The sequence below is a fragment of the Mercurialis annua genome, linkage group LG1-X, assembly GCF_937616625.2.
Source record: "Mercurialis annua linkage group LG1-X, ddMerAnnu1.2, whole genome shotgun sequence".
NCBI classification, from domain to species: domain Eukaryota; kingdom Viridiplantae; phylum Streptophyta; class Magnoliopsida; order Malpighiales; family Euphorbiaceae; genus Mercurialis; species Mercurialis annua.
Genome location: NC_065570.1, coordinates 48,600,999 through 48,673,087, shown reverse-complemented (window position 1 = coordinate 48,673,087; position 72,089 = coordinate 48,600,999). Strand labels below are relative to the sequence as shown.

General features: G+C 33.6%; 3 protein-coding genes and 2 long non-coding RNA genes across 11 annotated transcripts; 3 read left to right on the top strand and 2 right to left on the bottom strand.

Annotated features, from left to right (window-relative positions):
• Positions 1 to 10,189: 10,189 nt before the first annotated feature.
• Positions 10,190 to 14,662, bottom strand: LOC126663720 (U-box domain-containing protein 13). Its single transcript, XM_050356447.1, has 4 exons — positions 14,209 to 14,662; positions 12,852 to 12,968; positions 11,979 to 12,434; positions 10,190 to 11,729 (listed from the first exon to the last, which is right to left on the bottom strand). The coding sequence occupies exons 1-4, from the start codon at positions 14,476 to 14,478 to the stop codon at positions 10,569 to 10,571; spliced, it is 2,004 nt and encodes a 667-aa protein (XP_050212404.1). The 5' UTR covers positions 14,479 to 14,662; the 3' UTR covers positions 10,190 to 10,568.
• A 27,518-nt stretch (positions 14,663 to 42,180) lies between these two features.
• LOC126665061 (uncharacterized) lies at positions 42,181 to 45,708 on the top strand. 7 transcript variants are annotated; one of them, XM_050357746.2, is made up of 11 exons: positions 42,183 to 42,496; positions 42,586 to 42,696; positions 43,131 to 43,197; positions 43,292 to 43,388; positions 44,005 to 44,101; positions 44,207 to 44,290; positions 44,542 to 44,582; positions 44,705 to 44,770; positions 44,884 to 44,943; positions 45,094 to 45,145; positions 45,411 to 45,708. In XM_050357746.2, exons 1-11 carry the CDS (start codon positions 42,319 to 42,321, stop codon positions 45,491 to 45,493), a joined length of 936 nt encoding a protein of 311 aa, XP_050213703.1. In that variant the 5' UTR covers positions 42,183 to 42,318; the 3' UTR covers positions 45,494 to 45,708. The 7 variants fall into 7 exon arrangements, with proteins under 7 accessions (XP_050213706.1, XP_050213707.1, XP_050213703.1 ...); XM_050357745.2 differs by having other exon boundaries at positions 42,562 to 42,696; positions 44,705 to 44,758; XM_050357747.2 differs by having other exon boundaries at positions 42,184 to 42,496; positions 42,562 to 42,696; positions 43,292 to 43,346.
• A 5,756-nt stretch (positions 45,709 to 51,464) lies between these two features.
• LOC126664744 (17.4 kDa class I heat shock protein-like) lies at positions 51,465 to 52,320 on the bottom strand. Its single transcript, XM_050357280.2, has one exon. It carries the CDS (start codon positions 52,085 to 52,087, stop codon positions 51,623 to 51,625), a length of 465 nt encoding a protein of 154 aa, XP_050213237.1. The 5' UTR covers positions 52,088 to 52,320; the 3' UTR covers positions 51,465 to 51,622.
• A 2,579-nt stretch (positions 52,321 to 54,899) lies between these two features.
• Positions 54,900 to 57,807, top strand: LOC126679524 (uncharacterized). Its single transcript, XR_007640878.2, has 3 exons — positions 54,900 to 55,009; positions 56,646 to 56,745; positions 57,650 to 57,807. It is a non-coding gene; the product is annotated as an uncharacterized LOC126679524 (long non-coding RNA).
• A 3,518-nt stretch (positions 57,808 to 61,325) lies between these two features.
• On the top strand, positions 61,326 to 64,233 carry LOC126679531 (uncharacterized). The gene is made up of 3 exons (XR_007640880.2): positions 61,326 to 61,435; positions 63,072 to 63,171; positions 64,076 to 64,233. It is a non-coding gene; the product is annotated as an uncharacterized LOC126679531 (long non-coding RNA).
• Positions 64,234 to 72,089: the final 7,856 nt, after the last annotated feature.

The window sequence follows — 72,089 nt, the reverse complement described above, 5'->3', positions numbered from 1 at the left end:
CAGTCGGCTGCGTGTCAATTTCAACTGCTGCCACCACGCCGTTGCCTTATCACGAAATCTGGTTGCCACTAAGGGTACACATCTGTCAGCCGGTACATCCTTGAATTCCAAAATCTCCTCTACCGTGGCTAGCCAATCAAGGAATTCTTCAGATTTGAGCCCCCCCATAAAATTCATGAATTTCAGTCCGCATCCCGCTCTCCCAACGCCGTCGATCATCATCAACGCGCCCTCTCTACCGTCGTTGTGGAGCTTCCTCATAATACTCATCATCTTCCTCATCGCCAAACGCTGGAAATTCTGCTCGTGGCAAGTGTTGGCCTCCGTTAGGTGGTTGGTTAGCCCTGTTTTGGTTAGCCAACAACGCACCCATCTGTTCCGTCATGTGTTCCATCATTCGATCCATCCGTTCTTCCATTCGTTGGTCAATTTCATCGAGTCGCTGCTCAACCTGACGAATATGGTTGCGTTCGTAAACCTCTTCCACACGTTGATTTCTCCTTGCCGGTATGATTCAATCCAGAAACGAACTGAGCTTTGATACCAACTGATGTAGCGGAAGTCACAATAAAGAATAAGATAACTTTAAAAGTTGTTGATTATAAAATAATGCCAGCAATTAACTTCTAAAACCTATTGATTCAATAAAAGAATACTAGGCAATAGGCATCAAAAGTCGTTGATTCAATTGAATACCGATATTTGAAAAAATAATCAAATTGTCTCAAAACATCAAAAACTGCTGTTCAACAACTCATAAGGTTGTTTAAATACTAAGACAAAATAAAAACCCTAAATTGGGTGTAAAACGAAATAAATTAAAAAGTCTTAAAAACCGCCGAAATCACAAAAACACCATTTTGAAGGCCCAGATGATGGAATTCGGCTTAAAAGTGACGTAGGCCATGGGCAAAGCCCATGGAAATCGATCGTTGGCCCGTTTCTAATAAACTTAGTTTCCGGAACCGCCCAAATCGCACACTTTTCAGGTTCGGCAGAATCTACGTCACTTTGCGTTCCCTTTTCTCCATGAACTCAAAATCCGTCTCCGCAACCGCATCACTAGTCCACCCTTGTTGAGTTTCATAGTAAGAAACGATATATATTGAGACTGTCCTTCGCATAAATCTTTATTTTGCGAGGGTGATTTTAATAAGCTTTTTTGAATTTTGAGAGTAAAATGCAATAAAAAAATATGATTTGATAACAAAGTTGCTGCTAGAGCAGAATAGAACTTTCCTTAATAGGAAAAGTTTTTCCTCTGAGAATGGATATTGCAACCCTATATGAATCTCTATCACTATCAGATGATGATGATTTAATAGAGAATAAGCGAGAAATGTAGGAGTTACAAAGATAGCCCACTTGCTGGTGGGTAAGGTTTTGTCGACGAAGAAATAAGGAAGGCTTCATCTCCGCGGTAAACTTTCTGAGGAGAACAAAGAAATCGATGGTGGTAGAAGTGGTTGGAGACAACCTGTTTGTGATCCATTTTGAGGACCAAGAAGATATAAAAATAGTGCTCAGAGGAGGCCCATGAAAGTTTCAAGAATATGCAATTGTGCTAGAAATTCCAATGGGATTGGCTAATTATGAGGAAATGAAGTTTGACCAGATGAATTTCTGGGTGCAAATACATAATTTACCATTGCTATGCCAAACTAGAGAAGCTGGCGTATCTCTGGGAAAACAGATTGGAGAGGTTATTGATATTGATCCATGAGCAGCTGGTGATTTCTTGGGGAAATACATAAGGGTTAGAGTTAAAGTTAATATCTCTAAACCGCTGAAAAGGGGACTGAAAGTGAGGGTAGATGAGAAGGGATCAATGGTGGTGGCAATGTTACGATATGAGAGGCTACCGAAGTTCTGTATGGGTTGTGGTGTTAATGGACATCCAACTGTGGAGTGCATTACAGTGGAGAATACTCTAAGCAAAGCTAGATATAGTGAGTTGATAAGAGCTGGTCCGGTTCAGAAAATGCTGAGTCAAGGGAAAAGACTTAAACCTGATACAAAAGAGAGATATGGGGGAGATGGTGGTTTCCGACAAGGTGATAAACATAAAGTTCAGGCGGAGAAGACAACGGTGAGGGAACAGAATAGAGGAATTAGTGGAGGACATCAGGGAATACAAATAAAATCTCCACAGATCAAGGAGAAGATTACGGGTAAATTTCAGTTGAAAATCAAACTGAGGATGGAAATGGAAAGAAAATCATGGGGTGGAGCTTGTGGACGTTACGATAAATCAGGAAATTGATTTAAGAGAGAAGGTTCCTGTGGCGCGAAGGAAAATATTTTCGAAAATTGGACCGGAAGGTTCAGTTGGGCTTAAGTTGAAAGTTGTATCCAAAAAGCTCATTACCAAGACTGGATCTGCTAAGAAAAATCAAAGGAAAAGCCTTGGTAAAATATTACCATTACTTGATATCTCAAATCTGATTGAGGTTAATGCAGGTGCTGAAGGAGAGTGGGAGAAAGGAAGTACGAGTGCTACACCAGAAACATTATCCCAATCTGGGGACTATGGTTTTGGTAAAGAGAATAACTATGAGTAATCGGCAAAGTCTGCAGAGCAGGCTCGCCGTTCACAATGATAGCTTTAAGTTCGAATGTTCAAGGCCTTGGTCCCTTTAGAACATTCCAAAATCTTAAAGACCATATCCAGAAAATTAAGCCAAATCTGGTTTTTTTTTATGGAGACAAGAATGCTGAGGAATTCTTTGGAGAAGAAGGCAAAGGATTTAGATATGGAGTGTTGTTTTATGGTTGATTGTGTTGGTAAAAGTGGGGGGCTTAGCCCTGCTTTGGAAGGACTCTATTAGAGTTTCTATATTGAGTTCTTCAATTCATTATATTGATTGTGTGTGTACTGATGAGGATATGAAGGTTATTCGCATTACTGAGTTCTATGGAAATCCTGTTCAAAACTTAAAGATTCATTCATGGACGTTGTTAGAGAGATTAAGCAGGATTTTTTCAGGCCCGTGGATATGTGGTGGCGACTTTAATGAGATTCTATCTGAAGATGAGAAGGAAAGGGGTGTTGTTAGACCTGATTATCTGATGAGAAATTTCAGGAAGGTGTTGAATAGCTGTAAGCTGTTTGATGCAGGAATGGATGATAAGAAATTCACTTGGTGGGGAAATAGAGGAAATGTTATTGTGATAGAGAGATTAAACAAGTTCACAGTTAACATGGAATGGCAAATGTTATATCCTGATTTTATGGTCAGAACTCTTGATCATTGGGGTTCTGATCATAGATCAATAGTCATATGGAGTAAAAAGGTGGATGCCACAGAGGGGAATAGGAGGAACAGAAAGAAAAATAGAAGATTCTTATTTGAGGAAGCCTGGACCCTTGATGAGAAGTTTTCAGCAGAAGTGGAAGGAGCATGGAATGACAATATGGTTGTTCATGCAGTAGAGGATATCCTTGTGAAACTAAACAAATGTGCTAGTGCTTTCAATAGATGGGGCAGAATCTCTATGGGAAAGCTGAAAAAGGAGATTGAGGGTAAGAAGGAAGAATTGTTGTCTCTGTGAATTCTACTAATTCTAATATTTCAGTTGAGAATATTAGAAGAGTGGAGACTGTCCTGGAGGAACTTCAATTTAAAGAAGAAGTTTCCTGGAAGCAGAGATCCAGAAGTGATTGGTTGGCTTATGGTGACTGTAACACTAGATTCTTTCATATGAAAGCATCTAAAAGGAGAGCTAGGAACACAATTACAGGACTCAAAGATGAGACTGATTCTTGGAAGGAAAATCCTGCAGAGTTGGAAGGCATCATCCAGAGGTATTTTACTTCTTTATTTACTTCTTCTAATCCTGTAGATGAGGATATTGCAGAGGTTATGGAGTTTGTGAAACCATGAATAAATGATGAAATGAATAGAAGGTTGTGCATAAGTTTTACTGCAGAAGAAGTAGTTGCAGCTTTGAAAGAGATGCCTCCTACCAAGGCTCCTAGAAAAGATGGTTTTCCAGCTCTCTTCTTTTAGAAGTACTGGAATATAGTAGGAAAATAAGTGATTGAGGTATGTTTGAGGATTTTAAATGATGATAGTGATGCTAGATGTGTTAATGAAACTGTGCTAGCTCTCATTCCAAAAGTGAAAGTTGATGATTTTATATCTAAGTTTAGACCTATAAGCCTGTGTAATGTTATTTATAAGATAGTGTCTAAAACTCTTGCTAATAGATTCAGAACTGTGCTGGATAAAGTGATAGACCCTGCTCAGAGTGCATTTGCGCCAGGTAGACAGATTCTAGACAATGCCTTGCTAGGTTTTGAGTGTGTCCATGTGATTAAGAAAGCTAGGAGGAAGTCTAATGGTCCTTTAGCTCTTAAACTGGATATGTCAAAAGCATATGAAAGGGTGGAATGGAAGTTTCTGGAGGCAATGATGTCCAAATTGGGTTTTTGCAGAAGCTGGATTGACAAGATCCTCAAATGTATTTCTACTGTGCAGTTTTGCTTCTTGCTCAATGGAACTGTGACAGGGAAAATGGTAGCTCAAAGAGGATTAAGACAAGGGGATCCTCTTTCCCCTTACTTATTTTTAATCTGTGCTCAAGGTCTATCCTCTTTGATCAATGCTGCAGTGGAGAAGAAGTTGATGCATGGTCTTAACTTTGGTGAAAATTGTAAGGTTTCTCACTTATTCTTTGCAGATGATAGTCTGCTGTTTGCTAGAGCCAATCCTGTTGAGTGTAAACTGATTAAGGATATGCTGCAGTTATAAGGGAGGGCATCAGGTCAGTTAGTCAATTTCGACAAATCTGCTATTTGCTTTGGTAAAGGAATTGATGCAGATATTAAAGAAGAGATTATGCAGATTATGAATGTTCAGGTGGTGCAATGTCATGAGAAGTACCTAGGTCTACCTTCTTCTATTGGTAGACAGAAAGGGACTAGCTTGAATTATGTGAAGGAGAGGATTTGGCAGAAGCTTCAAAGCTGGAGAGGTTCCCTGTTTTCTGGTGGAGGAAAAGAAGTTCTAATTAAAGCTGTTATTCAAGATATACCTACTTACCATATGAACTGTTTCAAATTCCCTAAAAGTTTAATTTTGGAGATTGAAAGGTTATGTAAGAGGTTCTGGTTGGGAAGTACAGAAGGGAAAAGGAAGCTGCATTGGGCCAGATGGAAGGTTCTGTGTAAACCTAAATGCAAATGAGGCCTTGGATTTAAGGATCTGGAGTGTGTAAATCAAAGCTTGCTAGCAAAACAGGCTTGGAGAGTTCTCAAATGGCCAGATAATTTGATGTCCAGAGTATATAAACATAGGTATTTTAAGGATAGGTCGTTTATGGAGGCTATATGTCCTAGAAATGGATCCTTTACCTGGAAGAGTATTCTCTGGGGAAGAAGCATCATTGAGAAAGGAATGAGATGGAGAGTGGGAAATGGTCAGGAGATTAGAATTTTTAGAGACAACTGGCTCACTTCTGAAGGAACTTTCAGACCTTTCAATCTGAATATTCTTCATGAAGACTCTATGGTGAGTTCACTGATGACTACAGAAGGTAATTGGAATGTTGATCTGGTGAAAAAATCCTTTACTGATATTGATGTTCAAAACATTCTTAACATCAATTTGGCTAAAACTGATCAACCTGATTGTATTAGATGGCATTTTGAAAAGACAGGGATGTTCACGGTTCGTAGTGGGTATAGAGTTGCTTGGGAAAGCATGAACCCAACTTCTGGTTCAAATGAACTAGAGATGCAGAAATGGTGGAAGTTTGCTTGGAGTCTATCTTTACCTCCAAATATCAAAAATTTTCTTTGGAAGTGTTACAATAACTGGCTCCCATGCAAAGTCAATCTCATCAATAGAGGAATGTGCATTGATAGATGTTGTCCAGTTTGTGAAGGTGAAGGAGAAACACAGATTCATGCTCTATGGTTTTGTAGAGCAGCAAGGAAAGTGTGGAAGATCTGGGACAAAGCTTGTCTGTTAAAGCCAGGAAAGCATTGGAATATGCAGGATTCCATTTTTCAAGCCTATAGGAATCTGAGAAAACAGGATTTTCTCCTCTTTGTTGTGCTGTTGTGGTTGATCTGGCATGAGAGGAATTGTGTGGTACATGGAAAAATTACTAAGCCAAGAGATGTCCTCTTCCATTGGGCAGAGAACTATATAGAAGACTTTGTGAAAGTAAAGGAAATCAAATTGAAGGAAAGACGGAATCAGATGAAGCTTCAAGGAGATGAGGACAAGAGATGGGTACCTCCTGAGAAGGACCTTTACTGTATTAATGTTGATGCTGGGTTCAATAAACAGAAGGGTTTGTTTAGCACGGGGGTAGTAATCAGGGACTGGAAAGGGGAGGTGCAGGCTGCAGGTTGCAAGCTGTATGATAAGTCAGTTCCAGTGGAGATAGGGGAAGCTCATGCAATCAGAGATGGCATCATTCTAGCAGTAGAAAAGAATCTTATTCCTTTTGAAATCAGGTTTGATTCAAAAGTAGCAGTGGATATTTTTAATCACAAGGTATTGTGTTGTAATGATATGAGTTTAATTGCTGATGATTGTAATAAGCTCAGTAATAATAAGAGCAAGGGGTGTTTCCATATCAGCAGGAATGCAAATTCCTTGTCTGATTATTTAGCTAGAAAGGCTCTTCTTGATTCTAATCCGAGTATGAAATGGAGGGGGCATGTCCCCTCGGATGTTTATGCTTATGTAATGGCCGATCAAATGGTTTTGCTTTGAGTTAATGAAAACTTACATTTCAAAAAAAAAAGTACAATGCAGTATGGCTATATGTATAATTTAAACTTGGTTTAAGGTCTGAAAAACTACCCACCTTTCAAATTTTTTTCAATTTAGAGTACTATTGACAGCCAAAAATTCAAAATAGGGTGCTATTGAAAAAATTATAAGGTGAGGGTGCTATTGAAAAAATTATAAGGTGAGGGTGCTATTGAAAAAAAATTGAAAGGTCGGTAGCTTTTAAGACCTTAAGCCTTTAAACTTTCACATTTGATTTGATTTTTAACTTGAACTATAATGATATTGTTTTTTGAAGTGGTACCTAAAGTTATTAAAAAAATAACAAAATGAATCCTCCTGTTACAAAAATAAAATTATCATTTCGTATGCTGAGACACACATATAGTATTGATAGAGAATTCAATTTACAATTTTTTAATAACATTAAGTTCCAAAATGAAAAAGACTATTCATATTCTAATTGGAATAAATTTCAATGATATGTCATATGTCGTCCATGTTGGCAGAAATAACAGCGAGAGAAACAAATTATTAAAAAAGAGTCTATTTTGTCATTTTTAATAACATTAAGTACCACTTTCATATAAAAAATAGTAATAATTAAAGTCTAAGTTAAAAATGGAGCCTAGTATAGAAAATGAAAATTATATATGTAGCCATTCAATTTATGAAAATAAATACCCCTTCCATCCCAATTAATAGACAGTTTAAGGCAAATACATGTTTTAAAAAATTGTATTTATCAAGATAAAATGAGTGAACTTATAAAAAAAATATCACACTAACCCTCGTTTATTATAGTAGAAATTTTGTCGTTTATTATCTTTTGTGTTGTTTCCAATTTATTCAAACATAATTAATAAGGGCATATATGACGATTAAACATTCAAGTAATAAATTACCGTCTATAATTTGGAATAAAAAATGAAAATAATGTCTATTAATTTGGAACGGAGGGAGTAAGTTCTATCTCGTTTCAAAACATTTGAAGTAAATAACTACTTTATATTTGATGATATATGACATATAATATTATTCGATTTTGTGCTAAACAATATATGTTTTCTTCTTTTTTCAAATTAGAACCTTTCTTTTCTATCAAATACTAACCGTCTAGTTTTTTTTCTGGCAGCCGTCAATGGTTTGATTTTTCTGTTAATGGTAGTCATCCATTTATATATGTTATTTTAATTTTATAGATATAATAAACAGCCAATTCTTTTTCATTTTTTAATGGATTAAAATTTGTCAGAGAAGCGCAATTCAATTACCAAGAAACGAAGATAAACTGAAAATCATCAGCAATAAAATGGAATTGTTTATGAGTGTTTACACTGGTCCAAAAATGATATGGGTCAGAGCATCACATGGACTTATTTAGGGATCAAGCCCAACTAAAGCTTTTTTTATTAGCTTTTTATTTTAAATAAGAGTTTGTAACTCATTAGGAATATTTCTCTTTAGAAATATTAGCTAGAATTAGATTAGAAATCTTGATTTTTGTAGAGTTATAAATAGCTCAGAGTTTTCATAATTTTGTATCAACAAATCAATCAATTAAAAACCAAGCCCAATGCTTTTTATCCCGTAATCTCCGGATTGTTTTAACTTAGGAGTAATTTTGACATTAATTTCCCCTGAGTTTTTTAACTCCCAAATTAATACTGATAGATTATTTGGTTGAGTTTTTTAACCAAAAAAACCCTGTGAATATCTTTTTACAAGTCTGTTAAAGCATCAAATCTCAAACCGATCCCAATTATTAATTCAAAAATTCGAGTCAGAAATATTTCTAGACGAACATCTTTTGGCGACTCCACTGGAAATCTGTTTATAGTTACCACAAAAACCAGACCTTAAGGACGATTACATGCACAAAGTATCGACGTGCTACAAAGTACCGACTTAACCAAGTTACCCTTCCAACAAGCTAACTATTTATTGAAATTATTAGGTAAGTGATCAGAATTTTTTGAACTGTAAATTTCTCTTCGAAAGAGGCATATTCATGTAATTGGTTGACAGATTGTCAATTTTACAATTTAAAACTTGAGCAGCTAAACTGAGTGTCTCATCAACATTTAACCCCATAATAGAGCTCTTTTGTAAAATTAATTTCGAGACCTGAAATCAACTCAAAGCAACAAAAATTACAGAGCAAATTTTAAATCATTTATAAATTATTTAGAAGAAAAGGAGGAATATCATTCGCGAATTGCATGATAGATATTGGTTTCGGATAGCCTTGAATGATCCCATCAATAAGACGAATATCCTTAGCTTTATCAATTAAAATCTTAAACCCTCTAGCTGCAATAACAAAGAGTATAGGCAAATTGGATATCCCTTTTCTTATAAAACTATTATGGACTTTTCATTGATAATTGCAGAATGTTGTCAAAATTCATTGCTAATTATCCATTTATCGATGGATTCAAAATTTGGCGCTAAATCTGTCAAACAATTGTGTCAACTTTAGCGATATATTTTTTTTCTATTCTTTCTTAAAATGTAAAAAGAAAAAAATTAATTTATTTTTTCTTTTTATTGCCTTTTTATAATATTATAGTCTAAGTCTCACCTAATAATCTGTTAAATATTTTTTAGATGGATTGCTTATTTGACATGGAAAACGTGTAGCTTAGGCCAGTTTGTTTTGGCCACTTTGGCTACTAAACAACAGAAAGCATAAATTCTTCTTTGGGGACAACCAAACTTTCTTTTCTTTCTTAATTTTATTTAATTCTCTTGTGGAATAATTGCACTAATTTTGTTTGAAATTCTTCCCATAGTTGACATTGATTACAAAATATCATAACTTTGTAAAATCGAATGTCACCTTTCTCCTTCAAAAGCTTTCTTTAATAAAACAAGGCCTAATGTCTTAAAAAATTCCGACCTTTTATTCCTTTTTCAATCCTACCCTTACGTTGAAAATCATTCAATTTTACCCTATTTTGCATTTTTTTTCATTTCGATTGTACCCTGAAGCACAAAATTGACCTTTTTTATTTGGCAAAAATTCAAAAAAATTCTCTAAATTGACCATTTTTAAAGAACTTTTTTGAACTTTTGTCAAATAAATAAAGGTCAATTTTATGCTTCAGGGTACAATCGAAATGAAAAAATATAAAATAGGGTAAAATTGATAAATTTTCAACGTTAGTGTAGGATTGAAAATGGATGAAAGGTCGGGTTTTTTAAAGCATTAAGCCATAAAACAATAAAGCGATTAACCGAATCCTTCAATAACTTAGTGCTAATACCATTTAACAAGGGTATAGTTGAGTGATTTAAAAATCTTTGAGAAGATATTTGAGTTAAAAAAAAAAGTCAAAACTACATACGTGCCGGTGAAATAAATATTAAGGATACAATTACACCTTTTTTTTCTTTTGACAGTGAGGAACTTATGAACAATTGCAAACAAAAGAGGATTGCATCAAATTCTTCAAGTGATTTTTCTCGTTACCGTAATGGATCGATATGGAACTGTCGTATCTTACATGCTTTCATTTGAATACAAGAAACTAACCTCTCTTCAATAAAAACTGAGGATGATAATTACATGTTACAATGATACAATTCACAATATTCATGTCAGATGCCTGGAGAATTTGTCTTCTTTCTTGTTTTCCCTCCCTTGGATCTTTGGTATATTTTTCTAGTGTAGTCATCATCCCACACAAACAAATGAATAACTTACAATCTGGGGAGGTGATCTTCCACCTTTCCCCTCCCAAACCGAGGCCCCCTCTTCAAGTAAACCGAAAAGAAACAATTATCAAATCGAGAAAATGGTGTAACTTAAAAATGTCAGCTGTCAGCAGAATTTTCTGTGTATGTTGGTTGTGGCTGCTGCATCTGAACCTGATGTTGCGCTTGAGCCTCGGTTTGTACGTGAGCCTGCTTTTGCTGCTCGACAAACCTGCTAATACACTCCAGCAACTGACGGGCCTTCCTTTTCCCGCGGTCCGTGCCATTTTGAGCTAGATCTAGTAGTGCCCCCATGATTCCAAGCTCCTGTGCTTCGATTAAATATTTTTGGTCTCCAGAACACAGGTGCACCATTACTGCAGCCGCATTTTCTCTGTTCCGGGGGGATCCGTTTCCAATAACTTCCACTAATACAGGCACTGCCTCTGCAGCTCCAATGGATGACTTCCCTTCCGGATGGCTAGCCAGTATAGCTAATATGGCTAATGCTTCATCGACCATTCCGCCGCCAGGTTCAGTTAACAGACGCATTAGCGTGGGCACAACTCCAGCCCTCACCGCCTTTCCCTTGTTCCCCTGATAGATGCACAAGTTGAAAAGTGCAGTCGCAGCATCCTTTTTCCCCCTTTGGGTACCCTCACTTAGAAGCATCGCGAGTGGGGGGATCGCCCCGGATGAGCCTATCGTGACCTTATTTTCATCGACAACTGAAAGACTGAAAAGTGTGGCTGCAGCATTTTCCCGAGCTTCCATGCTGCCCTTCTTAAGCACATGCACTATACCGGGAACCGCCCCAGCTGATATGATGCTTCCTTTGTTATCTTCACATATAGAAAGGTTAAGAAGTGCGGTCACCGCATGCTCTTGTGTGCGGGAGTCTGGTGTTGAGAGGAGGCCCACGAGAAGTGGGATTGCACCAGCTTCAGCAATAGCCACACGATTATCTGCATTTCGCTTGGCAAGAAGGCGGATCTCACCTGCAGCAGATCGCTGGTCTTCAGGGCTACCAGATGTGAGTTTATGGAGGAGAATCTCGACCTTAGTACGCTCGGCAGGAGAGTAGGCGGATGTGGTTTTGTTGGATCGAGAACTGCTGGGTCGTTTCGGTGGTTCGATGCCGTTTGCTTCACACCACTGAGCAATGAGGCTGCGCAATACATAATTTGGTGTGACAGCTGTACTGCTAACGTTCTGCTGCGTCTTTGGACATGTTCCATGCCCTGCTTCCAGCCATTTCTCAATGCAAGAACGCTCATATGTCTACATCAAAGACAAAGATGACTTGTTAAACAGTTTGAGTGTTAGAAAAGTTTATCCAGACAATGATCATGCCGTAAATCCGCCTCTCTGGTGTATACTACTTATTTAGAATCAACCTTTGGCTTAGACATCTCACATGACAACTCATCATACAGATGATCCTAAGTCACTCGAGGCAACATGAAAAACAAATTTTAGTGATGTAAGAAAATAATACCAGATTAAAATCCAATGTTAGCATGATTATACCTGTCCTGTTGAAACTATAACGGGATCTTTCATCAATTCCAAAGATATCGGACAGCGGAAATCATCTGGTATAACTGGAGCCTTGTGATTCGCATTGGTGGACGCTTGTCCACTGCCACTAGGCGGTAGATTTTTCTCCTTTCTTATTGTTTCCAGATTCGGATTTTCTGTTTGCACGAAATCCTTAATTTTCTTAAGTAGCATCGACATTTTCTCGATATTTGCCTCAGGATCACCACCGGTAGCACCAACCATTTCATGCAGAGCTAGCGATTCTTGTGTTAGATCATCTATCCCTAGCAACTGTAACTTCTCAGATGATCTTCTTAGGACAACTGGATCTATTTCTGCATCGTTACTCTTGTTGAAAAGCAATAAGAGATCTTCATACAACTCAACATCGGGAGTATCGACCCTCCCTTTGGCTCTTCTGAACTGTGCAAGGACAAGCTCAACCTAAACAAAGTACAAAGAAAATTGCAATAGTTACTTAACATGAAAATGATCTAATTGAACAAGCTCTGTCATAGGACCGCTTATATTCTCATTGAATCGATGCCCTTTCGATTTCTAATTTTTTTCTTGGTTTCTGCACAAAAGCTAAAAGGTAGTCTTATTCTCAGTGAGTGGATTATCTATGGATTAAAATAAGATAATGGCAATAAAGAAAGACCATGATACCAATACCTAATCAAGCTCACATTAAGAAATTATTAAGATAACTATGATTCCGAGTAATTATATTCGCATCATGTATTACAAAATCGTCAACAGAGTACAACCGTATAGCAAGATATGACAGGAAGGCATATTTTCGGATTCTTAGTTGCATTTCTAAATAAAAACAATCCAAATTGGTCTTCAATTTTGTACCTGTTCTTTAACTTCATCTGATATGTCAAGATTTTCATAGGAAATTGTACTTAGTGATTGTTCCAATTGACCTGTCACCTCATGATATTTATTCATAATTTGTTCCCTCTCCAACACCTGCAAGCAGAAGAAAAATGTTAACTTCAGACAGAACAACAAAATAACCCATGAAAGACTAACACATCAGCAAATTAGCAAATGATCAAATATCTGATTGTTTCACAAGGATAACATTAATTTAAGAAAATTAACAAAGAAAAAAAATAACATGCAAAAACTGCAATGAAGAGAGAAACACAATGAAGAAAAATAATCAACCGTCAACCGTCAACCGTCAACCGTCGATTGATAATAACATCGAAAACAAACTAAAAAGTCATCATATTTCATCGACGTTTTTCGTTTTGGTAACATGTCGGAAACTTGGCCATTCAGACTCAAAACTTCCTGTTTAGCATAGGAAACCTTGAAAACATTGTTTCTCCGTATTCGTGTCCAAGTGTCCCATTTTCCCGTATTTGTGCTACATAGCATAATGCATATGATTTATAAACAAAAATCAGATGCTCTGATGTTCAAAAAGTATATTCCACATATATGTAACTCAAAAGTGGTCACTTATCGAGTCCTACATTTCAGTGTTGCATTTCCATCTCCATTAACAAATGACACTCCAAATCTTTAAATTCACAACCTATTCTTGTTAAAAAAATTCCGTTTTTTGTTCTAGTATTTCTCGTTTCAGGAATCCCGTTTCCGTACGACATATCTTGGAACAAGTTTCTGCTGCTTATTCCGAAAAAGAGTAAGAATGCCTAAAAATACCAACATAGGAACCAGAATACTTCCTTATAGTGAACATCCATCTAGTTGTTTCTTAAAAAAGAAAAAGCCATCAAATTGAAGTTCACCTTTTCAAATTACTGCATGGGAACAGAGTTACTTTATCATATCCTGAAGATCAAAGTGGCCTGAACTTAACTTAAAATTATATGCAAGTAACACCATAAGAGCTACAGAAAAAGAAACAAGAGACAAAATCATATGATACCCGAATCATCCATATCGATAAAATCTAGATAAGAAACTCTCGATAAAAAACCCGAAAAGGGATCAAATTGATCCATTAAGTGTTACTAACATAAGGATAATAAAATTAAGTGAAGAATCTAATTCCAATCCAAAGATCCATATTCTTTTGAAAGAGATACCCATAGTACACCAAAAACATTCTACTTCAATTTGATCACAAAAACAAATGATTCTTTCAACTTTGGACCAAATTGGCAACTATATCTAAACTTTGTCATCTTATGTAAAATCAACAAACAAAACAGATCCAAATTAAAGAAAATACCATGTAAATCTTGCTGGCTTCACAGCCGAATTTAAGCAAATCTTGAGCAGAAAGAAGAGAGCTTTTCAAAGAAACCAAAGCTTGAAAAGTATGAGGATGAATTAGTTCTTTAATCTCTTTAATCTCCTCAAACAATGGAGTTAAAAGCTTCAATCTTCTGGCTAAATTACAATACAATTTCTTCACCGAGCTTCTATACTCTGAGATCGAAGCTATCTCATTCACTATCTCTATCAAATTCTCCACTAACACCCCTTTCTCCTCCTCCATTGCTTCAACCACTCAATCAGATCCCAAAACGCACCGTTTTATGCTTCTTCTTCGTCTGCTGAAGAGACTTTTTTGATAGTTGCAGAGAAGAGAGAGAGAAGAAAGTTAGAGTTAGAGTTAGAGATAGAGAGAGAAAGTGACGTTATGTGGCGCGGCTAGAGTTTGGCTAAACCTTGGGTTTGGGTTTAACGTGTTAAATGGGTATTGGTTCGGTTCGGTTCGGTTTTGGTTTGGCTGAGTGAGTTGGCTAATTAAGTGACGCGGCGCGCCGAAAGAAGTTAGGTTTTGTTTTTTACCGTACGAAGACAGAGTTAGTTGAGACGGTTAAACTAAGGTTAGTATGCGGTAACTGTAAGTTACTGTGGGTGAAGGTAGTTTCAGTTGAGACAAAAGATTTAGGGAAGTGGCTATTTCTACGGAATATAATGTGATATTTGCTGTCTTTAGGTGTCTTATGTTTTATTTTATTTTAGGCTAAAAAAATTACTAGCAAGTAAATTTAAACAAAATAGATGGATTTAATCTATTTAGATAGATAGGTAGATAGATATATTTTAATCATTTTTAGTTTTAGCGATTAGTTAAAATTATTTATAGTTAGAGAAAATTAGTAATTATAACAGACTTGATAAAATTTAAGGTTATTTTAATACTTCATATAAAAATTAAACTTATTGTGAAGGGAAAATTCACATAAAATGTTTTTAATTCATTTTTAAGCTTTTAATAATATTTTGTTTTATTGGAATTTACTATAAATTCAAATTTTTATCCGAATTCTTATGCAACTATCCAAGAAAATCAATTATAAAAATACTAGTATGGAAAAATAATTTTTCAAAATATCCAAAAAAATTATAAAAATATAAACCTCCAAAACCCAACGCTGGAGTCAGAAATCAGAATCCGGCAGTAGATTTTTGGTGGATTTTTTGGTATTTAAATCAAATTATGATTTATTTAAAAAGTTTAGATTAGTATCATATGCCTAACTTAGAAAATGGCTGTATTGTGAATTATTTAAGGCATTCGATGGAATTGAAAGCTCTTTGAATAATGTTAACATGGAATATATCATAAAATGGTGAATTGAATAGTTGTATTGATTATGGTCCGGAATTGCCTCCTAAGCGGTGATAGATTATGTAAATATTTAAATTAGATAATATTTATTTGTGTAATATGAATGCAAAGACATGCGGTATTCAATAGACTTGCTACGAATTTTTTAGCAGTCAATTCCATTTTCTACCCCAATCTCAATCTGAAAAATTCGATTGTGACAAATATATCCTTGTAATCCATTGAATCGAACCAAAATCATTTTCTTTATTTTGCTTCAACTCATTTTTAATTTACTAGGTTAGTTAAAGAACAGTTTAAATGTACATGGTTAGTTAAATGATTTAATCGACAGATGCACACCCTAATTAGGAGAGAATACGTTTTAATATCATGGACAAAGGAAATAATGACATAAACTAGACGAATTGCAGTTTAATGGTTTTGTATTTGATAATTAATAGTAGTTAATTGATAAAAGAATTATAATCACGCTAAATTATATTGTTGTAATTAATAATATTTTTATTAAAATGAAAAATAAATTATATGAATGGTGTGGTGTCTGTCTGCACTTATTTAAACGTATTATTTCAATTTCTGAACTTTTTTTCTACCTTGTTAAATTCTTCCTCGCCATTTAAGTAAACTTTATAGTTTTGAATGCTAAAATAATGAGATAAAAACCGACAGTGTATAAATTTTTAGAGAACATAATTCCTCACGTTAAACTATAAAAAAAATTGTATTTTGACATGTGGCATACTTAAATATAAAAATAACTATCATTTATTAAATTATAAAATAATATTATAATTATTTTTTTGTAATTATATTTTGTAAATTTTTAAATTAATTTATATAAAATAAATTGAAAGATTAAATTAAAATTTATTTGTGTTAACTTTTACTCTATATTTATGTTAATTTAATCATTGATAATATAGGTGTTTTAATAGAAGAGAAAAACAGTTAAACAAATTTAGTATTTTGACAATGTGAGTAAAATTAATCATCTCAATCTATATTATCCCATTAAGTTATTCTATCTTGCCTGTCTTGCATTAATATACTAGTAATGAAGGTAAGTTTTGCCAAAAAGGCATCGTAATTATTTTTAAGTATAACGAGCTTTACATATAAGTTATAACGCGTTTGGAAGAGAACGTGAATAAAATTTGTCATCTTTACAGGTAGAAAGATCAAGGATGCCGGAATATATTATTAGCTAGTGCTAGTCCGTTGTTATTTTGTAAAATAACAGAGATGTTGTTAAATTAAAAACAAATATATTTCAATTTTTTGTAATTTAAAAAAGTTTTGTTGGTAATTTCAAAATAAGCATATATAATCTACAGAAAAATTAGTTATTGTATGAATATTATGAATGTTAGATCATGACACAATAATTTGATTCGACAAACACTTAAAATCGGTGAACTCGAATTGAAACTTAGCAGATTTATTTTCAAAACGTGTCATAAATGAAATAAACGAGTCATATTTTGGGCGGGAAAGTGTCTTAAAAACCACCGACCTTTTAATTTCTTTTCAAATCTACCCCGATATTAAAACAATTTCAATTTAATCTATTTTGTATTTTCCACTTAAACAATTTTTTTACTCCATGGATGAAATCATTCAAAAAAACTAAATATAAGAGTAAAATTATTCTTTTCCACTCGAAAAATCATATAAGTTATTCATCTTTAAAATTTAACTTAAAATTATAACTAATTTAAAGTTTTATTAAATCTAAATAACTCTATTAGAAATATAATTAATTTTTAAAATATTAAAAAAAATTAAAAACTAAAAGCAGTCATATACATTCCAACTGCAGCCCCTCCTCCGACCCGCCGCCCTCGGGTCTGGTTCGTCTTACCGGGTTCGTTTTCCTGGAGAAAGACGAACCAAATATTGTCTTCCATGGTGAAAGACGAACCAGAACCATGGATCGAGAACTCAGAATTGTGGTTCGTCTTCCGCTAGACGAGTTCATATTTCTCAAGACGAACTTGGATCGGGTTCGTCTTGAGGAAGACGAGATGAACCCGATATGGGTTCGTCTTAAGGAAGACGAACGGTTGGTCGGAGGGCGGCGATAGAGTCGGAAGTGGACTGTGGCGGAGCTGGAGGCATTCAAATGTTGGGTTGGATATAAAAAAATGAATATCATTAATTTATATTGAGAACCAAGGATAAATTCACCCCTTCAACTTGGCACGAGTATAAGGATTTGGAGGAAATAATTGTTGTGGGTTCTTAATCAACGATTTGGAAACTTCAGGTTTGCGTAATGATACAGTATGCAATTTTTTTCGCTGTTTTAATTATATTTTGTTTTTGCTTTTTACTGTTAATAACATTAATACTAATAATGCTAATGATCATATAGATAGATTCAATTTTTCAAAACTTATCTTCCTGAGTTTTACAAATGAGTTAATTGAACAATTTAAATTTTAATGGAAATATTTACTACACATATCAATCATCACTTCTAACTAAATAATAACTGTCATTATTGTCAAAGAAAAAACCGTTTTCATCATCATGTATCATTGTTCCGGTAACACTCATCAAACTGTCCTTCTCTTTTAATTATTGAACGCGTTTCATGTTCTCATGCATTTATTCAGTTTTATAAAATTTAAAAGGCATTCTTATTTTTTTATTATTATTTTAATTCTTGTTTGGTTCTTGTCATTTGCTTTGATTGGTATTTTTGTTGGATTCCATAGTTTGCTTTCTACATATTTATTTGTGGATTATATGAGCGATAATTGTCGAAAATTAAGTATTATCAACAACCTTACAATTCTTATTTTTGTTACTGTTTGTGAATGAATTAAAAAAGTATTATAATTTTTAGTTTTTTTCTTCGTAATAATAGCAACACAATCTGTAACATATTTTCCCTTTTCACCAAACTATTCTTATTTAAGTAACACAAAAGCTTTAAAACAATGGCGAAACATGCTGTTTATGTTTTTGTTTTACATTTTAATAGGGTTCAATTAGTTGGATTTATTTGCATATGATTTTAAAAATCTTCACTAAAAACTGTTTTTGCTTATAAAACGGTTTCCTACCTGAAATTTGTTATTCGCCCAAAATTTTAACTCTTATTTTATTTTTCATGTCCATAGTATTCAAATGGGTACTGTTAAAACTCTAAATTTGTAATTAAATTTATTATTAATGGCTTTTCTCTTTATGTTCATAAAATCAGCGTAGTTTCAAATTTATATAATCTGACTTGTAGATTTTGAATATAATTCATTATATAAATTATAAATTTTGTGATTTAAATAAATTATGCATATTGTGCACTAAATTTTGGAGTTTTATATGATTGTAATTATAGAATGTATCATTAAGTATTTTATAGTTTTAAATTTGTGTTTTTTAGTTTCACGTAAATATTTATTTTATGAATACTATAAAATTATAAAATGGGAATAAATACAATATTTCCTAAAGCTTTTTCATCTTCAGTGTAATTTTATTTCTTTTAGATTTAAACCCTCTTTATTTGTTTGATTTTCTAATTTTATTTTCTTTTACATCGTTATTATTTCTATTATAAATTTAAAGTTTTACTCGAATGATTAGATAAACTAGACAAATAATTATGCGGAGGAGTGGTTAATGTTTTAATATTAAGAAAACTACATCTTTTATGATTATATGATAATCAGGATTATCTTTTTTTAGATTTCATCATAATATTTTACATAATAAATTTATTTTAGAAAGATCGTAACATTATTAAATTTTTATTTTAAGAACTAATATGGATAAATTTTGTGTGGAGTAATACATAAACGTAATCTCGGACCATGAAAATTTCATCCCCGTTTGGGTGTTTTTTCCCCTTTGTGGGTGACTATATCACATAGTTGATTTATTATTATGTAGAGTGTTTTAAGTTTTTATAAGAGGGGCCTCCCAATCGGCCCCTCTAACTCCTATTTTCGGTAGATAATTCGGGAAGCCTCCTCCAGTATCAAGTATGATTACACTAAACTATTATTATGTAGAGTGTTTTAGTTTTTCAATCTACGCTACTACATGGTGCAATAAACTCACAAGATACTACTATAGTATCATATCATTTCTACCAATGGTACGTGTCTTGTTCATCTTCAATATTGTCATTTTATTTTATAGTTCTACCGTTTGTTTAACAAATTATTTAAACTTTGGTTTATCTAAATTTATTAAATGGATGTGTATTTGGATGGCTCGTATAGTAGCTACAAAGTCCACATATTGTTATTTGTTTAAAGAATGACTCATTTCCTTCATGGGATGGTCATTCTTCTATATTTTTATATATTATCTCTGACAAAAAAAAAAAATTGGCACGAAATATAAAAAAGGCTCAAGTTTGTCAAACTGGATTAATTACCCACAATTATGCCAAGCCGGATCAAATACACTCTCCTCAACTCTCACCCTAGAGAGTTAAATACACTTCCATTTTAAAATGGTAAAAAAAATTAAAATATAACTTAATATTGATTTAATTCTTCAAATTATTACATAAATTTTTTTTAAAAATAATTTAATTCTTATAATTTTAAAAATTCATATATTAAATACTACTTTATAAAGAAAATGGGGGCTTTATTATATTTTCTAAATTTTTCCTTAGGTTAAAATGTTTAAACCGTGATATTTCTTCCACGCCGCCAACCTCCACCAAGGTGTTGCTGCTTCGTTGTTTTCTATCTCCTCTTTTCCAAAGAAGAAGCAACGAACCATAATCTTCTGGTTTGTTGTTGGTCGTCTTCGTCAAAGATGAACTTTAACAAACTAGACGATTATGGTTTGTTGTTTCATAGCAGCACTAGCGACATGAACTGATAGGCGAAGGGGAATGAATCAGGTGATGGAATAAGAACCAGGCGAAGGCAACAAGCCCGGCGATGGAGAATGAACTAGCCAATGGCTGATGGCAGGAAAATGAAACCGACGATTGAAAGAGACGACAATTTTGTTTTATAGGTGTGAGCAAAAGGCGGGTTATAGGGCCCAGCGGGGGAGCCTTGCTCGCTCAAACTTATGGAATCTTTTATGTTTTTAGTTTGAAAATGAAGTCGCCACTTAGATAAGCTTGGAATACATTTTCTACCAACTAGACGTCTCACTCGCTTATGGATGCATAAAACGTTGTGCATCAGACCGAAAGATCTTGGTTCATGCACACTATTAACTCTTGAAATTGGTTTATTAATTTTATCGATTTACCAGGCATATCCCAAGTAAAATAGCTCATGTTATACATGCAATAGCAATCTCATTAAATAGAACGTCTAGAAGTAAATACTGAAAAGTAATTGAAAACTAGAGAGAAACCAGTTTTGACCATGTGCAAAATGATAAGAACGCAACTAATGAAGCGGATAAATGACAAGCAAAATTTTGGGAAGAAAATTGAGTCTTATTTATGCCCTAAAATTAAAAAAAGAACTTGACAAGATCAACGATGAGGGCTTGAGGTACACTCCAACCCCTACTGGCAGCCCACAACTTCAAGTGAACGGTCCCGGGGGGCAGTTTGTGGTGAAGTTGGAGGAAAGAACTTGTAGCTGTAGATGATGGGAGCTAACTGGGATTCCATGCATGAATGCTTATCCGTGTATTTATGAAAATAATGAAATCCTAGAGAGTTATGTGGATGACTATTATAGCAAAGCTACATACGAGCGAGTTTACAACTTTGTTATTCAACCCAATGAATGGGGCTGATATGTGGGAAACAGACCCAAACCCCTTCCACATCATTGTCACGAACCAAATTATTGAGCCGAGAATGACACTAGGAAATGGGAGTGGTAGCTCCGCAACCTGTAGCAAGCCTAAAACAATAAAAAAACTTTTTCGCAAATAAACAATCACATAAAGACTAAACAATCGAAAGCAGATACATAAACATATATACATATATACACTAGTCGGCCGATCAAAAATATATGGGCATATAACTTATGTACCACGTACGTACTAGCCCAACGATACTATATACATACTAGTATATCTAGGTCACATCACGGGCAACTAGCACAGTGAAACGAAACAACAACTGTCGTAGCCTATAAAAAGATATACATAAACAACTGCAAGTATAAACAACAAACACAATACATTATTGTCACAAGCCACGACTCTGTCAACTAGTGACTACTACTGTAGCTCTACAGAAATCAGGAACTATACATACAGCTGCAGACTTTCGGACCCAAAAAGGCGGACTCTAACCAAGTCCAGACTCTAAGCACCTCAAATTGTTAAACAACAACGGGTCAGACTATGCTAAGTGAGATTACATATTACTCTCAGTATTATAAAAATAACATTGCATTTAAACAAACATTTGTACAAATATATAATATAAGCCAAGTATTTCATCCGATCAAAACCCTAATCTTATAAACAATCATGAACTAAGTATTTCCTAGTAATTGCGAGCGATAATGATTTTTCAAATCCTGTTGGTATGGTCCCGGGATAGTTCGGCCGAGTTTAACCTATACCAAGTGGTACAGTCCCGGGATAGTTTGACCGAGTTAACTAATACTAGTACTTATAACAATTCGATCGATATGTGAGTCCCGAGATAGTTCGACCGAGTTCAACCCACTAGACACAGGTCCCGAGATAGTTCCACCGAGTTAAACCTTGTGCCTAAGACAAAGGAGTTAGTCTAATTCTATTTGCTAAGACTTACCCGACACTGGTGATCACGCAGCCTATTGGCACCCAATAGGTAGCTTGTTCCCTCGGATCGCACATCAGATTATTATACTTAAAAATAATTAACAAAACGATATACTATACAATCAAGTCATATAATATGTGATGCAATTGATAATACTATCTATAATATAGCAAATAGCTTTTACGAATAATACATGAAGTAAAATGTAACTCACATGGACTGCTATCCAATCTACTATGCTATCGATAGGATAATAAACCCTTGTCAAATCAAACTCGTCGATCTCGTAGCTTGCTGATAAGTCTGTTACATGTTCAAATCAAATACATGTTTAATAAGTAAACGTGAACCTAATATTGAAACCCTAAGTTATAAATTTAGGTTAAAACAATCTTATTCCATATACGACTTCTCAACTTCAATAGACTCTTAATTATATTCCTATACGTGGTTAATACCATTCGTGGTATTCAACTAATCGATCATGCTTTGCTTAATGTATCCGTTCCAAAAACCTAATTCAAAGCACTAAGTTCAACGATCATTTTTTTCACATTTTCGGAGTCTTCGGCATGCTATCGGTTTAGGGTACGCCGTGTCGGATCTCGGCACGTCGTGAGACCAAGCCTCGCATCGCGAGACCATGGCTCGTGTCGCGAGACAATGTCTCACGTCGTGAGGCAACATAATCAGCCCCCAACTCTTTTTTGCACCACTTTTGACCTTCGGGAAACATTCGAAATCATTTTGACATGCTTCTACACCAATTTCACACAAAATCCATCTCTAAAACCATCAAAAACGACAATACTAATGTGATTCGGACATGTTCGATTCAATCACAACGTTACTTAACTAAAACAGCAGATCAATCATCAAAATCCTAATACAAAAACTTATTCTTACCTTGATACGAAGCTTGGAGATGGTAGAGTTCGAATTTCTTGAAGCAACAGAACAAAAATCACGCGATTCGGGCGCCGAACGAACAAACCCGAGTGATCCGCAACTTTTCCTTCAAACTTGTTATATGATCATATCAGTTTGATTCATATTGAAATCCTTATATAGCTTGTCCAATTGTCTGCTTTAGTACTTCACTTCTTTAGTTAATAAAACTCTTACTTTCAACTTATCTTTTCAACCAATCGATCAATTACTCACTTTAACTCAAATCATACGTATTATTTATATCCAAATAAATAATACTAATCCATAATTATTATTTTTCATCGATAATCTTTTAATTACTATTCCCGAGAATTAATGTATTATTTACCTATTTGGGACTTAAACTCTATTTTAATAACTTTCTTACCTTTTCCCTTAGTATCAATTCCATCTGTTAATTTAGTTTTAATATTAAATTTTACATATTAGACTTTTCAAAACTGACCTACTCGGGTCTTGTCTCAATATATCGCTTTGAAAATCTTAAACATGATAGTTCCGATTTTGATAAAAAGAGACAAGTTGCCTACTTTGGCAACGTCAAACATACAGGATATTACAATCATACTCCCGCCCTCACCGGTGCAAAAGAAGAAAAGAGGGAGAAAGCCAAAGGCGAGGCGAAAGGAGGCTGAAGAGCTTTAAAAGCAGTCTGCTGAGAAAGTGAGCCAAACACATGCCAAGAGGGCCAAATTACCACGCAAGGGGCACCAGCAAGTTCTGTGTAGCGCATGTGGAAAGCTTGGCCACAATAAAAGGAATCATTTAAAGAAAAAGGGACAAGCTTCGGGTGGAGGTGAAAAGCAAGCAGCTGTGAATGAAGGCGAAGGACTGCCCTTTAATGAAAGTGAAGGGTAAAATCCTGATGTAAGTTAACTTTCTCAAATTTGGATTGCCCTAATGGGGGTTAGTTGCTTTCGGCAACTGGATTGCATGTCTAAGCATTTTTGTTAACTGTGTGTGTGCTTTTTTTGTAGGCTACAAGTCAAGCGCCTCATGCGTCCCCGTAAGACCACACATTCCCATTTGAAGTAGAAACAGCCTCCATAAGTCCTTTTAAATTATCTCATGTGTTCTTATTTTGTGATTTCATGTGTTAATGTTCAATGGATTGTTTTTATGGAAATCTAATGTTGTTGACCAAGGGGAGCAACCTATTCTAAAAGAGCAGAATCTTCACAGCCAAAGGAGTGCAGTTGATGATACTGCTCCACCACAACCACATGCTCCTCAAGCCGATAAAGGAAAGCGCAAAAAGATTGGTAAAGATGTGTCTTGTTGATGGCTATTAATCACCCATGGCCCCTGACTTTTGAGGGTCCATGCACAAAACCCCCTGATGTTTAAAAACGGGCACAAAACCCCCCAATCTTTGTGGCGGCTATCAAAAAACACCCTAAATTTCAAATATGACCAAAATACCCCTAACGTCATCTTTTTCAGTCAATTGTCATTCTTTTAAAAACAACTGACGGCGCCACGTTGGCTGCCACGTCAGCAAAATACCTTAAAATTTCAAACATCCAAAATACCCCTAATTTAATATAGAAAAAAAACAAAAAAATCAAACTAACTTAATCAAATCTAAACCATTTGATTAACCCAACAATCGAACCAACCATCACTCCCACAAACCATCACCGCCAACCCAACCACCGCCGGAACATTTTCCGGTCATCTTCTCTGATTTGAATTTTCCGGTCATCTTCTACATAAATCTGTTCTTGAGGAACATATCCATGTCGGATCTGTTCCTCATGAGGAACAGATTCGCCTCATTCGATGACCAGAAAATTTTCTGGTCATCATTAACTTGGAGAAGATGACCGGAAAATTTTCCGGCAGTGGTCAGGTCGGTGGTGGATGAGTTGACCCAATGGTTTGGGTTGGATTGAGTTCGGTTGGATTGAGTAGGGGTATTTTGGATGTTTTAATTTTTTAGGGATTTTTGATGATGTGTCAGCTGATGTGGCGCCGTTAGACTTTCTTTGAAGAATGTCAGTTGACCAAAAAAGACGGTGCCATGGGTATTTTTTTCCTGAGGGGGTTTTGTGATAGCCGCCACAAAGATCAGGGGGTTTTGTACCCCCGTTTTTAAACATCAGGGGATTTTGTGCACGGAATTTCAAAAGTCAGGGGCCATGGTTGATTAATAGCCCTTCTCGATACAAGGACCATTTGAGGAAACGACCTAGGCAGAGCTAGGTCTTTAAATTTGTGTTCTTTTATTTTTGTAAATATACAGTAACATTTTGATACACTGCGTATAGTTTGATTATTTTGGTGTGCAGGTTGTGGTTTGGTTTAGATTGTATTTACTATATGAATCGATGATGTTGCTTTCGTTGTATTTATTTTGTGAATCGATGATGTTGGTTTGGCTGTATTTATTTTGTGAATGGTTTGTTTGGTTATATAAATTAGATTGCATATGTGTATTTGTGATTGGTGTTGTTGTTGTTGTTGTATGTTTGTGAAAATGAGTACTGTGATGAAACTATGTTCACTCACTGTTTAAAAATAAATTAACTGCAGCCCTTCATTTACTACTAATGGTCGACCATGGACGCTAAAGTTTAATGACATGAGCAACGACGACCCCTAAGTTAAACAACGAAATCACCCATGGCCCCTAAAGGTTAATAGCATGGCCCATAAATAGCAGGTGTTAACACAACTGACACATGTGTTAACGCTTGCATTTGAACTCAGAATAGACAACGGTAAGCCATTTGGTCTAGTTCTTCATTTTTCTTTCTTCGTTTTATCGTATTTCTTCCTATTTCTTTGCTTACAAAGTTAAAGTTTTAGGGTTGGAAAATTAGGAGCTGATTTTTAGCAAGAAGACGACCACTAATGGAAGGAGTAGCTGCACAAGTGGTTTACGATTGCAGAATTCCATGTCATTTACAGATTTCTTCAACGGATAGAAATTCTGGTCGAAGATTTCACACTTGTTCTAAGTGAACTATAAGAAATTGATGTGCTTTATAAATAAATTCTAACTTCTCCATGTAATTAGCCTTTATTTTTTGACCTAAATTTGCTAGAATTAGTGTTATTTTTTTGCTTGGCTTGAAAATGACATGCCTTATCAAATGATGGTTCTTCAAGGCTTGAAAAGTGAGCTTAATGTCATGACTGCACAACTGGACGAGGTCAAAAAGTTGGTTGCAGCTAAAAATGATGAAATTCAGGGGCTAAATTATGACAATGAGATCTTGAAGGAATCCCATGAAATGTATGCAGAAGAAAATATAATCTTGATTGAGGAAAGTGGTCTACTTTTAATGGAGATACACACACTAAAGGACCAGATCAAGCTCATGGAGGTTAAGTGTGCAGACTTGGAGAGGTCAACCAGGATCATGAAGTTTGGTTTTTGTGCTGCTTGTATAGTTGCACGATGTATTTTAGCCTTACATTGCATGAGGAAAAATTGACTTACTATTATCAGCTTGGTTTGTAATGTTAGGTATTATTAATAAAAAAACTTGACTTGGCATATCAATAATTAATTTTAATTTTTAATTTATTAATGATTAATTTATGGATGTTTACTAAATTGTTACAAACCAATATTATTAATTATAAATATTGACTTGGCATATCATTAATTATGTTTAAAAAACCAATAAATCCGTTCATCTCCCTATATACCCTTTGGTTATAACTTCATTAAATACATCTACTCACTTGAAAAATAACACAATGCTTATGTGAATAATTTGAACATACACTTATCCAGCTTATTTAAATATGTAATCACAATATAATGCTTGCTAACACACACAACCAACTTATCATTCAGACACTTATAGAGATTAGATCACTGTTCATATTCAAAGTAACGTAAAAAGGTCCAATGATATAATCTCTTCATTTGATCTTGAACTTATGGATTGTGTCGTCTGCTGCGAACCTTAAACTCCTCCCATTATTCAGGTTTCTCTCCATATCTTTTATATGTTTTCATATTTGTAACTTTTAATTAGGTTATTCTTAAGGGTTAATGTCATAAAAAATTCACCAAATTTACACGTTTTCTCAATTTAATCACGTTCTTTAAAACTTCTCATAAACATACACCAACATTCATTTTTTTCCCAAATTCATACACGGTGCTGACGTGTCACTCATCCATTAGTTAAAAATGACTTACACCTCAGCAAATTACACCAATGAATGAGTGAAACGTCAGCACCGTGTATGAATTTGAGAAAAAAAATGAAAGTTGGTGTATGTTTACGAGAAGTTTTAAAAAACATGATTAAATTGAGAAAACATGTAAAGTTGGTGAATTTTTATAACATTATCCCTATTCTTAATTATATAATTTTTGATTTTATTCAGTGTGAGAATGGACATAAAATTTGCAACAAGTGCTCTGTCAAAATTGGAAAATGTCATTCTTGCACTTTGACTATCGGATCCATGCGGAACCGGGCAATGGAAGCAGTTGTCGAGTCTCTAAAAGTTTTTTGCCAAACAAAAGTTTATGGATGCAAATAAATTTTTAGTTACGACGGAAAGACAAAGCACGGATTACTAATTTATGGATGTTTACCAAATTTTTAATTTATGGGTCCACGATTGATTAATTAACAAAAGTTCAAGGTCTACGATTGATTACTAGAGAAAAATTTAGGGTCCATGGTTGATTAATAAAGAAAATTTTAGGGTCCACAGTTGATTAATAAGTTCAATCTGAGGGTCCACAGTTAATTAATAAATTCAATATGAGGGAACAACCAGTGTGCTTACTAACACACACAACCAACTAACCAACAAAATTAATATCTAAAAAGCAAAGTAATACATTTCAATAGCAACCAATATTGAAGAGAAAAAATATCAATAACATAAGCAAATAATACATTTCCAACATTTAATCAACCATATAAAAACTTAAAAGCCAAAAGGAAAAAGGCAAAAATCCACATTCTTACAAAACTGTATTAATACAAATGCAAAATATATATTAACCTAAAAGGTTACAACCATTATTTCATAACTTTGCACAATAAATAGCTCACTTAAGTGTGTCAACCTTCAGTCTGAACCAGGTTGGTGCTCCTCCAGGAGTTCATTAACTACTTCAATTTGCAGCACCTCTAGTGGTTTACGTGGACCTTCAATGTGCAGAACCTCCACTGGTTCACCTGAACCTTCAATCTGCAGCACCTCCACTAGTTCACCTGACCTTCAATCTGCAGCACCTCCACTGGTTCAGCCTCAGCAACAGCCTGCAGTTCCAATGCATCATCCTCATCTTCAAGTTGTTTCAACTCCAATTTCTTTCCAAATACAGGCCTTAGGTTGCACACGTCAACACCTCTTCACTTTCTAACATACACATCAACACTACCATCTTGTACCCTAGACAGTGTCATGTCCATGACATGGTCATCATTTTCCATAGGCCTTAAATCTTGAGTGTAATCCATGTCAGCCTGCCTCCAATAATATATTAACAATCCCTCAACTTTCAATTCAAGTAATCACTTATCTAGCCAATTTAATCATATATCCTGAATATAAAATTTTCGGCTAATAATCACCCACGGACCCTGACTTTAGGGGAACCTTACGCTAAACCCCCTGATCTAGAAAAACCTGCCGTAAACCCCCTAAACTTTACCCAATAATTAGCTAAACCCCTTTTCGCATAAATTGACCAAAATACCCTTCAAATCTGTAAATAAATACAAACAAATCAGACAACTTCAATCTAACCACACTTAAAACCGATCCAATCAAATCAAACCAAACAAATCTAATCAAACCTAAGTTTATTTAAAAATTAAATAAATAATTATTTTTAATTTAAATAAAAAATAAAAAAAAATATTTCAATCCGGTGAGCAGACCCACCGCGGTGGGTCTGCTGCAAAGAGCATACCCACCGCGGGTCTGCTACAAAGAGCCGACCCGCGGTGGGTCTGCTCTTTGCAGCAGACCCACGCCGGTGGATATGCTTCACAGAGCAGACCCACCGTGGTGGGTTTAAATTAATTTAAAAAAATTACTTTTTTATTTAAATTAAAGATAATTGTTTATTTATTTTTTAAAATTAAATGAGTTTTTATTTGGATAATTTTTTCTGCGGCAATGGACGGTGGTGGCCGGAAAAAACCGGCGGCGGCGGGTGGAAGTTTTCGGTTGGATGGTTTGATTTAATTGAATTGATTGGTGATTTAAGTATGATTTGGATGGTTTATGTCTGATTTGATTAGATAATGACTTTAGATTTGGTTAGATTAGGTTGGTTTGGTTTTTGTTATTGACCTTAGGGGTATTTTAGGTATTTTAAAAAAATAAAGGGCTTGGGGCGGTTTTTTGGGGCGGTTTTAGGGTAAAAGGGGTTTAGCTGATCATTAAGTAAAGTTTAGGGGGTTTACGGCAGGTTGTTTTATATCAGGGGGTTTAGCGTAAGATACCCCTAAAGTCAGGGTCCGTGGGTGATTATTAGCCAAAATTTTCTAACACTCACATCCCCATTAAAATAACCAAAGTCTTGAAAGTCTCCATTGTAGTTCAGAATAAAATTTTCTTCTTTTCTCATTTTCATCATTTATGTGGATCCCATTTTCTGATATAGAACAGAGACCAAAAAAAATTAAAGAAAAGAGGACCACAAAAAAATGAAGAAAATTACAGGGGCAAGAAAGAAGAAGAAAAAACAGAGGAGGAAAAAAGAAGAACTCAAACCGAACTGCGTGTGAGTGATGAAGAATGAGAAGAGAGAAGAAGTAGAAGAAAGAATAAGGTAAAAATAATTAAGGCAAGGTTAAAAAATCTCGGTAAAACCTTTTTTTGTTATTTTTTAATTTTCAGTTTATTTTTTTTTCTTCAAAAAAGTCAACTGACACAACCTTATACATGTCAAACATGCATGCAGAGGGACATGCGCAGCCTTTTGGTGTCTGACCGAGTAATCACGTGCCACGTCAACAAATTTTTTAAAAACCGGCGATTTATTCACTCAAGGGGTTTTGTGTAAGCTGCCACAAAGATTAGGGGGTTTTGTGATCATTTTTAAAGATCAGGGGGTTTTGTGATCGGACCCCAAAAGTTAGGGGCAATGGGTAATTATCAGCCAAAATTTTGAGGTAAATAATTTAAAAATAAACCTAATCTTAATAACTTATCACTTAATACTTCTTCAACCTTGAATCAAACTCCAATTAGGCAAAACAGTAAATTAACTTAAAACAAAACCATAAACCTAATGTTCCCTATAAATACATTCTTAAGACAGCTTAGCCAGAGGTCGGACAAGAATCAAAAAAACCCTAGCCCTAAAAATCGCATTCCCCTAGCAGAAATAATTCCATGGCCGACTCTCCCCCCCCCCCCTCCCCACACACACACAAAAATATTCAATTCTATTCCTAAAAACACCTAAATTAGCCTTAATTCCCCGAGTAGACAGCCCTGCACAAATTCAAAGCTAGATTTCGCATCCTCTTCGCCATCAAACAAGCTAAGGACTCAAAACAATACTTCTGAGGGCCCTCAATTTATTTCTCTATTACGTTATGCCATGCTAATTGTAAATGGCTTAGTTATTTGTCAATTAGGATGCATATTAGTTTATTTTATTGTTTTTTCCATAATTGCCAAATTATGCGTTCTTGATAAAAATCGGTATACAAACTGTAAAAACATGTTATTAGGCTGTTTTTAGGTGTTTAGTATGTTAATTATCCAAAATTATGTCAATTATAGAGTTTAGAATGCATGTTAGGGTGTGTTTTAAGCTTGTTTACCTCAAATGGCCTTATCTAAATTCACCACGAAATCAGCTGTTTTAATATTATAATTCGATGTTAGACACTTTAAATCAATCCTAGTGTGTATTTTTTGCATTACTTTTCTTTTTGATGCATTTTGAGTGTTTTTGCATGAAAACTCGAGCCAAAACGACGAACTATTGTCCCTCCTGCCCCAAACGCCGCCGTCGCCGTCGCCGCCATGAAAGACTAGCGTCGCTGCCGGCTTATACTTCCAGCGCCGTTGACAAGTGGGTGTGGGTACCGCGTATTTTTCCCTATTCCCCAGAATCTGTTTCCCAGATCCCCTCAATTTCAATTCAAGTTTCCAATTAGGATTTTGGGTTCGAAATTAGGCCCAGTTTGAATCCAGGCAAAAGGAATTCAATGTATTTTAATTTTATGCACTGTAACGGCCAGACCGGATGTAACTCGGACCTCGAAGTCCACTGATGTAACATAAAGTATAAACTAGGCCTTTGAGTCCACAACCGGAGAACCCAACCATATTCAGGCCGAGTTTAGGGATCACCCAAACTTGGAATGGACCCCGGTTAAAACTGATAGAACCGTATTGACGAGATGGAAAACTTCCATGTTCTGACCGAGAACCAGTTCTGACCACACTAACGGTTAAACCCGCGCGAGTTCTAGGCACTCAAAAGTCAGCGAGGTTTAAAAGTATTCCTCACTTTATATGCATACCAACTGTCCATGAGCGCATTTGCAATGTTTACTACTTTTCAAAATCATGCCAAATCAAATTAATACCAGCCAATCACTTAGACATCTGAGGACTACCACGACAAAGTAGTAAAAGGTTGTATAGGTCATTTAAGATCACCTTATAAAATCAAACTTAGACTCCCGGTTTAGGCTTTGTGCATGTAATCAATCTAGACCAGCCATACTTTTGCTATTTGCTAGAAACCGCCAAGTATAGATGTATGCTTATGAGTACATGCTACTTGGTCTCCATGACCAGTCCAGATCGAGTCATATGCGAGTCTACGTGTTTATAGGAGACTTGTTTACATTTCCAGTAATATATCTTGTGGACTGCTAATTATATGTTGAGATGAGAATATAACGAATATGTACGGTAAATAAAACCGATAAGCCAAGCACATGAGTTTCGGGAAGGTCCACGAACCCGGTCTTTTTGTCTAATGCATGATAATCTTACCCATAAGCGAGTAAGCTTATTTAGTCGGTATAAAAGGTATTGCCTAGTTGAAGTAGGTAGTGACTCCATTTTTTTAAACCATTTTCAGATCCGAAGTCATCCGTATGTCTGGGCGAGCGGCCCTGAACCCTGCTCCGCTCAGACCTATTTATTGTGGTAAGGTTTAGACCTAGGGTTTACGAGAGTTCATCTTATGTCAGACTTCTATTAGATAGAGTTTTAAAAGGATGAAAGTGTGTAAAGTGATACCCTTAATAGAGTTTGGATTAGGAAAAACCTCTTTTAATTAAGCAAGTCCCGTATTAAATCTTACACAACTTCAATAGTTTAAAAAAATATTTACTCGTTTTTCATGATATTGTTCGCTTTTTACCTCCTCTAAAAATTATATTGGACTACTCAGTCATCAAATTTGTATTGGTGATTAGTTTAGTTTGAAAAATATTCGTTATTTAAAATTTTGGTCAAAGGCAGTTTGACTGGATTTGATCATATAACTGAAATTTGAACTATTTAAATCTAAAAAAAGTTTAAATTTTTATAAAATAATGTAACGAAATTAACTTTTAAATTGATTGGACTTGTCAAATTTAACCGATCAAATTAAATAGCTCTATTGTTCAAAAACAAAAAATTAAATAGTCTGAAATGCACCAAAAATTATCTACGCTCACGTGTTTTTGGTATTTAATATAATTGTTTACTTTTGGCATAAAAGTAGACACCGTTTTAGATGTAAAACGGCACCGTTTTAAGTGTAAAATAGTATCATTTTTCAAAAGAAACGCAAACAATCTTAATTACAAAAGTTGAAAAATTTATATATTTTTATGCCAAAATCAATAATTTATTTAAAAAAATATAAAATACGTAAAAGTTGGAGATTTTTAGTGCACGGAAACTAGACAACTACAGGGAGCCTAGGATTTGGCAAAACAAGACACGGAGCCCAAAAAGAATATGGATCCCAAGTCTCCTAAATTTACCAAATAAGTCCTTACAATTTTGATTTCCATCATAATTTTGTTACATAGTTAAATTAGTAAAACATCCAAAAAAAAATTTTCATAAGAGTTCCATATAAATATTCCATCTTATTAATAAAAATTAAATTCTTACGCTTCTATACGGATCACCGGAGAGGATCGAATCCTTATTCTTATACCGCAGTTTCCTAATCAGGCCTCATTGGCTATTTAACATCTTCAACATCATAATTTTAACATTTGGAGAATTGAATTGTATAAATTAACAAGCAATCATATCAAATAGAAAATGAATTCTTCTTGTTCAATTCTAATTTTTGCTGCCAACATTGAAAATAAATTGAACCTTTGTGCAATTATGCCACCAAATTAATAAAGCAGTGGTCATTTTCCTTCATTAATTATTCAACAAAAGACAATACTTTTTTTTTCTGATGATGGAAAATACTATATTATAAATAAAACCTGCTATACTAATTAAATCACAGTTGAGTAATCTCAAAGACAGATAATATACACAAACTATGTACTGTACAACACAACACAGCCAAATAATTAGTGGGGTTCAGATGATAATTCTATCTACTGTTCTTGACCCTACGATTAGATGACTTTTTATTTTTAAATGGGAAAATGGAAAAAAGTCAAAGCGAGTGTATGAAAAGGCTTGGTCTTTCACACTATTGAATTAATCCTATCCCTCCACGTGGAAGTATATGGGACCTACGATAAAGTTCTAGCCAGCCAATCGGATTGACTCATGCAGTGTGGCCCCCATGTGGAAGTAAGATAAGCCGCCTTTTCTCCCAATTTGATTGTGAGCTCGGGTTTTTCCGCAGCCTAGCCGAACTTTTTGGATAATTACAATTGCATTCACTAAGTTTGCATAATTACTCACATACGCCCAATCAGAAATATTTTATTAAGGTCTAATCGTAAATTAAATCTATATTTCCACGGGTTGCTGTAATATTGTTCAAAACTTTTAATTCTGTAATAATAGATCAATTTCAACATTTTATTGTAATTTCAGCTATTTTTTTAATTTTTTTACCTCAACATAATACCTATTAGTTTCTTTGAATTTTCCGATCATTTTTAGTTTTAAATTTGTGTTTTTCAATCATAAAAAAAGTTAAAAAAAGTTATAATTAGTTTTTAACATTATTTTTTTAAATATTAGAAGTTAAATTTTAAAATTATAAAAAAAATGAGTTTTGCTCATTACGGAGTTATTCAACTAAAAATTAGAACAATTAATTGATTGGAAAAATATTGGCTAAAATTGCAACGAAATGTTAAATTAGGTTATTATTAAAAAAATAATAGATAAAATTATAACAACCCGTAAAGATTTAGATTTATTTTACTATTAGACCTTTTTATTAATTCAAGGGTTAATTACGAATTAAATCACAAACTTTAGCGTGATTTAAAATTACAAGAAAAGAACAAATTACCGACGAAAAAATTTGAATCTAGCGACAAATTTCAACCTTTTAACGACGGAAACTGATTTAGCAACGGATTCCAACTTTTTATCGATGGAAATACTCATTGCTAAAAGATTATTTTCTAGTAGTGATAAACTTTAAAACTTGACAATGTCGGTGAAAGACCCTTTGGGTTATAAGGCAAACCGGTTTTTGATTTGTGAATCGGAAATTTAAATTCTTTAAAGCGGAAAAGAGAATTTAAAGACACAAGAGATTTATAGTGGTTCGGATCAACTCACGATCCTACTCCACTACTCAATCTAAGATTGAGATTTTAGAATCCACTAAATGGGATTGTGCTTTATAGATAAGCACCAACTTTACAAAGAGATTTCTTAGAGATAATCTCAAACTCACAATTGATTTTTCAAGGATAATCAAGAACCTACAAGGGTTGAGTTTTTCCAAAGTTAAACTCTAACTCACAATGATTAGGAGTTTCCAAGATAACTCCAAAACTACAACAAAACTAAGTGATTTGAAAATGTGTGTTTGTTGTTTCAAGGTGTGTAAATCATTAACCTTGAAACATTGCAAATGGGTTTATATTTATACCCAAAGCAATCCCCAAACAAAGCACTAACAAAAAAAACAAAAAAATGATCTCTGCACACATATCGCCCCCGTGATGCATGGATCACGGGCGAGATATTTGAATGAGACAAAAACCTTCAACAGCTAGAGCCACGTGTCAATGCTTCATTGGGTCTTCAAAAATGTATCCGTTGGATCTTCAACGGTCTCATTTATCGCGCCCGAGATGTGTTCGTCGCGCCCGTGATTCGTTCCAACGGTCGACTAGGGTTTTGTCAGCTCGAATATCGCCCCCGTGATATTTGCGTCGCCCCCGTGATATATATCGCCCCCGAGATGGAAATCCATTACGGGCGAGATATGCTACTGGACAGCTTTCTACTCAAAAACACGATTTTTGCTAGAGAGCTCCGAATTGACTTCGGATTGTTCCTATGAGTTCATATACGCTAATAAACATGATTAGATCACTCATAGTTGATTGTCAAAGTCAAAACAAAAGGAGTTTGAAAGGACAAAGGTCCAACAATCTCCCCCTTTTTGAGTTTGACAATCAACATGCTAAAATGACTAAGTTAAGTAAGAGTCAAATTGATTTTGGCTCCCCCTCACTTTATGCACAAAAGATATAAGCAATTTATAATGCATAAGCAAGAAATTTTGAAAAAAAAAACTTAGCAATTTGAGCATGGAAACTTCTCCCCCTTTGTCAAGCACAAAAAGAATCAAAGCATGTTTAGAACACGGACAAAGGAGCTAATTGAAGGAGATTTTGAAAACAATTTTTAGTCTCTCATTCAATTGAGGCGCAAGACACTAATTTCATATGCATATCAAGCCTAAAACTCAATTGATTGAACTAATTTGATTTAAATGATCAAAAATAGGTAATAATTCATCAATTGAATTGTACCAAGGCAAGTCCAATCATTAAAAAAGTTTTAAAGCATAACAAAACTTTTTGGAGAATTAAGTTTTGAAAAATTGATTCTCCCCCTCAAAACAACAATTTTGGAAAACATGGCATATAGATTGATACAAATTTTACCTATGTTGCCATTTTCCAAAAGCTTCCATTGATCATCCACCTTATGATTTGAGATTGGTTTAGTGGATATCAATTGTACCTACAAAGCAAATCACTTAGGTACCCAAACAACTTTGGGTCCTTGAAAGTTAATGCTTGAATAGTTCAAAGGGATTAGCCTTAATTGAACTTTTCTTACATAGCAATGAACATTAATGTGACCATATTGCATGCAATAAAAACATTGAGCTCTATGGTTCACATTTGATTGCTTTTGAGGTGGCTTGGTTCTAATGGTCTCATAAGAACAAGCACAAGCATGTACACAAGAATTGACATTTGAAGATGCATGAACATGTGAGTTCTTTCTAGTCTTCTTGTTCCATTTTTGACTATATTGAGAAGTATAGCCATGTCTCAAGGGTCTTGTACCCTTGTTACTCTTAGCCTTTTGAGCCAAGAATGGCTTAGGCCTAGGAGCTTGAGCATGCACCTTCTTTGCCTCAATTGGTTTGACCAATTTAGGAGGAACTTCTATAGAAGAAGTTTGAGGCAAAATGGACTTCACAAATTTAGTCCCATTGGAACTAGAAGCATTTTGATTATAGCCAAGTCCATATTTTATGGTTGGGCATCTTTGAGATACAAGAATTGAATCCAAAGTTGTCTTTCCTTTTTAAAATCTTGAAAGTGAATCTTTTAATTCAAGAATTTCATTCTTTAGTTGATCATTTTCCTTAAGCAAGTTATCAACATTCAAACCTTGCTTAGGGATAGATTCTAAAGATGACTTGAGAGCTTCATTTGACAATTTAAACTCATGAAATTCTTTTGTTAAAACAATCATTTCATCTTTGGCTTTAGAAGCCTCATTTTTGAAAAATAGCATCTTGGCTTTATAATCACCACATTTAATTACTAGTTCATCAAGCATGCTATACATATCATCATCATCATGATGAGCATCATCAACAACAATATCATCAATAACATCATCAACAATATCATTTTTAACATTTAAGCATGCATCATGTGATTCAACACCAATACTATCCCAAGATAGAAAAGATTGGGGGTTTACCTCTAGTGTTGGTTCCTCCTCAAAAGACATGAGGCACAAGTTGGCATCATGGTGGCTATCACCATCCGATTGAGAATCACCATCCCAAAAAGTCTTGGAACCCCCCTTTGAACTCTTCCTTGAAGAGGAGGATCTACCATGATTGCCATTTCCCTTCATCTTGAGCTCATTCACTCTCTTTGTGAGCCTCAAGAGTTCTTCCTCATTGTTTTCCTTCTTGTTCTCTTCTAAAAGAGTACTTGTTGATGCCTTGAAAGCCATGTTCTTCTCCCTTGCCATTTCTTCTTGAATAATCTTGATGTAAGACATCTCATGGAGAAGAAGCTTTCCAATCAACTCATCCGTCCTCAAGGTGGATAAATTATGAGTTTCAATGATGGCGGTAGTCTTAGGTTGCCATAGAAGAATAGGAAGGGATCTTAGGATTTTACCATTGATTTCATTTAGCTTGAAGAATTTCCCAAATTGCTCAAGACTATGAACAATCTTAAGAAGCCTTGATGTCATCATCCCCACATCTTCATTTGGCAAGCCCTTGAAGCCTTCATACTCACCAAGAAGCAACTCAAGCTTCTTACCCTTGACTTGTTGTGTACCTTCATAGTAGCTCTCAAGAGTCTCCCACATTTGCTTGGCACAATTCAAGTGTTGAATTCTATCTTGTTCTTCTCTAGAGATTGAGGAGAGGAGAGTAGTAATGGCTTTTCTATTCATGCCATTCTCCTTGACTTGCTCTATAGACCAATCTTGTCTCTTCAAAAGAGCTCCATTTTTGTCACATGGAGGTGTCCATCCCCTTAGAAATACACTCCATAGATCAACCCCTTGCATATCAAGATAATTTTCCATCATATATTTCCAAACTTTGTAATTTGAGCCATCAAGAAAAGGTTTGAGAGTGATGAAAAAAATTTCGGTTGCCATTTTTGATCGAAAGCTCTAGCAATTAAGCAACAAGAAGAGCACCTTGCTCTGATACCAATTGAAAGACCCTTTGGGTTATAAGGCAAACCGGTTTTTGATTTGTGAATCGGAAATTTAAATTCTTTAAAGCGGAAAAGAGAATTTAAAGACACAAGAGATTTAGAGTGGTTCGGATCAACTCACGATCCTACTCCACTACTCAATCTAAGATTGAGATTTTAGAATCCACTAAATGGGATTGTGCTTTATAGATAAGCACCAACTTTACAAAGAGATTTCTTAGAGATAATCTCAAACTCACAATTGATTTTTCAAGGATAATCACGAACCTACAAGGGTTGAGTTTTTCCAAAGCTAAACTCTAACTCACAATGATTAGGAGTTTCCAAGATAACTCCAAAACTACAACAAAACTAAGTGATTTGAAAATGTGTGTTTGTTGTTTCAAGGTGTGTAAATCATTAACCTTGAAACATTGCAAATGGGTTTATATTTATACCCAAAGCAATCCCCAAATAAAGCACTAACAAACAAAACAAAAAAATGATCTCTGCACACATATCGCCCCCGTGATGCATGGATCACGGGCGAGATATTTGAATGAGACAAAAACCTTCAACGGCTAGAGCCACGTGTCAATGCTTCATTGGGTCTTCAAAAATGTATCTGTTGGATCTTCAACGGTCCCATTTATCGCGCCCGAGATGTGTTCGTCGCGCCCGTGATTCGTTCCAACGGTCGACTAGGGTTTTGTCAGCTCGAATATCTCCCCCGTGATATTTGTGTCGCCCCCGTGATATATATCGCCCCCGAGATGGAAATCCATCACGGGCGAGATATGCTACTGGACAACTTTCTACTCAAAAACACGATTTTTGCTAGAGAGCTCTGAATTGACTTCGGATTGTTCCCATGAGTTCATATACACTAATAAACATGATTAGATCACTCATAGTTGATTGTCAAAGTCAAAACAAAAGGAGTTTGAAAGGACAAAGGTCCAACAGTCGGCTACCAAGTTTCATTGTTTGGAACACAAAGCACCATTTGTTTTCCGATATAAAATTGCTTAGTTGGAAGCCGAAATTGTCACGTATACAAACACACTGGATTTTAGTAATTGTCACGTATGGTGGCACATTGCAAATTAGATTGCGAACTTTAACGTAATTTACAATTACACCATGAACTTTAAAAATTTGGCAAAATTAGGCATCAACTTTTTCACTAAATCACCATGGATTGGGATTTCACATTTTGATACAGTCTTACATTATCTTTGCCAGGATAATGGAATAGATTGTCATTGGATATGAAAATAACTATATGAGAAATATGAGTGACTGAGAAGGAATTTATCCTTCATTAATTTGCATAAGATATCTATGGGTTCCTTGAAAAGATAGACTGACGGGAATGCATGACCCTGCTAAATGAATTGATAAAGAGTTATCATTTTCAGTCTACTTGGAATTAGTAAACTATTGTTATAAATGGTTAAATCAGATAATCGATATTTATATAACTTGGGTAGTGATAATGTCTTGCTAGAGGCCACTTATGACTTGTGGGTCAAAATAGTGATTTCGGGCCTACTACCAACGTTGTATGAACCTACAGGATCGCACACTAAGAACAGGCCCAAAACAGCTATGTGTTGTACAAGCTAAATAGAATAAAGTGATTAATAGATTATTATATATATAATTCGTAATATATATAATAATAAATATATTTTTAAAGATAAGTGTTTTTCTTAAGATATTATCTTCTGAAGATAATACTAAAACTAATAATAATTAATATATATGTGTAGTAATAAAAAAGGAGCATTTGATATACATAAATTCAAACGGGTTATAAAAAACGTAGTGTTTGCATATGATTGCAAAACACGTTTTTGAGTAAATTTTGAATGTCTTACTTTCCTATAAATAGACCATTAACCTAGGATTTTATGTATGTGTTTTTCGAAATAAAGACAAAACATATAATCACTAAATTCATAATTGCTTTGAGAAGCAATAGTGCTAGCACACAAGCACTAGTTTTGATAAAGGCATGTTCGTGTGGATACTCGTAGAGGACGCGTTTTTTTGAAAGAGTGAAACACCTCTCTTCTTTCCTATATTGCTGATTGAATTCGACATTCAAGTAAGTTTTAATTATACAACCTGTCTTTCTATTCGAATTACTTGGATATTACTTGGGTTTTTGATAAAAAAATTTGAAGTTTCGCTTTCAACCCATCCCTCACCTCCTAAAGGCGTGCCGGTCTAATCTTGTGACCACTCTTATCAACAAACAATGTGCAACCTAGAGTCAGCCAAATCCACGCTATGGTCTCAACCTCAGCACTCTGACCCTGACTCGGACCGCAAAAACTAATCACTTAGTCAATCAAAATCCCTCCCAGAGCGAGATGCTTCGTTCCCACATCTAATAGGTTATCTGGACTAATACTTAAAATCTCCACACAAGCAGTCTGGAGCTGAAGTCTACCAGGATCACCAGAAATCAAATCTCTCTTGACTAGAATGCGGAGAATATGGCACACATCATGTAGCGTAATAGTTATCTCCCCAAATGGCAAGTGAAAGGAGCTAGTATCAGGATGCCATCGCTCCACAAATGCAGATAGAAGTGGAACATCCAGGTGATAGAACATAGTCTCCGGGAGATGTTCCAGAACGGTCCCGTCTATTCTCTGCCTAACCTCATCTGAGGTACTCATATACCACTCTCTCAACTTCCCACAAGCTATAAATCTATTCTGGCACTTCAGTATGCCTCTGTCCTCCCCGTTCCATATCATAAAAGCAATATGTCCTAGAAAATTGGGAATCATACTGCCATCACAGGGTCCACCTGGCACTGGCCCATTAACAGTTCAAACATCAGTCCCAAATTGTCTGCTCGAAGATGAAATTATGATTACAATAATTAATACAAATTTAATTTTTTATCAATATTTTTAAATTAATAAAATAATTGAATTATATTTACCTGATGACGATCCAGAAACGAACCGTTTGTCATCCCTCTTCCTCCGTCGAGTACCAACGAGGCGTTCTGACTCTTCATAAATGTCCAAATCACCATCCACCAACATATTATTCCAAATCTCATCTCTCTCCTCAGATCTCTTAACATCACCTCTCTCCGTTTGCTGTCTCTATCGTCGGGCTGAGGCATTCGAGCCATGAGATCTGACATGTCGAGCTCCCAACCTCTCAACATCTAAATCTAGCTATAGCTGCCGAGCAACCGACAAATGTTTTCCTCTACCTCCTCTATCATGACCTTTCCTCTGGAATTATCAGTTTAAAATAATATTAATTGAATTGCACTATTTAAATTAGATAAAAAAAATTAGACTAAGTAAAAAATAAAATAAAATTCAAATAATTAATTTAAACTAATTATACCAACTAATATATCTATATAAATTAATTTTATTTTAATAAACCCTAAACCCTAAATCCTAAACTAATACTACACAAATTTAATTAAATTAAATTAAACTACTTAATTATCATTAATTTACACCAATTAATTAAATAATTATTTTTTTTAAAAAAATTCAAGCGCCGGCGACGTTTTCGGTCACTGCCGCCGCCGTGGGGGCACGTTTGGGAAAACGTGCCCCCACTAGGGAAACATTTTCCCCAAACGTTTCCCTCTAGGGGTAACGTTTCCCCCCTGGACCGGCGCGATTCAGAAACGTTGGTTCGGCAATCGTTTTTTTTTTTTTAAAAAAGCGTAAAAAGCGTAAAAAACGTGAAAACAAACGTTTAATGGAGGTTTTTGTTCTTTATCCCGGTTAGATTCCGACATTCTTACTTGAAATTGCTATATCCGTTCGTCAGGTTTCAGTATGAATTGAGAGTATTTGAGTATGAATTCAGAGTATTTGAATATGAGTTTTTGCGTTTCAGAAAGGTTAAAGGATATTTGGATAAAAATACGAGCAGTACCTGGTAATCTAAAGTTGGTAAATAGTAGTCCACAAAAAGAAAAAAGCAGACACAAAGCAACGCACAGAAATTTAAAAACTGGAATCGATTTCGGTTGGCGCAAAAGAAATAATGGTGCTACAACATCAGCAACCACAATTCAACGATCAGAAAAGGAAACAACCATTAACACCATTAATCACTCGATTCACAGTTTCATTTATATTAGTAATCTTCACTCACTTTTCACTCTCACTCATCCCTCGCTTCTTCTCCACCTCTCTCCTTCTCCTTCAGCTTACTCTCTCAGGTTTGGAAATTTAATTATGTCGTTTGTTTGCTTGCTCATGTCGTTTTTAAGTAATTGTTTTACAGGTACAGTGTTGCTGTTCGTTTTAGGGTTTGGCGGATGGTGTAGACGGATTCTTGGAGTTAATGCATCTGCTCCTGCTTTTGTTTTCTTCAATTTATTCTTTGTTTGGTCTGTTTACTTCTTCGTTATTCGTCCAGGTGATTTCATTTTTTTTCTTTCTTTCAGATAAAGTAATTGTATCTTACTTTTATTCTGTTAATCAATTCAATTTTGTTGTTGTTTTTTAGGAAAGATTTTTTTTTTTTGCTTATTATACTTGTAATTGTAAAACTAGGGTTTCATTAGGGTATTTCCAATAAGTTCAATATTTGTAATGTACCCAATTATCTGCAAGAAATTGGAAACTTTAATATCAGTTATGGCATGAACTATTATCATTTCGTTCAATTTTTTTCTTTGTAAAAGGTCTAGTGAATTGAATTCTGTCGTCGGTTTAATCTTTCTAAGCATAATTTTTGACTAAAAGAATTCAGATTGAATTGAAATGTTACTCATTTAGTTTTTTTGGAAAACAATATCTTTAAAGCATCTGTGATTATCTAGTTACTTCCAATGTTTGCTTGTTTTGCAGTTGTTCCAACGCATATAGATGCTGTTCTTAATGTAGAAGCTATCGTGCTTTTTATCGGTATATGTAGGTTGTTTGCTATCTCTCATGCTTAAATTTTGTTTCTTGTTTCTTTTTTTTGTTATTTATACATTAAATGATAAGCAGGATGTTCTTACTTGCAGGATGCTTTCAAGTGATCCTGGTGTAGTAACTCATGGGAATTCTCATTCAGACAAGGTCATTGAAGCTAATTCTTTTGATGTTGAAGCTGACAATGAGGTCATAACATTTAATGACTCGCCCTAGACTAGTCAGTTTCACATACATGTCTGTTTTACTTGTTCCAGAATTAGGCTTCAACTAGTGGCATCTGTTAAAATATAAATTAGTTATTTCTATTAAAAATTATTTTAGTTAGTACGGAATTGATAAATCAGACTTTATGGTTACAAGGAAGAGGCATGAGTGTGACCAAATTTTTAACTCTTTGAAGTGTGAGTTACATGAAGCTGAACTAATACAGTAGAAGTTTGCTTTTGTAGAATTTCGCAAATTTGATTAGTTCCGGCACATGGTTTTTATTTAAATCGGAGAGCTACAGGTGTTTCCCTTGACATCGTGGAAACACTTGGCCTTTTTTTATTTTTGACTTCAACATTCATGTGCTTTGCAAGTGTTGCATGCCAAGTATCTTTTTAATCGTGATTGTGATGTGGTGAAGGCTATTATTGATGTCAGCTATTATATTTCTAGGCATGTCCTTTTTTCTCCACTAAATTTGTAGCTCCCAAGATTTGATATATTCCCACCGTTTGAACTCCTTTATGTTGGAGTTATACCTGTATGCGTTTCTTAATACAATGATTGATTGTTAATGTTTCATTTTTTTTCACAGGATTCCTTACTGCTAAAGAGGGTTAGACATTGTAAGAGCTGCAATGCATATGTCAAGGGATTTGACCATCATTGTCCTGCTTTTGGAAATTGTATAGGTGATTATTGTTTGTCCTTATCACTATTTTCCTCATAAGCCATCTTAGACAGCTTTCATTTGTAAATGGCCTTATGAATTACCTTTTAGTTAATTTGCTGTGCAGGGGAAAAGAATCATGTCCTCTTCATGGTTCTTCTACTTGGATTTTTTAGTACTGAAACTTCTTATGTAATCTTCTCATTTCAATGTAAGCTTGGACAAGCTTTTAAATGCTTTTCTTCTATATGTTATTATCTGATCTAGCTTTTATTTGCGTTGGTCGATTTACACCTGATATTGATATATTCTGAATATTTTTGAATATGTTAATGATTTGAATTTCTTGATATTTTCCATATTTTGGGATACATATTAACTTCTTGGTTCTGGTTTTTATAAATTTCTAATATTGCATACTTTAAAGTACTTCAAAGTGTCTTTACGTGCCTCTTTTTCCAGTTGTCAGAACTCCTGAGATCCTTGCAGGAAATAGATTTCAGGTAGGCTACTCTATTCTGGCATTGCCTACAAAATGCTACTCTTTTATTACCTTCTATTTGCGAAGTAAATATATCACTGGTTTGAAGCATATGTGGCTTACTTATTTTCTTTTTCTCTGTAGATCGGGTTGTATGAAAATTTGGTCACCAGCACAATGCTATTTACTCTTCTCCAGGTGATTTGGCAGGTCCGGTTTGTCCTTTGCTAGAAATCCAATTTCTACATTTTCTTGAAATCTGCTATGGTAACTGTTATAGGTATCTTGTCCAAATGTCTGATACGAAAATGTTTTGCGACTAGGGCATGTTTATGGCATGGCATATATATTGCATCTGTTTCAACATCAGAACGGACGAGTGGGTAAGTTCCCTAGCGTTTATAATAGTTTAAAGAGAGTAGCAAATGTGTGTTTTTTCGCTGCCTCAGACTTAAAAGAGCACCAACTGTAGAATATACTCAATCAGTAGGGAATACAAACTGTATCTAAACTATGTATTCATTTTTCTTCAGATAAACTGGAAGAAGTACCCGGAGTTCCAAGTCAATACACAGTCCCAACCAGGCAAATGAACATTTCTCCATTTTAAATGTTCATAACCTAAGTAGCACGGACACTTTATTTATTCAACTTTCCAGTTTCGGGAATGTGTCGAAAACTTGGCGTTTCGGACGTGAAACTGCATTTTTAACACAGAAAACCTCAAATAACACCATTTTGCCGTGTCTGTGTCCATGTTTATGTCCAAGTGTCTCGTTTCCCTGTATCCGTGTCCGTGCTGCATAGTTCATAAGTATATAATCCGTGGTTATTTTTTTGGTCAATCCAGGTGGAAGATTAAGTAAGATGAGTTTTACAAATCCATATGATAAGGGTATTCTTCAAAATGTGAAGGAGTTTTGTGCAGGTTAGATACTGATACCGCGGTATAATTTACTGCTGCCATTTCCTTCACTTTCTCTCATTGCTCTATATCCTAACTGCTTGCTTATATGCGAACTCGAAATATGGAGATCTGATGACAAAAGTTATAAGCTAGGAGATATGGATGTTAACTGCTGACTAAGCTTGTAAATGTGATTGTATCATTAATACCCAATCTGTAAATGCGACAACATTTCACACCATTCTCGATGGTAGCCTTCACCCGATCTATCATAATATTAGAAGTGGGCATTGGTTCGAATCGAACCAAATCAGTTGAATCGAATTAATTCTACAAGGATTTAAAACATTCCTGATAGAAAAGTTGCGAAAAACATTCCAAAGGAGACTGAACTAGTTGGTTTTTTTGTTTTGTTTTTTTTTGTACCAAATTTGAACTGAAATTTTTCTACTTTCAAAATCAAATCAAACTGAATAATTGTTTTTTATATAATTTTAAACCGAATCATATTTATCTATTTGGTTTGACTGTTCGGGTAAGTTCCTTTTTTGCAACCCCATGCCTCATCATTCTCGGCCAACCTGAACCACCTCAAAAACTTGCAATTGCTCCTCTCAAGTTATTGCTCTGCTCTATACTACATTCTCCACTAGTGTGAAGAAATTCTTGCCTTCTTCAATCTCAACTTTAACATCCTCTTTTTTGAGCATTAAAAAATACAATCTTCGGGTGTCTCCTTTATGAGTGAGCATTTGGCTGGTTCAGTTAAAATTGAACCGACAGACCCAATAAATTGCTTCCTTAAATATGTGATCAAGTTTACAAAACTATACTCTTTAATAACATGCTTAATAAATAGTGGTATACAAGTCTTAACACTTGTAATTAAGATAAAAAGGTAGGATATTAAATTTCCGGAGTCATTGAGGTATTGCAATGTTACAGAAAGAGTACTAAAGATTCAAATTATTAAAAAACAGTCTCTAAATTATCGAATTATTTCACGGAATGTCATTCGAGGCAAAATGCACTAAACGTTTTGCGTTTTGTCCTACGTGACATGCTATAATCACAAAAAAATGTACATTCAGTATCCATTTTTTTTAATAAAAGAGTATAATTTAGTACCCGTTTTGTAATTTGCGATAAACCTAATAACTTTCTTTTAATACAATAACCTTTTTGAGAAATAATTCAATAAATTTGTGACTGTTTTTTAACGATTTGAATTTTAATACCCTTTGTTTAATTTTGAAATAACTCAGTGACCCAAAAAATTTAATATCCTAAAATGGTACTTTCTTAATACTAATAATTTTGTTTTAATGGACAATTAAAAACCAAACAGAGGGAGTAATTATTATCTTTTACGATAGACAAATAAAAAAAAAACATTAGATAGTTTTATTTAATAATTTTAGCAATAAAATAGTTATATAACATTTTTAAGTATAATTTTTTAAAATAACTCAAAAAACGTTTTTTTTATTTTAAGATTATAGTGAAAACTTTATATGTTTATGATTTATTTTTTATTAACATAAATTTATTATAAGAATTGTATCATGTCAAAATACAGAAATACTCAAAGTTAAAACGTCAAATTTATTATAACAATTGTATCATGTCAAAATACAGCCACGGGTTTTCACCCCAGGCTCGTTTTCAACATGCTTTCGGCCGAATCTCGCATAAGCAACATTCAAATAAAGCTCAAACACGTCAATAACACGTAATCTAAACTTAAAACGTCAAATTTGAATCCAAAATCATCAAAGCGATAAAATCGCTCGATAACCTTAAACTTTAACTCAATATTCCATCCAATTCATTCAAACAAATGGCGAAACGATATGCTTACCGTGATTACCCGTCGAAATACGATCAAATCGAGATAAAGAATGTCGAAAACGAACGAGAAACGAAGATCTAGCGAGAAAAACGAAGAAATTGACGAAGAAGAGAAGAAGCTGATGTTTGACTTCTGGATTCTTCTTTCATTTGAAAGATCTTATATATATGGATAAATTGCATTTTGGTCCTTAAACTTTTAAAAGTTGCAATTTAGCCCAAAAACTTATCTGCGTCCAAATTTTAAACAGTCTCCGATTGATACGAACTTTAACCACAAATTCTATAAATTATTTCACGAACTTTGGCGAAATAATTTCTATCACGGAATTTATATTTTATTTTATATTAATTTTCTAAGATTTTCTTTAAATCCCACTGATTCGCTTAATAAAAATTATTCTAAATTTCCAATATTATTAAATTAAATTCATCTTAACTTAATTTATCAGAATTTATGACATGTGGCACGATTTAATTATTTTAAAATATTCAGGGTATTACAACATATTCAATTATATCTCATCTCAACATTCATATAGTTCACGGTTTAATTTGCTGGAAATTAAACACTTATGAAAACGGTAAAGGGACTCAATCAAGACATATGACTCAATCTTGCATGTAAGGCAGGTATAAAATACTCATACGCATACATCTAACCTTAGAGGTGTCTACTAGAAAACAGATAATGGCTGGTCTGGATCGTTTTACATGCAAAAAGCCTAAAACTGAATTTCTAGGTGTGATTTTATTTTTAGTCATTTTGAATAACCTATGCAACCTCTATTTATATTTTTATGCCAGCCCTAAGATTTTTAGGTGATTTGCTAATGATTGGTTTTTTCATGCTTTTGAAAGCTTTTAAACACTATCAACATACACAATATGCAGGGGATATACATATAAGGTTAGAATACTTTTAAATCTTGTAGACTGAAGTGTCTACACTTAATGTAGTTTGTTCGTTGGGGTGGTCGAAATCAGAACTCGGTCAAAACACGAAAGTTCTTCGTCTTGTTGATACAGATCCACTATTACACACCTGGAATTGCTTTTGGAATTCGATGGTTTCTTCGGTTGTGGGCTTCGAGGCCCGGTTGGCTTGGCAGATTATAAGATTGGGCTTCGAGGCCCGAAATAAATTGGGACAAGCCCATTACAAGTTACAAACATATTCTACAACCAAATATGTACGCGTGGGCTCAAACAGTGCCTAATTCCGAGTTCAAACAGTCCCGAAAACACAAAAAAGGGTTGGATCAGTGTTTGGAAGATCTGGGAGTCAATTCTGGAAAGGGGGGATGAAGCACCATGGTTCCACTGGGAGTGGCGGCGGCACCACTCCATGATGGCGGCGATAGCCTGTTCTAGCGGCGACACCATTGTGGCTAGCAGCGCGCTAATCCTATAGAGAATGTCAGTTCGTCGTTTGCCTCAAGATTTCATGCAAAGCAACTCAAAAACGAGTCGAATGCTCAAGGAAAAACTTTGAACGTATTGGAATTGGAATATGATGTCTAAAAGAATTGAACATGATCCATCAAACGAATTTTTAAATTTATGTTGTTTCATCTGCTGTTTCATTTTGGGATGTTTTGCAAGCTGCAATTGATGGTTATACAAAATGTGCAGGTATACCACTTATCTATCTTCCCAAATATCCTTATCCTACTGTTTTACATAATCAATTTCGTTAGTTAATACCACCTTCAGAATATATAAAAATCAAATATGACGCTGCTACATCTCAACAAAACCATTGCGGATTTACTGCAATTGTAGCTAGGGATTTCAATGGCACTGTCAATGGGCGTTTCCATGCACACTTTCAACATATTTGGAATCCTCAGATTTTGAAATTTTTAGCTTTACAGGAATTATTAAATTGGACAGTTCTATGTTCATGGAACACAGTTATTATGGAAGACGACACATTTCAAGTTTCATAAGTTATCAATTCACAAAAAGTAGCAGATTTCCGAACTTGGGAAATTTGTCAAGACATATGGCATCTTCAGAATCAGTTTTTAGTTTGTTCAATTCAACATGTAAATCGTATGTTTAATAGCTTAGCTCATAATTTAGCTTACTCAGTAAAAAGTCTGTTTTTACAACAACATTAGATTTTCTTTTGTCTGATTGTTATTACTCTATATACCAGCTACTGCTTATGATTAAGAAAAAAATAATGTTTTACAAAAATAATTATTTTGAAAAAAATAATTATTTTTAGAATGCGAGAGTATGAAAATAATTATTTGTATTTATGTTTTACAAAAATTAACAAACGTAATCGATAAGAAAAAACAGTTATTTTTGCTTATAAACTAAATAAGGTAATAATTAAAAGGGTTAATTTCTAAAAAAATCACGAACTTTACACGAAGTTTCATTTTAATCATGACCTTTAAAAGTTGCCATTTAAAGACACGAACTTTCATTTTGTTTCAAATCTATCATTTCAGTGTATTTTTGTTGATTAAATTTTTTAATAAACCATTAATGAAAGACCCAAATTATAAATCGACATTAAATCTTATTATCTTTTAGTTAGAGTATATAGGATTAGGAATTTTTGGTTCGATAAAATACACCGGATTTTACTTTGGCGATAGATTTGAAACAAAATGAAAGTTCGTGCCTTTAAATGACAACTTTTAAAGTTCATGATTAAAATGAAATTTCGTGTAAAGTTCGTGATTTTATTAGGAATTAACCTTAATTAAAATACAATGATAATCAAAATAATAACAATAAAGATATAGTGGTTAGGTAATGATATATTTGGATATTAAACTTTCCGTGTCACTAGACTTACCTATTGTTGTAAAAATGTATTAGACTTTATTTTTTTTACAAAAAGGTCACCAAGTTATATCTTTTATTACGAAAATGTTTATGTTGTTACAAAAAGGATACTGAACTTCTTGTGAATTACTAAAAAGTCACCGATTTATACTCTCTATTTTAAAAAAGTCACGGTTTATGTTGTTATAAAAAAGATACTGAACTTTTTGTGAATTACGAAAAGATAACCGAGTTATATTTTTTATTTTAAAAAGATCACTGAATTATATATTTTTTGTAATTTTGGCTTGAGAAAAAACAACGTGCCTTAACAAGTATGAACCTTTATAACAAAAGGTATAATTCATTGTTGTAATAAAATAAAATTTAATATTTTGTTTGTAATAATAAGTAAGCTCGGATCATGAGTTTGAAATCCGAAATATTTAGATAGATAAGCTAAATTAAAATGTTTATTGGTACTGGAAGTTTGAATTTTGATTAGGAAATTGGTGAAGTATATATTTAAGAACAGAAGGAAAAGGAAAAGAGAAGGATGTTATAATCCACTTAAAAAAAAATTGAAATGCAGAAATTAAAATCAGAGTGTAAAAATCCCCACCCTATATGTATAGTAGATAAGCTTTCCTCACAGAATTTCCACTATTTGTAGAGTGATATGATGCTTTTTCTTTAAAAAAAATGGCTTAATTCATAAAAAACACCCCACCTTGTATTTTTTTTATTTATATTATGACTTTATAAAAACAGTATTTGTATCCAATTTTGAGTTTTTATATTTCATCTCTACCCAAAAAAATTAAATTGTATTCTTTTCATTTAAAAAAAAAATTAAAACAATCTTTTATTTTTAACTTATATACTAATTAGATATTTATGTTATTAATAGTACAAAAATATCATCTTATTTAAAAAATTAAAAATAATAAATTTTTTTTTATTTTTTTTAAAAATATTTCTGATTTTTTTTTTTAAAAATAATTCCGATAAAAAATTAAAAATAATAATAATTTTTTTTATTTTATAAAATTTAAAAAATTAATTAATTATTTGAATGTATTTGATTATTTTTTAAATTTAAAAGTTTATTTGTTTTTTTAAAAACAGAAAAAAGTATATTTTAAACTCTTTTTCAAATGAAAAGAGTACAAGTATTTTTGAGTAGAGATAAAATTTAAAAATCCAAAATTAAATATAAATAGTGTTTTTATAAAATCAGGATATAAACGAAGAAAAAGTGCAAGGTGGATATTTTTTAAAGAATTAAGCCTGAAGAAATTGTAGATCTAAATCATTTTCTTTTCTTTTCAATAAGTACTTAATAAATAAAAACTGTAGGAGAAACACACTTTTTATTTAATGCAACATCATACATTACAAACTTTCACATTATGCAAATAAGAACAAGAAATTCCAAAACAAGAACAGAGTTACAGAAACAGATCAAACCACCTTATTGATTTCATGAAAGCAGAATCACAACATTCTTATTCTTAACCGGAAATCTGAACAGACTTAACTTCCGGTTTCTTCTCCGGCTCTGCCTTAGGAACAGTAACAGTAAGAACGCCATTTTCCATACTAGCTTTAACCTCATCAATTTTAGCATTCTCCGGCAACCTGAACCTCCTCATAAACTTGCCGCTACTCCTCTCAACACGGTGCCATTTATCGTTCTTTTCCTCCTTTTCTTTGCTTCTTTCTCCGCTTATCTGAAGAACTCGACCTTCTTCAACTTCAACTTTGACTTCTTCTTTCTTGAGACCAGGCACGTCGGCTTTGAAAATGTGAGCCTCTTCTGTTTCTTTCCAGTCAATTCTCGCATTTGCTAACGCCGAAACTTCTCCGGCGGAGGCCGGCAGGTTTGCAGAGTTGAAGAGAGGGTCCCAAAGATCGAGAGAGAACGGATCGAAGACGTTGGTTCTGCGGTTGCCAAAGAAACTTGGAATTAGAGACATTTTCTTGAATTTGGGTTAATAGTTGAAGGATAAATACAGATGTAGAGCTGTTAGATTTATTTGTGTGATGATTGAAGATGATGGGTTTGCGATCATATTTATATAACAGAGAAGAGAATTCTGGAGTTTCTTATTTGATCGGGATTTAATGATAAAGAATGGATACTAAAGAAATATTCCGGAGGTTTCTCATATTTTCTTGAGCTATGAGTTGTTGTCCAATAATCCTTTTCCCGTTTGTTTCTACAATCTTCTACTCCATTCATCCGATCTTTTTCAACTTCTTTCTGATTTTTTTAAGTTAAATAAGTTTTATATTTTATATTCTTCTCGGTGTGAAAAAAATGAGAATAATTAATATTTGGCTAATAAAAAGAAAAATTACCATTTTTTTTCAATACCTTTCCAATTTTATAATACCGTCAATTTTATCATATTTCGTATTTTTGACTTTTTATAGCACCCGACCTTATAAAATGATCTATTTTATCTTATATCGTATTTTTGACTTCCAATAGCATCCTAAATCATCAAATTGAAACCTTTTATATAGGTCTTATTTGATTTTTTTTAAGTTAAAGGACTTGATCGAATTTTTCTAAGTAAAAACAATTATGATATGACCCTTAAAATTAGTTGTTTTGAATATTTTCATTCTTAAAGTAATAAAATCGTTTAATTTTTTCAATTTAGAGTGCTATGAAAAGTTAAAAATATAAAATATGATAAACTTAATTGTTTTACAAAGTCAGGGTGCTATTAAAAAAAATCAGTAGTTTTTCAGCCTATTAGCTTTATTATTTGCTTCTATCATGAGGTCACAATTATTAGTTCCTGATGAATTTTAAAAGTTGTTTATTTTCTAACGTTTGGTTAATTAAAGACTACCTCCTTTCGTTAATTAACTACATTATTTGAATTGATCAAAGGATTTGATTGTTAAAAATAAAGTCTAATCTGACTTTTAAAGTTATTTTTCTTTTAAAAAAGTTCATAAAATTATTGAAACATTTCAAATAATTTTTTTTAAAGAATTTTAAATTACTTATCAATCCATAAATTTTTATAAATGTCTTAATTTATTAAAAAAATTAATTAAATATAATATAATTTAGCTCATTAAAAGTTAAGAATTCAATATTTTATTTTATTTCAAATTTTAAATTTATATGATTCAAAATCAAGTCATTACTATAAAATTTGTAAATATAAATGAAATAAAATCATGTTATATCTAATTTATTCTTTTTAAAATAATTTAATTTAATTTTTTTTCATTAAAAATATTTTAAAATAATTATATAAATATTTTATGGTTTGTTAAATTATTATAAATTATTATAAAAATTATTTTTGATTTTTTTAAAGAATTTGTGGCTTGTTTTTGAAAGAAAAATGAGTTTATGGGCCAAATTTAATTTTAATTTTGCCAAAAGTCTCTTTATAACCTAATGCCAGGGGGTAAAAAGTAATTATCCCAAGAAAAAAACTCATATTAATAAGTTCTGATAACCCAAAAATTCTCAATTTTTTTGTTTTTTATAGCCTCAATTTTCAAAATATTCAATTTTAGCACATTTTTCAAATTTACTTTCAATTATAGCCATTTATTTAAATTATAGTGAAAAAAAGTTTAAATAACTTCTCATATTACTTCATTTTTTAAATTTATTATGATGAAAATGTTAATTGAAACAATATAAAATAATATAAACGACATGGTTAAATTTTATCCTACTCCAATTTGGACAAATCACTATAATTAAAAGTGAAAATTGGAAAATGAGATAAAATTTAACATTTTGAGAAGTGAAAAAATAAACGAAAAAAATTAAAAAAAGAGGAAATTTTAAGATGATCAAACCTATTAATTTAATATTTTTAAAACTTAAAAAATAAAGTATAATACATAAAAAAAAATACTATGCTATATTTATATTAGCCTAGTAACTCAAAAAACCGAACGTTTAATGGAAATTTCCGCTAGATTCCAACCTTTAAAATGTCGATTATAGTAATCGTATTATATTGTATCAAAATGGCCAAGATCGAAAATGCATGTGCCTCAGTTGACGTGAATATGATGTGGATGTAAGGACGGACCTAGGAAAAGCTTATGGTGGGCATTTGTTCACCTTATTTTTCGAATCTCTGAAAAATATGAATATGTACGTTAGTAGTATAGTTTTTCAACCTTAAAATTTATAGCACTGACCACCTTAATTTTTTTATAGTATCCATCTTATAAATTTTTGGTACAATTTTGCAATCTTATATAAAATTTTTGGGTCCGCCACTGTGTGGATGTCACCTATTTGCTGTAATACCCCGTATTATTTGTTAGTATTTATTTTCGCGCGTGTCTAATTTTTATTAAGTAGGACCTCGAAAATTAGTTATTAAATTCACGAGATGAATTTATAAGTGTGAAAATGTGATTTTGTGTGTGTTTTGCCTTAAGTTTAACTTTTGGCAATTTTATGTGTTAAATGTGAATTTTGCGATTTTACGCTAAAAATCGTCAAAATAATTATTTTAATTATTTTAAAGGCCCAAAAATATTTTAATTCAGCCCATATGTTATGATTTAATGTTTTTGAATATTTGAGAAACTTGAGTTTATTTTGCCCCTAAAGTTCAATTTATTTACAAGAATGCCATAATGGCAAACTTGTAAATAAATGAAACATGAAATTAATATCTAGATATTTCCATAAGCAAACTTGATGCCCAAGTTTCTTAATCTTCTTCTTCATTTTTGCTAGACATATTCATTCTCCATTGTTGTGTGGGTGCCAAAGCTCTCAAATAAAAAATAAAACACAAGTCCTAGATTTTTAACTTTACTCACAAAAGTTTCTTAACGAAAAACGTTGAGCATTTTCCGTAGATCGTTAATCTATCTTTGCATGTTGGATCAAGGTGAATTTCAAAGCTCAAATCTTAACTTTTATTTGCTGATATTGAATGAACCATAGATACATGCTTAGGATGATTAAAACTTGTTGTTTAATGGTTGATTAGTTGGTTTTAATTGCTAGTTTGTTGGGTTTCGGTTTTAAAATAATTTTTCCGTGAAATTAAATTAATTATTTTAATTTTCTGGGCTGATCTAAATAGTGAGGTTAAAATATGCTTTAAAGTGTGATTTTTGTGGATTAAAAATGTTAAACATTTCGGGTATTAATTTAATGGTTTGGAGTTCGATTTTTAATAGTTTTAAAGGCTTAAAATCACTTAAAAAGGGTAAATACATGGATTTTAAATTTCTGGAAATAAGTTTGTTCATGGTTGATCTAAATGTTGGGTTGATGATGAATAAATGTTTAATGGTGAATTTTTAATGGTTCGTTAATCGGGTTTAATTTTTATAATAGTTTAATCGGTAAAAAAAAAAATGTTTAAAAAGGGTATTTTTGTCATTTTAATTTCTGGACAGAAATTATTCATGAAAAATGTATGAAATATATATGTTGATTATTTATGGAATTTAATTGATTTAGTTGAGGTGTTTTGACGGATTAATAATCGGTTTTAATTATTAATTGTTTATACGGTTTTAAATTGTTAAAATTGTTAAAATTATGAAAAATAATTTATTTTAATTTTGGGGCTGCTGTTTTAATATGATAATTAAAATAAATTTGTATTGGTAGATTTTTGGGTGATTAAAATTGTGTAAAAATGATTTTTGAACGTTTTAACGGTTTTTAAAGCTCATCGGAGCTTGACCGGAATCCGGTGACCGGAATTTGGTGACCGGAGTGATCAAAACATAAATGGGATTCTGAGTTTGAGAGTTGATGATTTGTTGAATTTGGTTGGGTTTGGACTTGATTGTCAAAATTTAAAGTTTAGGGGTTGAAGTGTAACTTTTGTAAAAATAAAGGACCAATCAGTATTTTAACCAAAATTCCAGATTATAGATGTATATAATCTGATACAAAATGAGTTTAATTCTTTTAAATGATTTTGATAATTTTTGGAAAGATTTGAATGTTTCTGCCGAAAACTAGAGTTTTGAGGTTAAATTGTATTTTTCCAAAGTTGAAGGGCTACATGGTATGTTAGCCAAAGTTTTCAGATTATATTTGTTAATAATCTGAGGTAAAATGATTTTGGGTATTTTAAGTAATTTTGTCGATTTTAAAATCGATTGATTTACAAAAGGACCTAAATGGTCAATTTTGAAAAGTTTGAGGGTATTTTGGTATTTTTACCGAAAGTGGAATTTAGAACAATATGGGGCTGTTTTAATATATTTAAATAAATAATCTTGAAGTGGAAAGTATTATTCTATATAAAGAAATATATTTTTTATGACAAAGTATATTTATGAAAAATGAAGTATTTAAATGAATATTTTTGAAAAATGGTTTTACGTGTAAAAAGAGATAGGTAAAGAAAAATTACATGAATAAAATAAGTTATGAACTTATTAAATAACAAATTATTTGGAGGTTAGAATTAATTAATTAAATTAAATTAAGATGGTATAGAGTTAATTCCATAGTAGGATTTTATTAATTAAGAGAATTAATATTTTGATCCTAACTAGATTCGACAAGTTGTCGAGCTATCGGGTCGGAGGACCAAGGGAATTAACGGAGTTGTTTAAAGGAGCATTGACGGAGTAATACCGTAGTTAAACGGTTTCTGTGAGTACATGTTTTTACATTTCGGTATTCGTAAAGCCTCCTATTTTAATATACTATGTGATAAATGTGTTGCGGTGTTATATGTTTACATGCCTTGTATGGATGTATGTTTTATGTATATACTATATGTATATATTATTTTGATATAGAAAGGTACACACATAGTTTTTAAAATTATTATGCAATTGCTTATGCTTGAATGTGTGTTACATCGGTTGGCTGTGCTATCGATGTCAGTTTATGTGTGTGTGTTACATCGGTTGGCTTCGCTATCGATGTCAGTTTATGTGTGTGTGTTACATCGGTTGGCTTCGCTATCGATGCCAGTTTATGTGTGTGTGTTACATCGGTTGGCTGTGCTATCGATGTCAGTTTATGTGTGTGTGTTACATCGGTTGGCTTCGCTATCGATGTCAGGAATGTGTGTGTGTTACATCGGTTGGCTTCGCTATCGATGTCAGGAATGTGTGTGTGTGTTACATCGGTTGGCTTCGCTATCGATGTCAGGTGAATAAGGTTGATCGGTTGGCTGTGCTATCGGTCCCTTAAGATTTATGTATGTTGTGGATATGGTTGATCGGTTGGCTGTGCTATCGGTCCCATAAGATTATGCATGTATGATGTGTTGATAAGTTTCGCCATCAATGTAGATGGACGAATTTAAGAAATGTGGTTTAATTTAAAGGTCAACGTATATGGTTGACATTCTTTGATATTGAAGTCTTGATTGAAATATGTTATGTGTGAGCTCAGGCTTCAATTGTTTTAAAGATGTTTTCAAAGGATTTCGAAAATACATAAAGTTATTTTAAATATAAAACGGTTTTTAACTTTATGAAATATTTATTTGTAACGGCATGAACTCACCAGTATATCTGACCCACGTTGTGGAATCATTTTTCAGGAAAGCTGGTCCGATTTTGATGAAGGCTTCCGAACGTTTATTTCTCGGAAGTCTGCTTTGATAAAAGACTGTAAAGAAGGTTTTAAGTTCTAGTTGTCCGCAGTAGATTAGTATAGTCTTATTGTAATCAAATGTTTTAAAGCGCATTTAAACTCTGATGTTTTGTCCCATCAGTTATTTAATAAAAGTTTCATACGTTTCTTTTAAAAGCGAAAAATTTATAGTGTTTTTCAGGCTTGCTACGGGTTTCGGAGCAACCACTCCCATTCCCTAGCGCCGGTCTCGACTCGAGATTTCGGGTCGTGACAAAGGTGGTATCAGAGCAGTTGGTCCAGTTACCTCTGCTAATATGTGAATTGAGTGCAGTTGGTCAGAGATACCACTGCTAGTCTGTGTAGATGTTGTGTGAACCTAGGAGTAATGTACAGTGTCACTAGTTTAAGTTAGGAACTATTGCGGATTATAGGATTTCCAGTCATGTCTTTTAAACGTTTTCATCGTTTTCATCGGTTTTTCAAATGATTTTGAAAACGTCCTGTCCTATGTGTGGTGTCAGGATATGAGTTAGATGTGTGTGTTAGCACAATATATGTTTGTGGTTACTCGAGTAAGCATTACGCTTTCGAGTATATAGTCTGCGAGGAGTTGTATACTCTCGAGACTCATATTATCTATGAAATGTGTGTTTATTATGAGTATGATTGATTGATTGATGTGGTATGTTTTTAGCGTATTCACTGAAAGGAGTGATATGCTTTCGAATGTGATAAAGTCTGCGTAGAGAGATATACTCACGAGACTTGTGTTATGTGCTTTAGCCGAGAATTCCTAAATGAGCTGATTATCATTAGGATATGGCTTATATGTATGATATATGATGACATGTGTGTTGAGAATTGTTTACTTGAATGATTATATGTTTTGAGTGTTGTTTAGTCTACGTAGAGTAGTATACTCTCGAGACTTATGGAATGTGTTGTGATTGAGTAAATCATAAATAAATTGGGTTTCTTTGAACCTAATTTTTATGTATTTGTGATGGCTATGATTTGATTATGTGCATGCAATGTGATTGATTATTATGTGCATGCAATGGAATAGTGTATATGAAACGTATAGAACACGTGAGTTATAGCCAGATATGACATAGACGAATGAAAATTTTATTAGAGCCTAATTCGTAAAGTAAGAATGAGACACGACTATATGTGCGGTAGAACTTTGCGAACATGATGCGGATGCCATGTTATTAGGAGCTCATTTAGATTTCTTTGTGCCTTAGAATGGCTGAACAAAGAAACACTCGAGCGCGTGCAGCGGCACAACGAGTAAACGAGGCCCGAAGGGAGGCCGAAATTAATTTAGGAGAGTATGACCCAGTCCGACAGGCAGATAGAGGCCGTGGACAAAATAGAGGTCAAGAAGAACCTAGAGTATATCAAGCTGGAAATGTGCAGGCACAAGGAATGCCGCAACAACCCAATATTGATATAAATTATTTGGCAGCAGAAATTATTGATATACGAAGTTGTGTGTTGATGATGGGGCAGTGGATGCAACACCAGCATCAGCGAGAAGTGAGAAATGCTGATAGAGACCTGGTGTTAGCATACGTAAAACTGAGCCGAAAAGAGTTTGATGGATCAAGTGATGCGTTAGACTTTTTGGAAGAAGTCGAGCAAAATGCTCGTAGACTTCAAGCTAACGAAAGACAGACAATGTTGTTAATGGAGATGTCGATGAAAGGTCCAGCCAAGGATTGGTTTCGACAAGTAATTGGACCAATAATGGGTCATATAACATGGGCAGAGTTTGTAACCCGATATAAGGACTTCTTCTTACCGTTTGCGGTAGTTGAAGGTAACCGGGACAAACTGTTATCGTTAACTCGAGGTAACAGATCTGTACAAGAATATGTTACCGAGTTTAATCGATTGAGCAGATTTGCTCCAGACTTGATAACAGATCAAGTCAGAGTAAACACCATGTTTGTGAAGGGATTAGGACATCAGTTTATAGAACTGTTGACTCAGAGAGACAAGGATTTTGTGCAAGTTGTCGACAGCGCAAGACAACTGGAAAGCGCATTAATCCAATTTGGTAAAATTCCTGACCCCTCACAACCAAACCAAGTTAGAGATGAACATTTTGGTTATGGAAACCAAACTTCAAGGCAAATAAGTGAAGAAAATGTACGACGACGTGGTCGAACCCATCAGAAAGGTAGACAAGGAAAAGAAGCCAAGAAGGCTAGAACCATTGGTCAAAATTTTGAGCAAGGAAGCTCTAGTTTTGCAAATCCTATGTGTCAACGATGTGGAAGGAGACATTTAGGTATTTATCAAGCTACTACGGATATATGTTTTTCGTGCGGCCAACAAGGTCATTACGCAAGAGAATGCCCGTATTCCGTACAGCGGAATACAATAGAGAATGTGGACCAACCACTTCCTCAGTAAGCAAGGTCTATTTACACAATGGTTTCTAGACCGGGTTAACCTAACGCAATACGCGGTAGAGAGTGAGGCAATGAAAATCCGAACTTGAGAGGTTGAATTGTGGCGAAATTCCCTCAATCAATCAAGGATTAATAAGAATATTTGGGCTAGTTTCACAAGCTATGCCTGAAACCAAGGAATAAGATTAGATCCTTTAGATGTGTAGTAAAGAGTAGAGAGGTTAAATAGAAAAATTATGGAATAAGCAATTTTGCAGAGCTTTATGTCTACAGAAACTTACGCAGGCGCCAGTTTTGTAAAAACAAATGTGTTTAATGAAAAAGAGTTGTTTTATGAACACATAATTGTGCCCGGACACGAATCACGAAAGCATTGCATTGGCACGAATAGGATTGCATCACTACATTCATATTCATATTGTATTCACTATTAGAACATGCATCATGTGCATTATGTATGTTGAAAAGAAAAGAGGAATGCCATTGCAACTCTTGGTGATGAGAGAAGTCATCACACCGGTGCACAATTATGACATGGATTTTTATGTGGAAAAGAAAAGTGGTTTTAAAAGGATAAGTTTTAACGTAAGTACGCTGAGACATTGACTCTGTAATGTAAACAAAGGAATAGGATAAGGGAAAGCACCCTGTTAGTCCTAAATAATAGATGTTGAAGTATAAGTGATATTATAATTCGAGGACGAATTATTTTAAGGAGGGGAGAATGTAATACCCCGTATTATTTGTTAGTATTTATTTTCGCGCGTGTCTAATTTTTATTAAGTAGGACCTCGAAAATTAGTTATTAAATTCACGAGATGAATTTATAAGTGTGAAAATGTGATTTTGTGTGTGTTTTGCCTTAAGTTTAACTTTTGGCAATTTTATGTGTTAAATGTGAATTTTGCGATTTTACGCTAAAAATCGTCAAAATAATTATTTTAATTATTTTAAAGGCCCAAAAATATTTTAATTCAGCCCATATGTTATGATTTAATGTTTTTGAATATTTGAGAAACTTGAGTTTATTTTGCCCCTAAAGTTCAATTTATTTACAAGAATGCCATAATGGCAAACTTGTAAATAAATGAAACATGAAATTAATATCTAGATATTTCCATAAGCAAACTTGATGCCCAAGTTTCTTAATCTTCTTCTTCATTTTTGCTAGACATATTCATTCTCCATTGTTGTGTGGGTGCCAAAGCTCTCAAATAAAAAATAAAACACAAGTCCTAGATTTTTAACTTTACTCACAAAAGTTTCTTAACGAAAAACGTTGAGCATTTTCCGTAGATCGTTAATCTATCTTTGCATGTTGGATCAAGGTGAATTTCAAAACTCAAATCTTAACTTTTATTTGCTGATATTGAATGAACCATAGATACATGCTTAGGATGATTAAAACTTGTTGTTTAATGGTTGATTAGTTGGTTTTAATTGCTAGTTTGTTGGGTTTCGGTTTTAAAATAATTTTTCCGTGAAATTAAATTAATTATTTTAATTTTCTGGGCTGATCTAAATAGTGAGGTTAAAATATGCTTTAAAGTGTGATTTTTGTGGATTAAAAATGTTAAACATTTCGGGTATTAATTTAATGGTTTGGAGTTCGATTTTTAATAGTTTTAAAGGCTTAAAATCACTTAAAAAGGGTAAATACATGGATTTTAAATTTCTGGAAATAAGTTTGTTCATGGTTGATCTAAATGTTGGGTTGATGATGAATAAATGTTTAATGGTGAATTTTTAATGGTTCGTTAATCGGGTTTAATTTTTATAATAGTTTAATCGGTAAAAAAAAAAATGTTTAAAAAGGGTATTTTTGTCATTTTAATTTCTGGACAGAAATTATTCATGAAAAATGTATGAAATATATATGTTGATTATTTATGGAATTTAATTGATTTAGTTGAGGTGTTTTGACGGATTAATAATCGGTTTTAATTATTAATTGTTTATACGGTTTTAAATTGTTAAAATTGTTAAAATTATGAAAAATAATTTATTTTAATTTTGGGGCTGCTGTTTTAATATGATAATTAAAATAAATTTGTATTGGTAGATTTTTGGGTGATTAAAATTGTGTAAAAATGATTTTTGAACGTTTTAACGGTTTTTAAAGCTCATCGGAGCTTGACCGGAATCCGGTGACCGGAATTTGGTGACCGGAGTGATCAAAACATAAATGGGATTCTGAGTTTGAGAGTTGATGATTTGTTGAATTTGGTTGGGTTTGGACTTGATTGTCAAAATTTAAAGTTTAGGGGTTGAAGTGTAACTTTTGTAAAAATAAAGGACCAATCAGTATTTTAACCAAAATTCCAGATTATAGATGTATATAATCTGATACAAAATGAGTTTAATTCTTTTAAATGATTTTGATAATTTTTGGAAAGATTTGAATGTTTCTGCCGAAAACTAGAGTTTTGAGGTTAAATTGTATTTTTCCAAAGTTGAAGGGCTACATGGTATGTTAGCCAAAGTTTTCAGATTATATTTGTTAATAATCTGAGGTAAAATGATTTTGGGTATTTTAAGTAATTTTGTCGATTTTAAAATCGATTGATTTACAAAAGGACCTAAATGGTCAATTTTGAAAAGTTTGAGGGTATTTTGGTATTTTTACCGAAAGTGGAATTTAGAACAATATGGGGCTGTTTTAATATATTTAAATAAATAATCTTGAAGTGGAAAGTATTATTCTATATAAAGAAATATATTTTTTATGACAAAGTATATTTATGAAAAATGAAGTATTTAAATGAATATTTTTGAAAAATGGTTTTACGTGTAAAAAGAGATAGGTAAAGAAAAATTACATGAATAAAATAAGTTATGAACTTATTAAATAACAAATTATTTGGAGGTTAGAATTAATTAATTAAATTAAATTAAGATGGTATAGAGTTAATTCCATAGTAGGATTTTATTAATTAAGAGAATTAATATTTTGATCCTAACTAGATTCGACAAGTTGTCGAGCTATCGGGTCGGAGGACCAAGGGAATTAACGGAGTTGTTTAAAGGAGCATTGACGGAGTAATACCGTAGTTAAACGGTTTCTGTGAGTACATGTTTTTACATTTCGGTATTCGTAAAGCCTCCTATTTTAATATACTATGTGATAAATGTGTTGCGGTGTTATATGTTTACATGCCTTGTATGGATGTATGTTTTATGTATATACTATATGTATATATTATTTTGATATAGAAAGGTACACACATAGTTTTTAAAATTATTATGCAATTGCTTATGCTTGAATGTGTGTTACATCGGTTGGCTGTGCTATCGATGTCAGTTTATGTGTGTGTGTTACATCGGTTGGCTTCGCTATCGATGTCAGTTTATGTGTGTGTGTTACATCGGTTGGCTTCGCTATCGATGCCAGTTTATGTGTGTGTGTTACATCGGTTGGCTGTGCTATCGATGTCAGTTTATGTGTGTGTGTTACATCGGTTGGCTTCGCTATCGATGTCAGGAATGTGTGTGTGTTACATCGGTTGGCTTCGCTATCGATGTCAGGAATGTGTGTGTGTGTTACATCGGTTGGCTTCGCTATCGATGTCAGGTGAATAAGGTTGATCGGTTGGCTGTGCTATCGGTCCCTTAAGATTTATGTATGTTGTGGATATGGTTGATCGGTTGGCTGTGCTATCGGTCCCATAAGATTATGCATGTATGATGTGTTGATAAGTTTCGCCATCAATGTAGATGGACGAATTTAAGAAATGTGGTTTAATTTAAAGGTCAACGTATATGGTTGACATTCTTTGATATTGAAGTCTTGATTGAAATATGTTATGTGTGAGCTCAGGCTTCAATTGTTTTAAAGATGTTTTCAAAGGATTTCGAAAATACATAAAGTTATTTTAAATATAAAACGGTTTTTAACTTTATGAAATATTTATTTGTAACGGCATGAACTCACCAGTATATCTGACCCACGTTGTGGAATCATTTTTCAGGAAAGCTGGTCCGATTTTGATGAAGGCTTCCGAACGTTTATTTCTCGGAAGTCTGCTTTGATAAAAGACTGTAAAGAAGGTTTTAAGTTCTAGTTGTCCGCAGTAGATTAGTATAGTCTTATTGTAATCAAATGTTTTAAAGCGCATTTAAACTCTGATGTTTTGTCCCATCAGTTATTTAATAAAAGTTTCATACGTTTCTTTTAAAAGCGAAAAATTTATAGTGTTTTTCAGGCTTGCTACGGGTTTCGGAGCAACCACTCCCATTCCCTAGCGCCGGTCTCGACTCGAGATTTCGGGTCGTGACATTTGCCAAGCATGATAAAAAGAATAAGCAAAAGGTACATATTAGCCCTTGAACTCTTTCATTAATACTTTTTACATTTTTAAATTCTAAATCAGTTCAACTCAATCTTTAAATTTAGAACAAAAAAAACAACAATAATCTTTAGAAATTAATAATTCTATATCTAAATAAAAATTAAAAAAATTTACAGTTACTACTAATTAATTTCAACCTACATTAATTAATATTTTTTATTAATTTGTTTTTGCAATGGTAATGAGTAATTGATTTGTTTGCTTATTTATATGAGTTTAGATAAATGTCTCTAGTAGCATTACAGAAACTTTCGTTAAACGTTTAGTCCTTTTGGATAATTAGGCCTTTATGCTATTATACTTTTATAAAATTTGTGGAACCTTAATAAAAGTAAATATTGAGGGTTTATTCGAGAGCTGATCTTAATTACTAATCTTAAGCAATCTAAGAAATTTTGGTTGTCTCCAAAGTAGTGAAATGTTATACTAGTTAGATTACTAGAATGTGGAAAAAAGTTGATTTTATAAATGAAAAACGTTTACGGTAAGTTGAAAGCTAGAAGCAAAATAGTACAAGATACTAAAACTAAAGAAAATTACTGAGCTAAAAGAAAAAATGTTTAAACTAAGAAGATGTAGCGTAATTATTTTGTCTGGCTGTTCAGAATTAATTATTGGTGTCTGATTCATTTTTTTACTATAGCTTATATAATTCCTCTTGCCAGACTGAAATTCATTCTTTTTGCAAACTTCCTCTCTATAATTTGAACGTTATTGAGACTTTCACTTTCCCATGTTCATCAACTATAATTATTGATTTTATGGTTACTTGTTGTAGAAATCATTTATCATGTTTGCAATTTTAAAATGAATTTTCAATTTTTACAATTATTGCAAAAAATAGAAAACTATTTCGAGGAAGATAAGCCTCTCAACAAAGCACATAAACCTTACTGTTGGGTTTTATTGGTTCATAACGCAGCGGAATTTCAAAAATTTATCTAAAAACCCAAACCAAGATCCATGTAATTCGAATTAAACAGAACAATTACTTACTTGTATGTCGAATTCAACAGCAATGTAGGAAGGAAGGAGGTGGTTCACTTTGGTGATACCTGGCCTCGGATCAGAAACGCCTCCAAAAGAACGCGTCCTCTACGAGTATCCACACGAACAGACCTTAGCCAAAACTAGTGCTTGTGTGCTAGCACTATTGCTTCACAAGCAATTTCGAATTTTAGTGATTTAGTGAATAATGAATTTCGTCATTCTCAAACCAACTGCTTAATGAGTATTTATAGTGATAAATAACACTAGGGTTTGAGACAAATTCGAATTTCAATCTCATTGCAATTCTACAAGCTTATGTTTATCAAAAACTCCTTTTTGATAATTATCCATATATATTAATTACTATATTTATTATCTTCCAAAAATAATAAATTAAGGAAAACACTTATCCTTAAATTTCAAATTAATATATATATTTATTAATATATATATATTACGAATTATATATATATATATATATATATATATATATATATATATATAATTAATCACTTAATCACATTGGGCTTGTACAATCCATAACTGTTTTGGGCCTGTTCTTAGTGTGCGACCCTGTAGGTTCATATAACGTTGGCAGTAGGCTCGAAATCCCTATTTCAGCCCACAAGTCATAAGTGGCCTCTAGCAAGACATTATGACTACCCAAGTTATATGAATATCGATAATCCGATTTAACCATTTACAATAATATTTTAATCCCTTTGTCTCTCGATATCCAGATTGAATATAAGGCATAGTTATGTCATCCTTATAACATTCAATCATTAGTTTCTTGACTTTAAGTAGACTGAAAATGATAACTTCTTATCAATTAGCATGACCATGCATTTACTTCAGTCTATCTTCTTCAAGGGGCCCATAGATATCTTACTCAAATAAATGAGGGACAAATTCCTTCTCAGTCACTCACATTTCTCACATAGTTACTTTCATATCCAATGACAATCTATTCCATTATCCTGTTAAAGATAATGTAAGACTGTATCAAAATATGAAATAGCTATGTAGAAATCCATGATGATTTCAAGGTCAAAGGATTATACTAATAGAACTGTAATGAGAATTACTTATGACAGTGATCTATGTAGTATTCTCACAGTGGGTCATCCAGTGCCTTATTTCTCAAATAGCACCTATGATTTGACTTAATATCTCATATACATGATTAGTAAAACATAATCATCAGTCAACATCATACTAGTCTCAATGTTCTATTAAGACTAGGGATAGATGGTATATAATTCTTTTATTAAACCTAAGGGTTCTACTATCAAGTCACATACTCGATGACCTTAGAAAGAATTAACCATTCAAGTATTTTAATCATTAATATAAAATGATAAAAACTGCCAATCAATAAATAATAAAATGATAAAGTCAAAACATGGTCAAACATGATTGACCTAGTGCATATCACTAACAATCTCCCACTTGCACTAGGCCCAATCTACATTAAATCTAATTCCCATGGACCTAGTATGACTCTCATGCTTAGGCTGTGGAAGAGCCTTAGTTAGCGGATCAGCAACATTATCATTTGTCGAAACTCTGCATATCTTCACGTCTCCTCTCTCAATGATTTCTCGAATGAGATGATAACGTCTAAGTATGTGTTTGGATCGCTGATGTGATCTGGGCTCCTTTGCTTGTGCTATGGCCCCATTGTTATCACATAACAAGTTCACTGGATCGGATATACTAGGAACAACTCCTAATCCAGTTATGAACTTTTTGATCCAAACAGCCTCCTTAGCTGCGTCTGAAGCAGCTATATACTCAGCTTCTGTTGTAGAATCAGCAACGGTGTCCTGCTTCGAGCTCTTCCAGCTGAAAGCACCTCCATTCAAACAAAACACATATCCTGACTGTGATTTATAATCATCAATGTCAGTTTGGAAGCTAGCGTCTGTGTAACCCTTTACAATCAGCTCATCTTCCTGACCACCATATAGCAAGAATGCATCCTTGGTTCTTCTCAAGTACTTAAGGATGTTCTTAACTGCTGCCCAGTGACTTTCACCTGGATTTGACTGGTATCTGCTCGTTGTACTCAAAGCATACGAGACATCAGGTCGAGTGCACAACATTGCATACATGATAGATCCAATAGCATAAGCATATGGAATCTTACTCATGCGGTCTCGCTCATCCTGTGTCTTAGGACACTGAGTCTTGCTGAGACTGATGCCATGTGACATTGGCAAGAATCCTCTCTTGGAGTCTTGCATACTAAACCTGTTTAATACCTTATCAACATAAGTGCTTTGACTTAGGCCAATGAGTCTTCTAGATCTATCTCTATAGATCTTGATGCCTAATATGTAAGCAGCATCGCCCAAGTCTTTCATTGAAAAACACTTCCCTAACCATGATTTAACATTTTGCAGTATGGGAATGTCGTTTCCAATGAGTAGTATGTCATCAACATAAAGCACTAAGAAAACAATCGCGCTCCCACTAACCTTCTTGTACACACAAGGTTCATCTTCATTCTTGATGAATCCAAACTCTTTGATTGCTTCATCAAAACGAAGATTCCAACTCCGAGAAGCTTGCTTTAATCCATAAATGGATTTTTGAAGCTTGCAAACCTTTCCAGAATTCTCTGGACTGGCAAAACCCTCAGGTTGTGTCATGTACACATCCTCAAGTAAGTTTCCATTAAGAAACGCTGTTTTGACATCCATTTGCCATATCTCATAGTCATAATATGCAGCTATGGCAAGGAGAATTCGAATGGATTTGAGCATAGCAACTGGTGAAAAGGTTTCATCATAGTCTATACCATGTATTTGTCTGAAACCTTTTGCAACTAGTCTTGCTTTATAGGTATGCACATTGCCATCCATGTCAGTCTTCATTTTGAAGACCCATTTGCACCCAATGGTTTTTACACCATCCGTTGGGTCAATCAAGGTCCAAACTTGATTATCATACATGGATTGCATTTCAGATCTCATGGCTTCGAGCCATTTTTCAGAGTCAGGACTATTTATGGCCTCTTGATAGGATGTGGGTTCTTCTTGATCCACAATCATCACATCATTGTTCTCAGTAATGAGAAATCCATATCTCATAGGATTATGACGTGTCCTATCAGACCTCCTTTGGCCTTGTGGTACTTGTACTGGTTCAGCAATTGCTTATTGATTCTTTTGAGGTTCCATACTTGGTACAATGCTATTTTGTGGTTCTTGAATTTCTTCAAGTTGTACTGTACTCCCACTGGTTCCTTTGGAAATAAATTCTTTTTCCAAAAAGATACCATTTCGAGCAACAAACACTTTGTTCTCATAAGCATTGTAGAAGTAATATCCTTTAGTTTCTTTAGGATATCCTACAAAAAGGCATTTGTCAGATTTGGGTGCTAATTTATCTGAAATTAGTCGCTTCACATAAGCTTGACATCCCCAAATCTTAAGAAAAGACAAACTAGGAGTTTTTCCAGTCCATATCTCATATGGTGTCTTTTCAACTGCCTTTGATGGAACTCTATTCAAAATGAATGCAGCGGTTTCTAAAGCATAACCCCAAAATGAGATTGGAAGATCAGTTTGACTCATCATTGATCGAACCATATCCAATAGAGTTCGATTTCTCCGTTCAGACACACCATTCCATTGTGGTGTTCCAGGTGGAGTCAATTGAGAAACGATCCCACAATCTCTTAGATGATCTACAAATTCTTGGCTTAAATATTCACCACCTCGATCAGATCTTAGTGTTTTAATATTTTTACCAAGTTGATTTTGTACTTCATTCTTAAATATTTTGAACTTTTCAAAAGATTCAGATTTATGTTTCATCAGATAAACATAACCATATCTACTGAGATCATCAGTAAAAGTAATGAAGTACTGAAATCCACCTCTAGCATTTGTACTTAATGGACCACATACATCTGTATGTATAAGGCCCAATAAGTTTTTAGCTCTTTCACCTTGTCCAATAAAAGGTGTTTTTGTCATTTTGCCCATTAGACAAGATTCACATGTTTCAAATGATTCATAATCAAATGAATTCAAAAGTCCATCTCTTTGAAGTTTTGATATGCGTTTCTCATTTATATGGCCTAAACGACAATGCCAGAGATAAGTAGAGTTTAAATCATTTGACTTAAACTTCTTAGCATTGATGTTATAGACTGATTTTTCATTAGTGTCGTCAACATTTAAAATATAAAGACCACTACTGCGTGGAGCATATCCATAAAGAATGTTATTATGCGAAATACTGCATTTATTATTCCTAATAATAAATTCAAAACCATCCTTGTCCAAACAAGAAACAGAAATAATATTCCTACACATGGTAGGTACATAATAACAATTGTTCAAAGATAAAATAAGTCCACTAGGCAAAGATAACTCATAAGTCCCTACAGCTAAAGCAGCAACTCTTGCTCCATTGCCAACTCGTAGGTCCACTTCGCCTTTTGTCAAACTTCTACTCCTTTTGAGACCCTGCACATTAGTACAAATGTGAGATCCAGATCCAGTATCTAATACCCATGAATCAGAAGTAGAAAGATTAATTTCTATAACATGAATACCTGAAGTGGTAGTCTCACTACCCTTGTTCTTCTTCAGATCATCCAGATATTTCTTGCAATTCCTTTTCCAATGTCCAGGTTCCTTGCAGAAAAAGCAAGTTCCTTCCTTTGGCGGTTTTGCTTTGGGTTCATCCTTGGTCTTGGGCTTGGACTTGGGCTTAGACTTCTTGAAAGCCTTTCCCTTGCCCTTACCAGACCTTTTCATACCCTTTCCCTTGTTGACCATAAGAACATCCTTAATCTCATTCTTGATGTTCTTTTCAGCAGTTTGAAGCATCCCATGCAACTCTGTGGTGGTCTTCTCCATATTATGCATATTGAAGTTCATGATGAAACCATCATAAGCCTCAGGCAAAGATTGGAGAATAATGTCTGTAGCCAACTCTTGGGCAATTGGGAGACCGAGCCTGTCCAAATGTTCAAGATGACCCTTCATCTTCAAAACATGAGGACTAACTGAGCCGCTAGTAGTCAACTTGCAAGAAAGCAAATCCTTGATGGTATTGAACCTTTCAATTCTTGCTCTCTCTTGGAACATTTCCATGAGATCAGTAATCATGGTGTTCGCATCCAATCCCATCATTTGCTTTTGGAGTTCATTCTCCATGCATCCAAGCATAATACAAGTGACATCAGTAGAGTCATTGAGATGCTTCGTATAAGCATCCCTTTGAGCTCTAGTAGCAGCAGGAGCTGGTTCCTCAGGGAGGGGTTGATCAAGGATATATTCCTTTCTTTCTTGCCTAAGAACAATTCTTAGTTTTCTGCACCAGTCCAGAAAGTTAGTGCCATTGAGCTTATCCTTCTCAAGGATTGATCGCACTGATGAAGTAGGTGTAGTGTTTGTAACCATCTCTACAACAATAAATATACAAGTAGCATTTAATAAAAGGCACAATAAAATTCCCACAACATATATCCATAATTCATATAAAAACCCTTAATGTTAATTTCAACAATTGAAAAATAATAGTGGGACAAGATCCATATTTCACCCTACTTCAAGTAAGCTTTGGCTTATCACTTTAAGTGTGGTTTATTTAGGTAGGTAACACTTTACCAATTACATCTCATGCAATTCTTGAACATAGAATATTAACATCACATGTAGTCTTGATATTCTATCTTATACCCTAGGTTCAAAACTATTTTGATAACCTAGTTAAGTCTAACCAAATCAAACATATGGATATCACTTTTATCCAACTTATCTTACTTAGATGACTTTATACATCATGCTTTGGCATAGCCTATACATAGCAATCTAAGTTTTGATAAGTGTTATTACAATGGGAGGTATATTGAAGACTTAATATTAAATAAGGGTTTGTTATTTATCCTATTTAGTTATTTTATCTTATCACATATAAAATAATCATGCAAAGCATATAACCAATAAGATAAACATTAAAAACATATTATTTCACTATTTTAAATCATATTTAACAACAATCATATAAATATGTTATTCATGATAATTTAAATCATATTTAAAATTTATCATTAAAGTATTAAAATAAAATACATGACAAAAACACGCCGGCTTAAAAGGATAACGGTCCTTAATGGGGTGTATCAGCGGGGTCCAAGGGGCGCGGCCCCTTGGCGGGGTCTGGGGGCAGCGCCCCAAGCGGGGTCCAAGGGCCAGTTTCACAAACAGTTTACTAATCCTATTCAAAAACAGTTTTCCTAATGGAATTAAAACAGTTTCATAAACAGTTTACTAATCCTTATTCAAAAACAGTTTTATTATTCTGTTTCCCCTTTTCTTATCAATTCGTATGAACATTAATACTACGAAACCTTTAATCAAATTAAAACGTAATATTAATTTAGAACAGTATATTCGAAGTTTTAATCACATTAAACAATTAATCAAATTAATTCTTCATACTATTTTTCATACAATTAATCACATAAACGTTTTATTTATAATTACAACGAATTATAATTCCTTCAAAAACAATTTCGAAAAACAACCCCTTTTTCAAAACAGAACATACAATAAGCATATATCACATATATACTCAGAATCTAATTAATCAAATTACAAGCAGCTTTGATACCACT

Coding starts and splice junctions, on each gene's coding strand:
- LOC126663720 (XM_050356447.1), bottom strand. CDS start 14,478: ATGGAGGAGGAGAAAGGGGTGTTAGTGGAGAATTTGATAGAGATAGTG. Junction 12,969..14,208: donor AAGCCAGCAAGATTTACATG/GTATTTTCTTTA, acceptor TTCTGCTTGCAG/GTGTTGGAGAGGGAACAAAT. Junction 11,730..11,978: donor TTATAGTTTCAACAGGACAG/GTATAATCATGC, acceptor TCTTTGATGTAG/ACATATGAGCGTTCTTGCAT.
- LOC126665061 (XM_050357744.2), top strand. CDS start 42,319: ATGGTGCTACAACATCAGCAACCACAATTCAACGATCAGAAAAGGAAA. Junction 42,697..43,130: donor CTTCTTCGTTATTCGTCCAG/GTGATTTCATTT, acceptor CTTGTTTTGCAG/TTGTTCCAACGCATATAGAT. Junction 45,146..45,410: donor CAATACACAGTCCCAACCAG/GCAAATGAACAT, acceptor TGGTCAATCCAG/GTGGAAGATTAAGTAAGATG.
- LOC126664744 (XM_050357280.2), bottom strand. CDS start 52,087: ATGTCTCTAATTCCAAGTTTCTTTGGCAACCGCAGAACCAACGTCTTC.